General features: G+C 40.0%; 1 protein-coding gene across 1 annotated transcript; it reads left to right on the plus strand.

The window, feature by feature from the left end:
• Positions 1 to 17,711: 17,711 nt before the first annotated feature.
• LOC137351443 (mucin-2-like) lies at positions 17,712 to 27,571 on the plus strand. The gene is made up of 2 exons (XM_068015889.1): positions 17,712 to 17,862; positions 20,082 to 27,571. Exons 1-2 carry the CDS (start codon positions 17,712 to 17,714, stop codon positions 27,569 to 27,571), a joined length of 7,641 nt encoding a protein of 2,546 aa, XP_067871990.1.
• Positions 27,572 to 72,089: the final 44,518 nt, after the last annotated feature.

Below are 72,089 nucleotides of genomic sequence, written 5' to 3' on the forward strand. Positions count from 1 at the left end.
TGTAGTGCGAATGTTACATGCCGCTTATCAGCTGAAGCCTGAATGTTGTCCAGGTCTTGTTGCATATGGAAGAACACTGCTTCAGTATCTGAGGAATTACAAATGGTACTGAACATCGCACAATCATCAGCGAACATCCCCACTTCTGATGTTATGATGGAGGAAAGGTCATTGATGAAGCATTATGGTTGGGTCTGGGACACTACCCTTAGTACCTCCTGCAGCAATGTCCTCGGTCTGAGAGGATTGGCCTCCAACGACTGCAACCATCTTCCTTTGTGCTAAGTATGACTCCAAACAGTGGAGGGTTTTCCCGCTGCTTCCCACTGACTTCAATTTGGCTACAGTTCCATGATGTCACACTCGGTTAAATGCTGCCTTGACATCAAGGGCAATCACTCTCATCTCATCTGCTTGGACAAGATGCTGACACAGCGTGGGGTTCATGCACCTCTGGTCAAATCTCAATTACTAATTGAAATACCTCTCTTCTGCCTCCTTAATGAGCATAATTGCAGTGTGAATATGCCGGCTGGCCGCCCTCTTGTCCACCTCTGCTGCTCATCAAAATCCAGCCGATTATGGGCCAGAAGAGCAGGAGTGCTCACTTGCCCCTCAAGGAAGCCTTGAGCCTCCCCTCTGCAGATTAAGGCCTCTTTCAGCCCCGCCACCTCCCCCACCCCAATCACGATCTCTGACCTTCCTCCCCCCCGCAATTGCTGAACCACCCCCTCAACACTGATCTCTTCCCTCCACCCCCTGCACACCCCAAGCTCCAATCCCATGATTCCTCCCTCCCATAACAGCTGACTTCCACCCTCCACTAAGCCCTGATATCTTGCTCCCTTCCCCTTTTCTATTTGAATAGCTCTTTCAAAGAGACTGCACAGGTATGACGACCCAAATGGCCTCCTTCAGTGCTGCCCCATCTCCCTCTCTTTTTTTAAGGCCCTCCCTAAAACCTGCCTTATTGATCAACCCTTTAGTCACTCCTCATAATAGGGGGAATTTTAATCCGTCAGGGTGGGCAGGTTTCTGTGCAGGTAGCAGGTTCAAAGAGCAGAAACTGTTGGCATATTGGGAAGCTGGCAGGAACCTGCTAGCTTCCGCGTTTAACCGAAATGTGTTCGGTAACATGCGGGAAACACCATGGGACAGTCAAATCTGTGATTTAAATATGTTAAATGGTAATTAAGTGCAGTTTTAACCCAGGATTCTGCCTTTAACTTTGAGTACACAGGTTTCCCTGGCTTCCTGAAACTCACCAGGTTAAAAAAGGTGAGAGGACAGAGGGGATTAACAGGTCTGAGCAATTGACAGGCAAAAAAGGCTTTAAGTACTGACAATTGCTGTACATGTCCAACGACTTAAAGAGCAGAAGAGAGCTGGTTAGGATCATTATCGCAGCACAGGGAGCAGGAGACAATTGGTTGAATTTTACCAACCCCGCCAACATTGGGGGGCATGGCTGGGGAGCCCGAAAATACTTCCGGGAGAGATCCGCCATGGGCCTCGATGCCAGGAAGGCTTTGTCGCATTTTACTGGCGGTGGCGAAGCCTCAGGGTGGCAGAGCCTTAATTTCAATATTCAATAAATGTTAATGCAGGCCAAAACACCTACCTTGTCCCGACGGCCGTTCCATGCTGATATTCCGTCCAGTGGCCCAAACTTCAGTGCCTTCGGATCTCCGTTCGGAGATCTGAGGCGTGACACTGGTGGGGAGGTGGGAGAAGTGAAATTTTCAGGGTTGTTTGGGGTGGGCGGGGGGGAGCAGGGAAAACTGTTTCTATTGGTTGAAGGGGTTGAAGGGCAAAGGTAATGAAGTTCGGGGGGAAGTTTGGGTTGAGAAGAAAAGTATTTTTTGGTGGGATGGGCCCAAAAATAAAGTGTGTGGCCATTGTTGGGGTGTACGAGGGGGGGTGGCTGGTGGGAGAGGGGCTTCCAGATCTTATTAATTTTTTAAATCTCATTTTGAAATGAGTTTCTCTTTAAAAATTTAAATTCAACTGAAGGGCATGAAGCCCTTTAAAAATGGTGCAGGCGCGATGGCGCCTGACGCTGTTGCCGGGGACGGATCGCGCACCCCCTCTATGTCATCGGGGGCAGGCGCTCCGCCCCCTCCATGTTAATAAGCCGCTGCACGAAATACCATGGTGGCTCCACAGCGCACGTCTCGTGCATACACTGCGCACTTTTTCAACTCACCGCCGAGAACGGCAGCGAGCTACTAAAATTCAGCCCAATGATTCAGCTCTTTCAAATTGCCAGGTTTGGAGAATTGATGTAATTGCTCATTGACAACATCCAAAACAGCTTTAGTAATACACTCACTTTTGTTTTAATGTTGACGTGTTGGAGAGTTAAATATGCTTTTGGATCAAACAACTCTCCCTCCCCAAAAGGCAAATGCAAATGAGAGCTGAATTCCTTTTGTTTAGCTTGAGAGGTAAATGAACTCCTCTTATTACGGTTGCCACTTCCAAATATGAGGAATAAAACACAGAAACCAGTGCATTTGAGGTTCATGTTGCAAAATGCAAAAACTTTTTTTTAAATCATTCATGGGATGTGAGTGTCACTGGTTAGAATCATAGAATGGTTACAGCACAGAAGGAGACCATTCACCCTGTTGTGTCTGTGCTGACTCTCTGCAAAAGCAACTCATCTAGTCCCACTGCCCAGCCTTTTAGTACAGCATTTATTGCCCATCCCTAATGGCCCTTGAGAAGATGGTGGTGAGCCGCTTTCTTGAACTGCTGCAGTCCATGTGGGATAGGTACACCCACAGTGCTGTTAGGAAGGGGGTTCCAGGATTTTGACCCATCAACAGTGAAGGAACGGCGATATAGTTCTAAGTCAGGATGGTGCGTGGCTTAGAGGGGAACTTGCAGGTGGTGGTGTTCCCATGCATCTTGTTGCTACATAGTAATTCTAATCTCCTTCGGGAAATGTTTTTTTAGGCTGCTCAATCTTTTATACACCAAAGCATTCCTTATCCAAGCAAACTTAAACAGGTTCAAACTGGTATGGCATATTCTTCAAATGCCCATATTGATAATAATAAGGCACATTAGACCAAAGAATGTTTCGCTTGTACAAGCCAAACTGAATTTCTGACGGAGTTTCTTAGAATAGTTGATCGGGTACACTGAGTAATCTATTACTCCGTCATGCAGACCAAGAAAGTTTGTCATTTAACCCTGCTGTTTGCTGAATTCATGGACCGATTTTCCTGAGTCAGAGTTTATTATTCTGGGAGAGCAGGTTCCCAGTGGGATTACCACTGCAAGACAGAACCCTTCAATGATGTTGCAGAAACTCCAGTTGCGCTGCAGAATAGTATATATAATAAATGCCATTACTGAAGCTTTAGAAATAGAAACAGAAAGTGCTGGAAATACTCAGCAGGCCTGGCAGCATCTGTGGAGAGAGAAGCAGAGTTAATGTTTCAGGTCAATCACCTTTCATTAGAACTGAAGAAGGTCACTGACCTGAAACATTAACTCTGCTTCTCTCTCCACAGATGCTGCCAGACCTGCTGAGTATTTCCAGCACTTTCTGTTTTTGTTTCAGATTTCCCGCATCCGCAGTATTTTGCTTTAACTGAAGCTTTAGATTCTGGGCTCCTAAGTACAATAATCCATCTTGTCTGAATTCATTATATTCATTAGGATCACAGAAACAGCACAATTTTGTCACCTGTTTGCCTTTGAACTGAATTTTAAAACTCAAACCAGTTCCGTCACCAAAAACATCTGCTTCCACATCTGCAAGTTCACTCCTGATCCCCACTGTATGATCAAATACCAGCAAGTTGATTTCAAAATCCTCATTTTTGTCTTGTAATCCCTTTCTGGCTTTGCCCCTTCCACCCTAAGCAATATCCTCCAAACTATGTTCCCGCTCACATCTTCTCTCTTCAAGAGTCAATCTTCCTCTCCTTATCCTACATAACTGGTGGCATGGCCTCCAGTTGTCCTATTCAAGCATTCTAGAACTGCTTTTCCAAATTATCCTACTTTGCTATATCTCTCACCACTATCAAAAGTGACCTCAATCCATATCCACCCAACCCCACAAATTCCTCCCACCACCCCCAACCCAAAAACTCTTGCTAGATGTCCAGTCCTTTCTGTAAAGTACCGTGGGACAATTTTTTGACATGTGCCATTTGTTGTTTTGACCACTGCTAAATATTACTCCCAGTATAAAGTTTTCCTTAAAGAATCCAGCACTGAAGTAATAGAAGCCACAGTAATAATACATGAACTAAATCCCAGTTCAGAAATATTATTCCACTATTTTGTTCATACAATAATGTCGAAGCACTGAAGAGAAAACGAATCCAATATTGGAAAGTTCTCCTTTATTTCTTACAACCTTAAATATCATCATCTTTAAAACCATCATCCTTATTCCTAGAGCAGCAGATAAACATGGTTAATTTGTGCCTTAGTTATGTATGAATACTACTTTTTGTAATTTCATTTGAAATCCACCTGTGCTTCAAGGCTCAAGGCAAGGCGTGTTATTAGACACCCTATGATTGAGTGACGTGAAACACTAGTACTTAAAGGATTTATATATAAAGGAGTGTAACTTTCCATATACAGTTCTATTTTATGCATCATTGTGTCAATTTCTTACAATCAAAATGTTTTCCAAAACATTTTATTCAAAGGCACTGTTATGGAATATTTTAATATTTTGGGTGCATGTTTCAGGTAAGGTTAAAATGTTCTTATTTATTGCCAGCATACTCTGTTTTTATTTCAGATTTCCAGCATCTGCAGTATTTTGCTTTTGTAAGAATAAAGTTAAAATACATTAAGATATGTAGGATGATATCCTTGGAGTTTGTTTTCTTTGGTGTAATTTATATGAAAGCTTATATTTCTGGAGGGTAAAATAATATTTTTCAGATGCAAAGGATTATGTCATTAAAAATGAATTTTATAATGTAAATTGCGAAAAAGGTTATATGACAAATAGTTATCCATTCTCAATAATATTGCATGAGTACAAATGTGTAAAAAAAAACTTATGATTATGAATTTGTTAAATTTGAGGTAAAAATTGACTTACAATTAATCAGTAGCGCGAAGGTCAAAACAGCTTAAAATGAGATGATTCAAATTTTAATTTGGAAGTAATGAAGCTTTTAATTTTCTTGATGGGTTGAAGGAAATAGGTTTATTTAAACATCCAGAAAGAAAGGGCTGAATTTTATAAGCCCGCCACCGAAAGAAATGGTGGTTTACCAAAGAGCTGCCGTGGTTCCAAGCGCAGCAGCTCATTTAAATAGCCGGGCCAACCCCCTCGCCCCAATCATGGGGAGGGGGCGGGCTGTCCATCCTCGGCAATTTTTAACGGACGGTTAGCCCTACCGGCATATTTAAATATTTGAAGAAAGATTAAATGAAAATAAATAAATACATCTCCTTTTCCCCTCTCTCACCCCAACAACAAATAAATTAATTATTTGCCCTCTCTCCCCGCCCCCGCCAAAACACTTATCTTTACCACCTGACCTTCCACCCCCAAAATGCACAAACTTTAAACTACAACCCTTTCCAGCATCCCCTATACCCATGACGATAATTTAACCCCGTTTCCCCCTCCCTCCCGCACTGAAAAACTTACCTCCTCCCCCCTCCCCACCAGTGTTGCACCTCATTTCCCCGGATGCAGATCCGAGGGTGTGGGAGTGCTGGCTGCCGGGCCAAAGATTGCAGCGGACGTCAAGATTAATGATCAATTTACTTAATTTTTATATGGTAATCGTGCTTCTGTCACCGAGCGGTGGGGAGGCCGCCACAATGCCCCGCCACCGCCGGGAGGATCGGGCCAGGCCAAGCCAGTGTCGAGGTCCATGGTGGGCCTCATCTGGGGACATCTTCAGGCCCCCGCCCGCCACGGATCCCGACCTCGAGGGCTCCTTTTAAAATCCAGTCCAGAAAGTCTGTTCCATGACATTCTTTTAAATATTGCTTAAATGAGAATATATTGGACAACCATTCTCTGCTTGAGTATATGCCTGGGAACCAGAGTGTGTCTCGGATGAGAATTAAAGAACATAAAAAGGATGGTACTCATCTTGAACTGGGATGAGGTCTTCAATTCTTAACCTCTTCCACTCCATCTATGCTCTCTAGATCAATGGACGGTTCTCTCTTCTATTGCACTAATGGGCTTGATGCAATGTGATTTTCTTCCAGTCCATACCTTCTTTCTTCTGTCTTGCACTACCAGGGTCTGCAAGTAGAATTGAGAAGTTAGAAGTGGTCAGGAGCAGATAGAATGGCTGGAATTTTACCTTGCCAAATCGGACGTCCTCGGAGGTGGCTGAAGCAAAAAATGGCGCGCGATGATGTTGGAATGGGTCCCTGACATCATTATGCTGAGTCTCCATTTTACGCTTGTCGGCTGGCAGTCGAGATGGGGATGCTGCTCGCCGTCCGATTTAAGGCAAATGATGGCCAATTAATGTGGTTAAAAAGGCAATTGATAGCCATTTTACGTCGGCCGTTTGATTTTACGTTCTGCACATGGATCAAACGGGGGGGACTCGCAGACCCGGCACCTTTAAATGAGCAGCAACTGCTGTGTCAGTGAAGGAGTTTGAATTTTATGTTATGTGTGTTATATTTATCAGTTAATTCCAAGGTCGGGGCTGATATTGCTGGCTCACCAGTACTCACCTGAGTGAGTAATACTCCTGGTAGGGCCACAGCATAAGTGATTTATCCCGGGTAGGGGAGGGGAGTTGCGAGTGACTGTCCTTGCAGCAGGCAGCAAATAGCTGTTCCCAATATATCTTTGGGACGTTGCAGCCATGAGCATTGTCCACTATGGAGGAGGGTCCTCCAGCGAGGAAGGGAACGCCACAAGGAGGGACAGGGGGACAAGTGGCCAAGGAAATCAATGACCTGCTGACCAACAGCAGCCTGGTTATGGGGGAGGGGCAGAAGGCCACAGAGTGCACCGGGAGCAAACACCTGTGAGGAAATGAGTCTACCCAGTAGGCAGGGTGTACTGGCAGCAGCTGAGCTTTCTGCAGATATCAGAGCGCCAGTGCCATAGGAGACTGTGCCTGTCCCAGCTCTGTGTGAGATGATGGCAGCAGAGGTCAGCTGCAACTGCTTGGGCGGCCATCAAATGCCGGTGGCACTAAAAGTCATAGTCGCTCTGAAATTCTAAGCATCAGGCTCATTCCAGGCTTCCACATGAGACATGTGCGGAATCTCACAATCATCAGCGCAGCACTGCATCAAGGTAACTGATGCCATATTCAGGCGTGCCGACCAGTTCATCAAGTTCAAGACAGACTCCGCCAGTCAGGCAGAGAGAGCCAGAGGCTTCAGAGCCATCATGGGATTAATGTAGGATTAGCATAAAGGGGTGGTTGATGGTTGGCCCAGACTCGGTGGGCCGAAGGGCCTGTTTCAGTGCTGTATCTCTAAATAAATAAATAAATAAATCACTGGGTTCCCCATTGTGCAAGGCGTGACTGACTGCACACATGTGGTCATCAGAGCTCCTGCAGGTCAGCTAGGGGCCTTCATTAATCGTAGGGGTTTCACTCAATGAATGTGGAACTTGGCTGTGACCACCATAAGGGTACATTGCAGGTGTGTGCTCGTTATCCAGGAAGTAGTCACGACGCATTCATTCTCCGGAACTCCCAGGTGCTCACGCTTTTCAGACCCCCTGAGTGCCTGCAAGGATGGATACTTGGTGACAGGGGTTACCTGCCGAAGTGATGGCTGATAACACCCGTGAGGAGCCCACTGAATGAAGCAGAAGAACGGTACAATGTTAGCCTTGCGACCACCAGAGTCATCATTGAGCAGACCATAGGTCTTCTGAAGATCAGATTTAGGTGCCTGGACCGCTCAGGTGGGACCCTTCAGTATTCGCCAGCAAGGGTACCTCGCATTGTTGTTGTCTGCTGTGCCTTACATAACCTGGTACTGCAGAGGGGGGAATGCCACGGATGCCGAGGAAATTGTTCAGCACTAGGATCCTCAGACGAGGAGGGTGAAGGGGTTGAGGAGGAGGAGGGGGCACAGCCAGCTGAATGTCTGAGGGAAGCAGTTGGAGGTTTGCAGGAGTTGGGTGCAAGGGAGGCTCGAGAGGCTCTAATACTCAGGCGTTTCTCCTGACCTAAGGCTCATGACCCATGTAGTCTGCCAGCAACTGACATGTCAATCTGAACTCAGGCATTCACATCTGCTGGAAGCCCAAAAGCACTCACTGCAGGTGCTAATCTCAGCTGCTACAGTCCACCTTTCCCTCTGACACACTTTGGCCCAATGGTGCACCTCCCCCAAGTCTCCATCTCATGCAGAAGAAAACATTTGCCTCATACATCAGCAGTCACTTGAGATAAAAAATAAGCCAAATGAGAAATGTAATCAAGCTGGTGGAAAGTTGCACATAAATTAATATGATTCCAAATCACATCAGGTCCCCTCCCTCACCTCTTTTTCTAGTTCTGTATCAGTGTCGTTTCCTGCTCTCGCCCCAAACTGAAAAATTTCTTCAACTGTGCTTCCAATATCTACCCTTTCCTTGCCTCCACATGGCCATCTCCGATTCTTCCCTTCACTTCCTCGCCTCCTCTGTCTCCATTTCTGGGGCTAGACTATCAACCAATATCCACCATCAGCCCACTAACTCCCACAGCTACCTTGACCTTCTTTGTCTCACCCACTTCCTGTAAGGATTCTATTCCATTCTCCCAGTATCTGTACTGTATGGTAGGTAATCACAGGTTAGAGGTTAAAAATAATTCCCAAAAAAACAGGGAAATGAGGAAAATATTTCCACTCAGTGAGTTGTTATGATCTTAAATGCATTTTCAGATAGATGTTGGAAGTAGATTCAACAGTAACGTTCAAAAGAGAATTGGATCAGTACCTAAAAAGGATAAAATTTGCATTGCTGTGAGAAAGAGCAGGTGGTTGGACTAATTGGTTGCTCGTTCAAAGAGCTGACACGGGCACAATGGAACTGAATGATCTACTCTCAAAGAAATTAAAGAAGAACATATTTGAAAACATAAATATCCAGCTCAGTTCAAAATACCGTGGCTGCACCTCTGGGTGACTTGAATGTATCGCTAGATATTGTGCAATAAGGGCACACCCCTAAATTTAAGATGTTTTGACCACTTATAGGTATGAATAGTACTGCTGTATTCAAGGGAATATCTACAGAACAGAGCCAAATTTGTAAAAGATGGTGTGTGATTCAGAGGGTAACATAAGGTGATGGTATCCATCTTATCTATATCCAGTGTGAGATTGTGGTTATTGTCCTTCTCAATGTTAGAAGGTGTTGTTGTTGTAAATTTGGTGAGATGTGGCAGTGCCACCTGTAGATAGTATATACCACAGTGAAATCCAGGCTACAGAGATTGCTAGATCTTTGTGGGTAGCTTTCTACGAGGTCAGCAACGAGTGTTGTTACTTCACCGCTGACCTCAAAATCTGGGCCAAAGTCTTCTGGGCTGCTTCCTGTTCCCTCTGAAAAATAAAGCTCATGCTTTCAGCACTCAACGTTTCCCTTCAGTGAGTTTTTAGTCCACCACTGACCAACACTGCACTTCTGCATATCTTCCTTTCTCCTGCAAGAAAAGTGAAGACTGCAGCTTAAGTTACAACAAGCCCATGTTCCATTGTATTTTCAGTCTAGCTCTTTCTTCTCATATGTCGCATGTAGTCTTTTTTTCGGACAGTTTTTGGTTTTTAATTTTTTTTTTGAAGATGTCAGTTGGCTTTTGTCAGATTTTTAGGTTGGCATGAATGAGGGCAATAAGGCTTATTTCAAGATATGCCATTGTGGAATAGCAGACTTTTTTTACTCTTTCATAGGATGTGAGCATAACTGGCAAGGCCAGCATTTGTTGCCCATCTCTAATTGCCTTTGAGAGGTGGTGGTGAGTTGCCTTCTTGAATCGCTGCAGTCCATCTGGTGTAGATACACTCACAGTGCAGTTAGGAAGAGAGTTCCAGGTTTTTGATTCAATGACAGTGAAGGAGCGGTGATATAGGTCCAAGTCAGGATGATGTATGACTTGGAGGGGAACTTGCAGGTAGTGGTGTTCCCTTGCACCTGCTGCCCTTGTCCTTCTAGGTGACAGAGGTCACGGGTTTGGAAGGTGCTGTCAAAGGAGGCTTGGCGAGCTGTTGCAATGCATCTTGTATATAATATATACGGCTGTCATTGTCCTCTGGTGGTGCAGGGAGTGAATGTTTAAGGTGGGAGATGCAGTGCTGATCAAGTGGGCTGCTTTGTCCTGGATGAGGTTGAGCTTCTTGAATGTTGTTGGAGCTACATTCATCCAGGCAAGTGGAGAGTATTCCATCACACTCCTGACTTGTGCCTTGTAGATAGTTAACAGGCTTTGGGGAGTCAGGAGGTGAGTTACTCGCCACAGAATTCCCAGCCTCTGACTGCTCTTGTAGCCACAGTATTTATATGGCTGGTCCAGTTAAGTTTCTCGTTAATGGTAACCCCCAGATTGTTGATGGTGGGGGATTCAGCAATAGTAATGCAATTGAATGTCAAGGGGAGATAGCTAGATTCTCTCTTGTTGGAGATTGTCATTGCCTGGCACTTGTGTGGCACAAATGTTACTTGCCCAAGCCTAACTGTGTCCAAGTCTTGCTGTGTGTGGACACAGTCTGTTTCAGAATCTGAGGAGCCATGAATGGTATTGAACACTGGACAATCGTTCGCGGACATCCCCACTTCTGACCTTATGATGGAGGGAAGGTCATTGATGAAGCAGCTGAAGATGGTTGGGCCTAGGACACTATCCTGAGGAACTCCTGCAACAATGTCCTTGGGCTTAGATGTTTGACCTCCAACAATCACAACCACCTTCCTTTGTATTAGGTATGACTCCAACCAGTGGAGAGTTTTCCCCCTGATTCCCATTGACTTCAATTTTGCTAGGATTCCTTGATGTCCCAGTCGGGTCAAATGCTACCTTGGTGCCAAGGACAGTCACTCTGACCTCACCTCTTGAATTCAGCTCTTTTTTTCCATTTTTGGACCAATGCTGGTCCAAATGAAGTTTGGAGTCAAGTGTCCCTGGTGGAATCCAAACTGAGCATCAGTGAGCAGGTTATTGCTGTGTTGGTGCCGCTTGATAGCACTATTGATGGCATGGCAGAAAATGAACATCAAAGGCATATAGGAGATCAAAAGTGTGCCTACCAACTACTTGAGCCCAAGTTACATTAGCATAACTACCCATATCTCATCAAGAAGCAGAATCTGATGGGCTGGATTTTAAGAGTCTGACGCTGAGCTCAGAAAATGGCGGCGCACCCATGCAGGCTGCACGCCAATGAGCCGCCACAAACTCAAGGGCGGCGGGCGGTTCATTTAAATTGCCAGAGCGCTCTGCCGCCCCACTCCGCCCAATCTGGTGGAGGGGTCAGGCTGTCCGTCCCTGGCAATGGCGTCAGCTGCCTGGCGAGTTGTTGCAGTGTAAAAATAAATAAATGTATTTCTTATTCCCCTATCCCACCCCCCCAATAACAATTACAATAAATATTAGCCCTTTTTCCCCAAAAACATTTACCTCTTACATCTGACCTTCCCCACACCCCCCCCCCCAAACTGCACAAAATTTAAGTTTCAACCCTTCCCACCATCCCCTGCACCCATTACGCTTATTTGACTCTGTCCCCGCCCAACCCCTCCACCCGTGCTGATGAACTTACCTCCTTCCTCGTCCCTACCAGTGTGGCGCCTCATTTCCCCAGACGGGGATCTGAAGGTGCGGGAGTGCCAGCTGCCGTGCCGAAGATCGCGGCAGGCCCTCAAGATCTCAGGTAAGTGTATTTACATGCATTCATTTTATTGATTTGAATATGTTAATTGTGGTCCTGTCGCCCAGCGGTGGGGCTGTGGGGGTGGGGGCCTGCCATGGAGCCGCGCCAACGCCAGGAGGATCAGACCAGGCCCTTGGTGGCCAGTGTCCATGGCGGGTCTCATCTCAGGCCACCCCCCGCCATGGATCACAACGTCGAGGGCTTCTTAAAATCCAACCCAATGTTTCTGAGACTAAACCAAAGAACATTGGAGCATAGGAGCAGGTGTCCTATTCTGTCGAGTTGAGATGTTGGAAGCTTGAAAAGCACAAACAGTGACACCCAAATGTTTACCTTGCACCCTAGCTTGTGTGTGAACATGCACTCTGCAGGTAGGTTGCACTAGCAAATGATATCAAGACAACAGTTCCACTTTGACGTTGTAGTAACTAAATGCCATGCTACGTTATGAACATGCATGTGAAGATCGGAAAGAACCATTTTCTAAAGGCTTAGTATGCAATCACAATTATGGTTTAAGGGGATGATAGGAAATATCTTGTGGAACACATAATTTGCTCAATGATATATTGGTTGGCATTACTATGCAAGACTTACAGAGACATTTTATCTTTTATCTTACCTGCTCTCAGGTGGCTGTGATCATAGCACTGTCTATCATCTCCAAACAAGCAGCATGGATAAGGTCAATTTTCCTCTCTAAAGTACTTGGGAACACTAAATTTTCAGGCACATAGAAGATATAAAGGGATGCAACTAAATGACATTAAGACCTCTGTCTCCTGTAAATTGCATGAAGATTTACAGTGCTTCCCCAAGGGGGAGGAAACTGTTCTTGTTCCTACATGGGGCACAGACAAAAACAAGGTGTATTAATGAGATGGCAGGGGGTGTAAATGAGCATTCTGTTGCACTTTTAAATTCATTTACAGGATGACTCAGTGTGAGATGAGAGTGATTGCCCATGACATCATGGCAGCATTTGACCAAGTGTGGCATAAAGGAGCCCGAGACAAATTGAAGCCAATGGAAATCAGGGGCAAAACTGTCCACTGGTTGGAGTCACAGCTAGCACAAAGGAAGATGATTGTGCTTGTTGGAGACCAATCATTTCAGCCCCAGGACATTGCTGCAGGCGTTCCTCAGGGTACTGTCCTAGAGCCAAAAATCTTCAGCTGCTTCATCAATGACCTTTCCTCCATCATAAGGTCAGAAGTGGGGATGTTCAGTACTATTTGCAACTCCTCTGATACTGAAGTATTCCGTGTCCACATACAGCACGACCTAGACAATATCCAGGCTTGGGCTGATAAGTAGCACGTGACATTTGTGCCACACAAGTGCCAGGAAATGACCATCTCCAACAAGCAAGAACCTGACCATCTCCCCTTGACATTCAATGGCATTACTATCATTGAACCTTCCACCATCAACATCCTGGGAGTTACCATTAACCAGAAACTTAACTGGACCAGCCATATAAATACTGTGGCTACAAGAGCAGGTCAGAGGCTGGAAATTCTGTGGTGAGTAACTCACCTCTTGACTCCCCAAAGCCTGTTAACCATCTACAAAGCACAAGTCAGGAGTGTGATGGAATACTCTCCGCTTGCCTGGATGAATGCAGCTCCAACAACATTTAAGAAGCTCAACCCCATCCAGGACAAAGCAGCCCGCTTGATCAGCACTGCATCTCCCACCTTAAACATTCACTCCTTCCACTACCGGCGCACAGTGACAGCAGTGTATATTATGTACAAGATGCATTGCAGCAATACGCCAAGCCTCCTTTAACAGCACATTCCAAACCCGTGACCTCTATCACCTAGAAGGACAAGGGCAGCAGACGCATGGGAACACCACCGTCTGCAAGTTCCCGTCCAAGACACACATCATCCTGCTTGGAACTACATCACTGTTAATTCACTGTCACTGGTTCAAACTCCTGGAACTAGCTCCCTAACAGCATTGGACTGCAGCAGCTCAAGAAGGTGGCTCACCACCATATTCTCAATGGCAATTAGGGGTGGGCAATAAATGCTGGCCTTGGCAATGACACCTACATCCCAAGAACAAATAAAAAAATCTGGGCATTGCTACAAAGGCCAGCATTTATTGCCCACCCCTAATTGCCCTTGAGAAGATGGTTGTAAGCCACCTTCTTGAACTGCTGTAAACTGTCATAGAGTCATAGAGTCGTACAGCATAGAAACAGGCCCTTCGGCCCACCGCGGCCATGCCGACCATAATGCCTATCTATACTAATCCCACCTGCCTGCATTAATTCCATATCCCTCTATGCCTTGCTCCTTCAAGTACCTGTCCAGATGCCTTTTAAATGTTACAACTGTTCCTGCCTCCACCACCTCCTCTGGCAGCTCATTCCAGATACCCACTATTCTTTGTGTGAAAAATCTACCCCTTTGATCCCCTTTAAACCTCCTCCCTCTCACCTTAAATCTATGCCCTCTAGTTTTAGTCACCAATACCATGGGAAAAAGACTCTGGCTATCTACCCTATCTATGCCTCTCATCATTTTATATACCTCCATCATGTCCCCTCTTAGCCTCCTTCGCTCCAGGGAAAATAGACCCAGCCTATCCAATCTCTCTTTATAACTCAAGCCCTCCAAACCAGGCAACATCCTTGTGAATCTTTTCTGCACCCTCTCTAGCTTAATCACATCTTTCCTGTATTGCGGCGACCAGAACTGCACACAGTACTCCAAGTGCAGCCTAACCAACATTATGTACAACTGTAACATGACGTCCCAACTCTTGTACTCAATGCCTCGGCCAATGAAGGCAAGCATGCCATACACCTTCTTCACCACCCTGCCTACCTGTGTTGCCACTTTCAGGGAACAATGTACTTGCACCCCAAGGTCTCTCTGCTCAACAATGCTCCCCAGGGCCCTGCCATTCACTGTATATGTTCTGCCCTGGATTAACTTCCCAAAATGCATCACTTCGCACTTGTCTGCATTAAATTCCATTTGCCAATCACTTGCCCACTTTCCCAGTTGATCTATATCCTGTTGTAACCTTCTTCACTGTCCAGGATACCACCAATTTTGGTGTCATCTGCAAACTTACTAATCATGCCCCCTACATTCTCATCCAAGTCATTAATATACATGACAAACAACAGAGGGCCCAGCACCAATCCCTGCGGCACACCACTGGTCACCGGCCTCCAATCTGAAAACCAACCCTCCACCACCACCCTCTGCTTTCTATCACCAAGCTAATTTTGCATCCAATTGGCTAACTCACCCTGTATCCCATGTGTTCGACCCTTCCGGACCAACCTACCATGTGGGACCTTGTCAAAGGCCTTGCTAAAGTCCATGTAGATAACGTCCACCGCCCTGCCCTCATCAATCCTCTTGGTCACCTCCTCGAAAAACTCAATCAAATTCGTGAGACATGATGTCCCATGCACAAAGCCATGCTGACTATCCCTAATCAGACCTTGCCTTTCCAAATGCATATAAATCCTGTCTCTCAGAATCCCTTCCAATAACTTTCCCACCACTGATGTAAGCCTCACCGGCCTGTAATTCCCTGGCTTATCCCTGCTGCCCTTCTTAAATAAAGGCACAACATTAGCTATCCTCCAGTCTTCCGGTACCTCACCCGTGGCGAACGATGATACAAAAATCTCTGCCAGGGCCCCGGCAATCTCCTCCCTTGCTACTCCTAAAGTACTGTTAGGTAGAGCGTTTCAGGATTTTGACCCTGCAATAATGAAGAAACAGCAGTATAGATCCAAGTCAGGATGGTGTTTGACTTGGGATGCGAGCTTAGTCGTGGAGCTTAGGTGGTGTTCCCATGCGTCTGCGGCTCTTGTCCTTGTGGGCAGTACAGGTCACAGGTTTGGGACATGCTGTCAAAGAAGTCTTGCTGCAATGCATCTTATAGATAGTACACTGCAGCAACGGTGCACTGGTGGTGGAGGAAGTGAATATTTAAGATACCGATCAAGCGGCTGATTTGTCCTGGATGGTGTCAATCTTCTTGAGTGTTGCTGGATCTGCACTTACCAAGGCAAGAAGCACCCAAGCCAGAGTGGTACCCCCTTTCAGTCCCCTGAAATATCAGAGAACTAAGAGAGTGACAGTGGAACAGTGATTTTTGGAAAGCAGTCAGAAGGCCTTAGGCAACAGCCATTCTTGCTGTAATAGTCCTTACAGAATGACAGCAACAATTGCAATTCCATTACCATTTTCAAGCACAAAGTAGGAGGTAGGGCTGTGACTGTGATGTGATGGGCCTAGCATAATGACTATCTTAAAACTTCAAAAATATAAGTGAATTCAGGTAAAGTCAGGCAGAGAGCACATCACTATTGTTCATGCATGGGCAAGGAGGAAATTTTAGTGGAGACGGCCTTTGAGGTGGGACGGGGGTGGGAGGGATGGGAAAATGGGGGAGCAGTGCAGGGATGGCTCCCTGAAGATTTCCTGTTTTTTAAAAAATTCATTTACGTGATTTGGGCGTCACTGGCTCGGTCAGCATTTATTGCCCATCCCTAATGGCCCTTGAGAAGGTAGTGGTGAGCTGCCTTCTTGAACCACTGCAGTCCATGTGGGGTAGGTACACCCACAGTGCTGTTAGGAAGGGAGTGCCAGGATTTTGACCCAGTGAAAATGAAGGAACAGCAAGATAGTTCCAAGTCAGTATAGTGTGTGGCTTGGACGGGAACTTGCAGGTGGTAGTGTTCCCATGCATCTGTTGCCCTTGTCCTTCTAGGTGGTAGAGGGCACGGGTTTGGATGGTGCTGTTGAAGAAGCCTTGGTGCATTTCTTGGTGCAGTGCATCTTGTAGATGTACACACTGCTGCCACTGTCGGTGGTGGAGGGAGCGAATGTTGGTGGATGGGGTACCAATCAAGCGGGCTGCTTTGTCCTGGATGGTGTTGAGCTTCTTGAGTACTGTTGGAGCTGCACCCATCCGGGCAAGTGGAGAGTATTCCATCACATTCCTGATTTGTGCCTTGTAGATGGTGGACAGGCTTTGGGAAGTCAGGAGGTGATTTATTCACTGCAGGATCCCTATCCTCTGACCTGCTCTTGTAGCCACAGCATTTATATGGTGTCATGCTAGCCCCCATCTGCCAAGAATGAGGCACATCAACTTGGTCATGAACAATGATTTTTAACTGTTGTTGGAGTGAGGAAATGACTTGTTAAACAGATCAGCTGTGGCTGGAAAAAGACATTTACATACTAACAGACATCGAAGGTGAGGAAGCGCATTCCAGGGCCTGCTAAGGAGGATAAAATCCACAAGGGCCAGGACTAGTTAGACCAGCTGGTTACATGACTACCTGGCTGTTCCAGGGTTTTCTGTTGAACTGGCAAACAGAGAGTTTGAAGGCAGAGTGCTTTTTTTGCTCCTGGACTAAAAAGATCTCTCCAGTCTACTCCCATCTATTTCTCACAAGCCTCTCAATCCACTGAAGACACATGAACCTCAAGAAAGAAAAGTCTCCTACAGCGCACAAGGTTTAAGAACAATACTGGGCCCCAACGAAAAGCAAGATCTACCTACAATCAAGGACTCTACAGTGAACTCGAAGAACAGTAACAATGGGCTGAATTTTACCTTAGGCGGACGGGAATTCACCACTGCGTAAAAGTCGGTGGTGAACCCACTTCCGCCTAGCCCGGGGATCTGACTAGCATTTTACGGGTCCCCAAGCTTTAATTGTCCCGAGGCGGGACTTCCACCCATTTGAGGGAGGAGGTTCCACCTCAGCGAGCTGCCGGCCAATCAGCGGGCCGGCAGCTCTTAGTCCCAGGTGCGCCACCCGGAGCCGTGGCCACTGCTGGGACTGCAGCCCAGCCGGCGCCATGGAGCCTGGGGACAAGGTAAGTTGGGCTTTCCTCACCAGGGGGATCGGTCCTGTGCCTGACTGCCATGGCCCCCCTCCCGGGGGCGCGAAAAGGCTGGCAGCTATTGCTGGGCAGCCTTTCACATCCCCAGCACACCCACTTGCCACAGGTAAAATACCTGTGGAGGTAGGCGAGTGCCCTTTGTGGCCATTAAGTGGCCACTTAAGGATCTTGATTGGACTTGGGCAGGTGGGCCATTACCCACCCCCCACCCCCACTCCGCCCGACCACCGTAAAGTTCATAGGAGGCGGGAGCGGGGCAGGTACGCCTCCCAGAGCATCCCGCTCAATTTTACCCCACCTCCACATCATCATCCGACCCACTGGGGCGGCGTAAAATTCAGCCCAATAACTCATCAGATATTGTTTTAGTTTAGTTTAGTTTAGAGATACAGCACTGAAACAGGCCCTTCGGCCCACCGAGTCTGTGCCGACAATCAACCACCCATTTATACTAATCCTACACTAATCCCATATCCCTACCACATCCCCATCTATCCCTATATTTCCCTACCACCTACTTAAACTAGGGGCAATTTATAATGGCCAATTAACCTATCAACCTGCAAGTCTTTTGGCATGTGGGAGGAAACCGGAGCACCCGGAGGAAACCCACGCAGACACAGGGAGAACTTGCAAACTCCACACAGGCAGTACCCAGAATTGAACCCGGGTCGCTGGAGCTGTGAGGCTGCGGTGCTAACCACTGCACCACTGTGCCACCCCTCTGTGTCTTAAACTGTTCCACCTTATTTTTCTCCTGCTCTTTTCTGTCTCTATTTGCATGTGTGTATCGCGTATGCATGCTAGCGTGGGGTGTGTCGTGTATCCAAAGGCATTAACCGAATTAGAGTTTAAGTTTAAGTTCAATAAATTTCTACTTTTCTTCTTTAAACCTAAGAAAGTCTGTTTGTGCTGGTTTTTTTGCCTTATAATTGGAAATCGGTGAACAAGGATTCACCAAGGGGAGCTAAAAATATGGTAAACCAGGAGAAGGCTGAAAGGGAACCCGAGACCGCTTTCTCACCTGGTCGTAAGAATGGCTACTCCTGTTCAGTTTTTCGTCAATGGTAACACCCAGGATGTTGATAGTGGGGGATTCAGTAATCGTAACGCCATTGAATGTCAAGGGAGATAGTTAGATTCTCTCTTTTTGGAGATGGTCATTGCCTGGCACTGTGTGATGTGAATGTTACTTGCAACTTATCAGCCCAAGCCTGGATATTGTCAAAGTTTTGCTGCTTTTCTACAGGGACTGCCTCTGTGAGCAGTGAAGAAAGTTGGCAACCCTCTACAACGAGGCAAGGAGTCAATTATGCACATAAGGGCCAAATTAAGACCATTTTCCAATGGGAAAGCGATATTCCCACTGTTGGGATGGCCCCTCCACCAATTACAGAGCCCATCAGCTCTCTAAAGGACAGTCCGAAGGGTCATCGACACCTCCTTTAAATCCCCCCTCCCCCCACCTGGAGCTGTGGGGATCATCGGGCCACAGCCGTGGCAGCAGGCCCTGCTATTGTAGGGCTCTTCCTCCACAATGATGGCCTCGTAGCTGTGGCCAGACTTATATTTAACAATTTTAGGTGCCCTAGTGTTGTCACACCTATTTCGGCATTGCCTAAGACTCCCAATGGGGCTGCCAGCTGCCCACAGCCCTGGGAACTCTGAACCTCTCGGCTGAACAATCCAACCACTGTCACTAATTGTAAAAGCAAAATACTGCGGATGCTAGAAATCTGAAATAAAAACAAGAAATGCTGGAACCAGTCAGCAGGTCTGGAAGCATCTGTGGAAAGAGAAGCAGAGTTAACGTTTTGGGTCAGCGAAGGGTCACTGACCCGAAACGTTAACTCTGCTTCTCTTTCCACAGATGCTGCCAGACCTGCTGAGTGGTTCCAGCATTTCTTGTTTTTATTACTGTCACTAATTGGATGGGGATCCCGGAGGTGTCCAAGTAACAGGTCACCTCCAGGAAGATAGCACAGGAAGGCAGGTCACGGACAAGATCACAGTCAAGAACTATCCCGATGCCTGCATGAAAACTGAGCCCTATATTTCTGCTGCATGGAGGGGATGCTTGGGTCACAAACAAGACACTGTTTTCAGAAATCAATCTCAAAAAAAGGCACTGCTAGGCATCATTGAATATATTGAGATAAAACAGAAATGACCAAAGCAGTAACATGCTACAAATAAACACTGGGACCAACTTCAACATCACAACAATGTGAAACCTGCCAGACTCTGTGGAAAAAGTGACTGTTTATGGAAAAGAGGTTTGTGTTTTTACTATGTATGATTGAATTTATCATCTTGTTCCAACAGCTTCTACAAACAGTAAATCGGGAAAAACAGAAGAGAAAACTCCAACAAATATTCAAGCACCAAAACTACCAGAGAGATCGTCAAGAAATACCCAATCATCAAATGTAGTGGAACCATATCCGACAAATTATCCAGGAACAAAAGTGTTGGAAATATCTTCCACCAATACTCCATCACCAAATATGAAGGAAACATTGTCTACACATTCCCCAACACAAAGAGGAAGAGAAAAACATAAAGCTACTGCATGTAAACGAAAACAAAATGAAAAAAAAACCTGGTTGACTAATACACACTGGCACAAAGCAAACGACATGTCTCACAGAAAAAAACCAAAAGCAAATCTGGTGGAGCCATCTCCTACAAATACACCAACACCAAAAGGGATGGAAACATCTCCTACAAATACACCAACACGAAAAGTGATGGAACCATCTCCAACAAATACACCAACACCAAAAATGATGGAAACATCTGCTACAAATACACCAACACCAACAGTGATGGAAACATCTCCTACAAATGCACCAATACCAACAATGATGGAAACATCTCCTACAAAGAAACAAACACCAAAAGAGATGGAAACATCTCCGACAAATAAACCAACACCAAAAGTGATGGAAACATCTGCTGCAAATAAACCAACACCAAATGTGATGGAAAAATCGCCTACAAATAAACCAACACCAAAAGTGATGGAACCATCTCCTACAAATACACCAACACCAACAGTGATGGAAACATCTCCTACAAGTACACCAAAACCAAATATGAAGGTAACATCACCAAATGCAGCAACACAAACAGAAAGAGGAAAAGGAAAAACCACTGCATGTAAAGGACAACATAGAACAAATGCATTATCATCAAATAGTCAACCACTAAATGCAAATAAACCAACAGCAAAAGTGAAGGAAACATCTCCGACAGGTACACCAACACCAAAAGTGACGGCAACATCTCCTACAAATACACCAACACCAAAAGTGACGGAAACATCTCCGACAGGTACACCAACACCAAAAGTGACGGAAACATCTCCGACAAGTACACCAACACGAAAAGTGACGGAAACACCTCCGACAGGTACACCAACACCAAAAGTGACGGAAACATCTCCGACAGGTACACCAACACCAAAAGTGACGGAATCATCTCCGACAAGTACACCAACACCAAAAGTGACAGAAACATCTCCTGCAAATACAACAACACGAAAAGTGACGGAAACATCTCCGACAGGTACACCAACACCAAAAGTGACGGAAACATCTCCGACAAGGACACCAACACCAAAAGTTATGGAAACATCTCCTACAAATACACCAACACCAAAAGTGACAGAAACATCTCCTACAAATACACCAACACCAAAGGTGACGGAAATATCTCCCACAGATACACCAACACCAAAAGTGACAGAAACATCTCCGACAGGTACACCAACAGCAAAAGTGACGGAAACATCTCCTACAAATACACCAACACCAAAAGTGACGGAAACATCTCCTACAAGTACACCAACACCAAAAGTGACGGAAACATTTCCGACAAATATGCCAATACCAAAAGTGACGGAAACATCTCCTACAAGTCCACCACCACCAAAAGTGACGGAAACATCTCCTACAGGTACACCAACACCAAAAGTGACGGAAACATCTCCTACAAGTGCACCAACACCAAAAGTGACGGAAACATCTCCTACAAATATACCAACACCGAAAGTGACGGAAACATCTCCTACAAATAGACCAACACCAAAGGTGACGGAAACATCTCCTACAAATACACCAACGCCAAAAGTGAAGGAAACATCTCCTACAAATAAACCAACACCAAAAGTGACGGAAACATCTCCTACAGCTACACCAACACCAAAATTGACGGAAACATCTCCTCCAAGTACACCAACACGAAAAGTGATGGAAACATCTCCTACAGGTACACCAACACCAAAAGTGACGGAAACAACTCCTACAAATAAACCAACACCAACAGTGATAGAAACATCTCCTACAAGTCCACCACCACCAAAAGTGATGGAAACATCTCCTACAAATAAACCAACACCAACAGTGATAGAAACATCTCCTACAAATACACCAACACCAACAGTGATAGAAACATCTCCTACAAGTCCACCACCACCAAAAGTGACGGAAACATCTCCTACAAATACACCAACACCAAAAGTGATGGAAACATCTGCTACAAATAAACCAACACCACAGGTGATGGAAACATCTCCTACAAATATAGCAACACCAAAAGTGAAGGAAACATCTCCTACAGATACACGAAAACCAAATGTGAAGGTAACATCTGCTACAAATAAACCAACACCAACAGTGATGGAAACATCTCCGACAAATAAACCAACACCACAAGTGATGGAAACATCTCCGCCAAATATACCAACATCAAAACTGACAGAAACATCTCCTACAAATACACCAAATCCAAATGTGAAGGTATCATCACCTACAAATGCAGCAACACTAACAGAAAGAGGAAAAGGAAAAACCACTGCATGTAAAGGACAACATGGAAAAAATGCATTATCAACAAATAGTCAGCCACTAAATGCAACTAAACCAACACCAAAAGTGATAGAAACATCTCCAACAGGTACACCAACACCAAAAGTGACGGAAACATCTCCTACAAATACACCAACACCAAAAGTGACGGAAACATCTCCTACAGGTACACCAACACCAAAAGTGATGGAAACATCTCCTACAGGTACACCAACACCAAAAGTGACGGAAACATCTCCTACAAATACACCAACACGAAAAGTGATGGAAACATCTCCTACAGGTACACCAAAACCAAAGGTGACGGAAACATCTCCTACAAGTACACCAACACCAAAAGTGACGGAAACATCTCCGACAAATATACCAACACCAAAAGTGACAGAAACATCTCCTACAAATACACCAACACCAAAAGTGACGGAAATATCTCCTACAAATACATCAACACCAAAAGTGACGGAAACATCTCCCACAAATACACCAACACCAAAAGTGACGGAAACATCTCCTACAGGTACACCAACACCAAATGTGACGGAAACATCTCCTACAGGTACACCAACACCAAAAGTGATGGAAACATCTCCTACAGGAACACCAAAACCAAAGGTGACGGAAACATCTCCTACAAGTACACCAACACCAAAAGTGACGGAAACATCTCCGACAAATATACCAACACCAAAAGTGACGGAAACATCTCCTACAAGTACACCAACACCAAAAGGGACGGGAACATCTCCGACAAATATACCAACACCAAAAGTGACGGAAGCATCTCCTACAAGTACACCAACACCGAAAGTGACGGAAATGTCTCCTACAAGCACACCAACACCAGAGGTTATGGAAACATCTCCTACAAATGCACCAACACCAAAACTGACGGAAACATCTCCTACAGGTACACCAAAACCAAAGGTGATGGAAACATCTGCTAAAAGTACACCAACACCAAAAGTGACAGAAACATCTCCTACAAATACACCAACACCAAAAGTGATGGAAATATCTCCTACAAATACGCCAACACCAAAGGTGACGGAAACATCTCCTACAAATACACCAACACCAAAAGTGATGGAAACATCTCCTGCAGGTACACCAACACCAAAAGTGACGGAAACATCTTCTACAGGTACACCAACACCAAAAGTGACGGAAACATCTCCTACAAATACACCAACACCAAAAGTGACTGAAACATCTCCTGCAGGTACACCAACACCAAATGTGACGGAAACATCTCCTACAAATACACCAACACCAAAACTGATGGAAACATCTCCTACAAGTACACCAACACCAAAAGTGACGGAAACATCTCCTACAAATACACCAACACCAAAACTGATGGAAACAACTCCTACAAATACACCAACACCAAAATTGACGGAAACATCTCCTACAAGTCCACCAACACCAAAAGTGATGGAAACATCTCCTACAAGTGCACCAACACCGAAAGTGACGGAAACATCTCCGACAAATAAACCAACACCAAAAGTGATGGACACATCGCCTACAAATACACCAACACCAAAAGTAACGGAAACATCTCCTACAAATTCACCAACACCAAAAGTGATGGAAACATCTCCTACAAATGCACCAACACCAAATGTGAAGGAAACATCTCCTACAAATAAACCAACAAAAAAAGTGACGGAAACATCCACTACAAATACACCAACACCAAGAGTGACGGAAATATCTCCTACAAATACACCAACACCAAAAGTGACGGAAACATCTCCTACAATTACACCAACACCAAAAGTGACGGAAACAACTCCTACAAGTCCAGCAACACCAAAAGTGATGGAAACAACTCCTACAAATATACCAACACCAAAAGTGAAGGAAACATCTCCTACAAATACACCAAAACCAAATGTGAAGGTAACATCACCGACACTAACAGAAAGAGGAAAAGGAAAAACTACTGCATGTAAAGGACAACATGGAAAAAATGTATTATCAACAAATAGTCAACCAGCAAGTGCAAATAAACCAACACCAAAAGTGATGGAAACATCTCCTACAAGTACACCAAAACCAAAAGTGACGGAAACATCTCCTACAAGTACACCAACACCAAAAGTGACGGAAACATCTCCTACAAGTACACCAACACCAAAAGTGACGGAAACATCTCCTTTAAATAAACCAACACCAAAAGTGACGGAAACATCTCCTACAAGTACACCAACACCAAAAGTGATGGAAACAACTCCTTTAAATAAACCAACACCAAAAGTGATGGAAACATCTCCTACAAGTACACCAACACCAAAAGTGACGGAAACATCTCCTACAAGTACACCAACACCAAAAGTGATGGAAACATCTCCTTTAAATAAACCAACACCAAAAGTGATGGAAACATCTCCTACAAGTACACCAACACCAAAAGTGACGGAAACATCTCCTGCAAGTACACCAACACCAAAAGTGATGGAAACATCTCCTACAAATACACCAACACCAAAATTGACGGAAACATCTCCTACAAGTACACCAACACCAAAAGTGACGGAAACATCTCCTACAAGTACACCAACACCAAAAGTGATAGAAACATCTCCTACAAGTACACCAACACCAAAAGTGACGGAAACATCTCCTACAAGTACACCAACACCAAAAGTGACGGAAACATCTCCTACAAGTACACCAACCCCAAAAGTGACGGAAACATCTCCTACAAATACACCAACACCAAAATTGACGGAAACATCTCCTACAAATACACCAAAACCAAAGGTGACGGAAACATCTGCTAAAAGTACACCAACACCAAAAGTGACGGAAACATCTCCGACAAATACACCAACACCAAAAGTGACGGAAATATCTCCTACAAGTACACCAACACCAAAAGTGACGGAAACATCTCCTACAAGTACACCAAAAGCAAAAGTGACGGAAATATCTCCTACAAGTACACCAACACCAAAAGTGACGGAAACATCTCCTACAAGTACACCAACACCAAAAGTGACGGAAACATCTCCTACAAATACACCAACACCAAAATTGACGGAAACATCTCCGACAAATACACCAACACCAAAATTGACGGAAACATCTCCGACAAATACACCAACACCAAAAGTGACGGAAACATCTCCTACAAATATACCAACACCAAAATTGACGGAAACATCTCCGACAAATACACCAAAACCAAAGGTGACGGAAACATCTGCTAAAAGTACACCAACACCAAAAGTGACGGAAACATCTCCGACAAATACACCAACACCAAAAGTGACGGAAATATCTCCTACAAATACGCCAACACCAAAAGTGACGGAAACATCTCCTACAGGTACACCAACACCAAAAGTGACGGAAACATCTCCTGCAAATACACCAACACCAAAAGTGACGGAAACATCTCCTACAAATACACCAACACCAAAAGTGACGGAAACATCTCCTACAAATATACCAACACCAAAAGTGACGGAAACATCTACAAATACACCAACACCAAAAGTGATGGAAACATCTCCTACTAATACACCAACACCAAAAGTGACGGAAACATCTCCTACAAATACACCAACACCAAAAGTGACGGAAACATCTACAAATGCACCAACACCAAAAGTGATGGAAACATCTCCTTTAAATAAACCAACACCAAAAGTGATGGAAACATCTCCTACAAGTACACCAACACCAAAAGTGATGGAAACAACTCCTACAAATATACCAACACCAAAATTGATGGAAACATCTCCTACAAATACACCAACACAAAAAGTGACGGAAACATCTCCTACAAATGCACCAACACCAAAATTGACGGAAACATCTCCGACAAATACACCAACACCAAAAGTGATGGAAGCATCTCCTACAAATACACCAACACCAAAAGTGACGGAAACATCTCCTACAAATACACCAACACAAAAAGTGACGGAAACATCTCCTACAAATACACCAACACCAAAATTGACGGAAACATCTCCGACAAATACACCAATACCAAAAGTGACGGAAACATCTCCGACAAATACACCAACACCAAAATTGACGGAAACATCTCCGACAAATACACCAACACCAAAAGTGACGGAAACATCTCCTACAAATACACCAACACCAAAATTGACGGAAACATCTCCGACAAATACACCAATACCAAAAGTGACGGAAACATCTCCGACAAATACACCAACACCAAAATTGACGGAAACATCTCCGACAAATACACCAATACCAAAAGTGACGGAAACATCTCCTACAAATACACCAACACCAAAAGTGACGGAATCATCTCCGACAAATACACCAACACCAAAATTGACGGAAACATCTCCGACAAATACACCAATACCAAAAGTGACGGAAACATCTCCGACAAATACACCAACACCAAAAGTGATGGAAACATCTCCGACAAATACACCAACACGAAAAGTGACGGAAACATCTCCTACAAATACACCAACACAAAAAGTGACGGAAACATCTCCTACAAATGCACCAACACCAAAAGTGACGGAAACATCTCCTACAAATACACCAACACAAAAAGTGACGGAAACATCTCCTACAAATATACCAACACCAAAACTGACGGAAACGTCTCCTACAAGTACACCAACACCAAAAGTGACGGAAACATCTCCTACAAGTACACCAACACCAAAAGTGACAGAAACGTCTCCTACAAGTACACCAACACCAAAAGTGACGGAAACATCTCCTACAAGTGCACCAACTCCAAAAGTGACAGAATTGTCTCCTACCGTTTCAATTAGCACGTTTATGTACACAACTCTTCGGATCTCTCAGCAGCCATCCATGCCTGGATCAAACATCAGTGTAACAACAGCAGGCAGTTACAAAACAACAGAAAATGGTATGTATCTTCACTCACCAGTTCATTGTAATTCCTCTGAAAGTAATGCCAGTGCATAGAGATCTTTGAGAGATAAGAAATCAGCTACAATTTTGTTGGTATAAATGATTTCTATTTATTGCACCGAGGTTCAGCAGTCAGCACCAGGAAAACAATACAATATTATTGAGAAGAAGCAGTTGTAGATATCAGCAATAGAAGAAGAGGCAGCTGGAGACACAGCCAGCCTCAGAATTTTCTAGGTTTCACCATGTGTGAACAAGTACCCTTACAGTGCTTGTCTATAGAAGAATTGAAACAAAGAGCTTTCACAAAGTATTTTGTGTGTACACAGAGAATGCTGCAAGATATTCTTGATAAACTGCAGAAGTGTATAACTAAGCTACGTGCAGTAGTGGAGCAAGCATTCACAAGTTTTCAGGCTAGTCTTGATCTAGTAATAACTCCGTGGTCATCTGCAAGGCAGCCCTTGAAGACAGAAATGTAATGCACAGATATAACTTCGCCCATGAATTCTTTGAGTTAGTCTATTGAGACATTGCACTGCAAGTTCAGTTTAAAATTAGATTGAAATAACCTTGACAGCATGCTTTAAAAACAGTAGTCATGCACAATGATCAGTTTTGGTAAATTTTGAAAACAGATGTTCATTAGCATAATCCCCTACTGCTCTTACCAGTCAGCCCACTGCAATTTGTCAGCCCAATATCAAGCAACCTTGAGGCAGACCTTGCTGGTGGAATGGAATGCCCAGTGGTGGAACCGAATGTGGCAGGGTGGGAGGAGGTGGAGGGGGCTAGGAGCTTTGGGTGACAGTGGCTCACAATATCTTTGTGGTACCCAGATGCTGCTCCTGACTCTACTAAAATAATTTAAAGGTGTTGGGCCTCTTCCTCCTGACTGTCAGGCTTTATTGGACAAAGAACCAATGGCACCTTTTCATCTCATTGACCCTATTGCATATGGTTCCTTTGTATGTCACAGCACCTCATTTTGCGTAGATTAATGAAGCAGTCACCAGGCAGTAGTTAAAATGGCGACAGAGCAGGAGGAGGAGTGGGCCATTAAGTGGACCATCTCAGTTTTAACTCGACCAGTGATCCGTTTCTGTGGGTTAAACCATCATACTGGTCTTTTAAAATAATGTACCTAATGTATATTCATGTCAGCTAGCCTTGTTAACTTTAAAACAAGAATGTAGCTCGGCTAGAGATGGCTATATTTTAATTTATGAATAATATTCGTGATTCCTGGTCCATGCAAAAATAGTTGCTTTCGCTTGAAGCAGCAAATGGGTGTTACCATTGGTCCTGGTGCATCCAATTAATGAGGGAAAATGAGTGAGCCTTCCTACTTCGTATTGCTGTTTGATGACCATGCTGCATACTCTGCAGTGTGGCTGTTGAACAAGCACAGAATTAAATGCAGGTTTGATGGCTTCCTGGATTATATAGCCTTCAGACACTCACGTTTGAAGAAATGAAGAATTAGTGGGACTCTAGCGGACTGTTGGTATTGGTGAACCATTTCCCATTTTACAGCAATCCTTCCACGAAAAGAGCAGAGAAAGGCGAAATAAATTTGGAAGAAAAACGAATGGTAGAAAATTTTTGAATAATCATCCAGAATAATGACCTTACTGTATTTTATTAGAGCATTAACAACCAGCTGTAAATTATAGAATGGAGGATTTTATGGGTAGATAGATGGTGGACAGATAGATCGCAAACAGACACATACAATTTACAAGCTCTAAATAAATTGGGCTCTGGACCTGAAATTCATCTTTTAATTGGAATTGAGTTGAATTACTTTGTACAATTTATTATTGAAGATTTCAAGGCTTTTTCATTCTTTAAGTAATATTTTACAATATTTTCCTTACTTTTTTCTTTACAGAGCCCCCCATTGTTATTGTAACGAATCATCTACTTCATGGCATGAATCCAGTGAATTCACATGATGGTTCACCATCAAGTACATCAGGAGCCCCAACTTCAGGGATCTCAGCAAATGAATCCTCAACTCACACGCCAACACTTACAACAACAGCAGAAATAGGCCGCACTCCATTGACTACTTGTAAGTTAATAAAATCCAATGTGATTGATGGGGTATAAATTCTGCTAGTGTAGTTCAGCAGTATACATAAACTCTTCTAACCCAGAGTACAAAGCAACACTGGCACCTGCAGGCCCATGTATACCTGAAGCAATGCATCACCTTAGCTGCTAATTGGTCAGGGATACTGATTCCTAGAATGAAAGATGCAAAATAGTTTTGACTGATAATGCGCATCCTGTGTGACTAAGGCAACAGTCAATGAATCCGGTTAATTATGAAACTAAATGACAGCGAAACAAAAAAATCAGGAGACTACACAATCTAATGTAAAATAATAAAATTCAAAATTCAGAACTACTGAAGTAAATTTTGAATTTTAATTAACTTCCTTCACAAGAGACGATCACCGGTCCCTCTGCCTCCACCAATGAGGCAAACAACAAAAATGAAGAGCAATAAGAGGTTCCTGTATTTGCATTCTGTCAGTTCTTCTTTGAGCATGGAGTTATCCATTCACACCAGCATCAGAAAATATAATGCAAGTGCTTTCCATAACACACACACTCCTAGTTGGCAGTCTAAAATTCCAGACTATTCACGGTGACATTTTATCGAAACCCGAAGAAGCTTTAAGACAATTGTGACCGCCTGCACTGGGAGCAGGAACAGTTGTATATTACTGCTCAAATGGCTGGTTAATTAATCCAATCTGCTCACTGGAGCTGACTTTTATTTGAATGCTCTCCTGTGTTTGGCTGGCTTCTCCCAGGCATTCAGAGAGCATTTAAAAGTGGTCATAACACTGACCAAATACAAGCTTCTTCGCATTAAATGAGCTTTTCATAAAGGCTATATTTTATTGAATATCTCCTTAATATGTTCAACAGCTTATTTTGGGATCAATATTGATAATAATATACATGAGACAATAATCTAACATGCAGGAAAACAGCAGCCTTGCATTTCACAATGAGTCAACAATCAAATCTTGGGGTCAATTTCGGGTCCGGCAATCCCAGCATCGAGTTCTGTGGTGACCGCTGCTGCTCCAATTCACAGCACACCCCATGCCCCTCTCCGCCACAACATCAGGCATTGGCCCCAGCATAAGATCTGGCCCAATGAATCCCAGAAAGAACAGTGCATTTTTTCCAGCTAATAATGTACATGCTAGAAAATATATATATTAGCACTACACCTGTCTGAGCTTCAAATGACATTCCTACACCTACTGTCTAAAAGTCCAAACTATTCAAAGTGATACTTTGTTAAAGCCATAATCAACTTTGTTTGACAATTTTACCTTTCTGGAAAAAGACATTTGGAACAGTAACATATTAATTCTCCAGCCCTTTTACAGCTCAAATGGCAGTAATTTGCCTGCTTTACTCATTGCAGTTGACTGTCATTCCAACATTTTCCTGTGTTTGGCTGGCTTTTCTCAGCCTTTCAGTAAGCATTAAAATTTGGTCAGAAAACTGATCAAATACAAATTACCATAAATAATTAGAAAAAGCTTCAAGTGGATGTTACTGACATCTTGACAGCTCCCCCATCAATCACAATACTGTCCCAGGCAACTTGACATTTGTCAGATTATTTGCATTGAATGAGTGACAACAATTACTGTATATATGATCAGAGCAAGGAGTAGCGATAACTTTCAGTGACAGCACAATCTTTTCATATTTCCAGATTACCACAAATCACCTCCTGTAACCAGTGAGTATAGTTTCTGTTCAATTTATTAGGAAATGTTGTGCTACTCAACTTAGCTTGTTCTGGGTTTGATAAGTCTTTGTTAATGGTTATATTATGATTTATTTAATATTTCATGAATAGTTTCACCAGGATATTTTGAGCTTAATATTGACGAATACAAATGATGTAAAAAAAAAAGCTTTAGTTGCTTGAAGTGAAGAGCCTGCATTTGTCAAAAAATCAACAAAATATTGGGGAGCTTCAGATCAATTGAATGTTTCAAGAATGACAAACGTGCACTTCTGGTCAGATCACCGAGCAGGGGGACATTGAACAGAGATCAAATATTGGAATCTATTTGCTTTCAGAATTGCCCATACTGCTGGTTAAATTGTCTAACATTTCAGGAGTTAGAAATAGTTCTTGGTATATATTCTTATTTTTGTACTTTCTGTGCACAAAACTGTTTTTCTCTCTTTCCACAGCTGCAAGGCCAGTTGTAACTGCAACACTGACTCCAACTGAGGAACCAAAACTTAGTGATTATGTTGTGACATTCATTATAAGCAGTCCAACATTCCAAGAAATTGAATCAAACATGATTGAAAATGAGGTGAGAGAGTTGTACAAGTATGACTTGTGGCAAAATATTAGATTAGAATTTCCTTTGTTTCTCTAGCTAAAGCAAGTTTGTTATTGCCCCATAGCTCAATGATCTGTTCAAGAACAGCAGTATAAATGCTTCATTCTCAAGTTGCTCAGTACATAAATGCAGGTAAGAAATATTACCATTCAGGTTAAATATTCCAAACTTGCTTCTACTTGTGTCTAACTGTCAGACTATTGCACTGAATGTATACAACACCACTGTCCATATTGCTCAAACAATATTTCCTACAAAGAGATGTTGCACTGAGAGATCTTCATCCCACAGAACTTTTCTTTGCTGACACATGAAAGGTTTCTTGGATTTGGACATCAAGATATCGTCACTCTTCTCAGAGTGACCTCATAAACTTTGTTGTGGCAAAATATTTGCTGCTAATATGAAACTTCATTTGTTTATCTGCAGAGTGGTAAATGGTGACGGCAACAGAGTGTCAGCAACCTGTTCATTCAAGAATGATTCTCCCATTGAGGAGGTCGACAGAGTACTTGTCTATCATGTGTTTGTAAACAAGACCAAAGACATTTCTAGCTTGGGGCCATATACATTGGACAACTACAGCCTCTATGTAAATGGTACTTATCCAGTCATTATTTGGTGTAGCTCTTTGTATGTTACATGCGTTACCGTTTGGGCAGTGTACATGAACATTTCCAATGCAAAATACAATGCACCACCTGCACCTGCTAGATAACAGGTCCAATGAAATAATTCATCAGTTTCACTGTTAATTGGGCAGTGATACTGAGTCCTAGAAAGAACAGTGCATTTTTTTGATTATAATGTACATGCAGGGCAAGATATATTAGCACTATAATTCTCTGAGCTGCAAATGACATTCGGACAGAATGTGTAACTCGTAGAATAATTTCTGATTTGGGATAATTATGAAACCAAATGAAAGCAAAACAAATCGATTTTCAGGAGATTATACAGTCAGTTACAAAATAAATATTTTGAACCATTTAGCTGAATTTCGAATTTTAATAAATTTCTTTAAAAAAAGTCACTTCCAATTCTCTCTGTTTGCCCAGTATGCATAAACAAAGCAAAAAAACTGAAGGATAGTAAGGGGATCTAGTACTAATGGTTCATACATGGAGCTATCCATTGACGTCAGCATCTGACAATATAACAGAAGGGTTTTCCATAAAAGAATCACTCCTGCAGGTGCCGTCTAAAAGACCAAACTATTCAAAGCGATACCTTCTTAAAGCCATAATCAACCTCACAGACAATTTTACCTTTCTTGACAAAGACATCAGGAACAGTAACATATTAATTCTCCAGCCCTTTTACTGCTCAAATGGAACCCTAATTAGTCTGGTTTGCTCATTGCAGTTGACTGTCATTCCAACATTCTCCTGTTTTTCACTGGCTTTTCTCAGCCTTTCAGTAAGCATTAAAATTTGGTCAGAAAACTGACCAAATACAAATTACCATACCTAATTATAAAAAGCTTCAAATGGATGTTACTGACATCTTGACAGTTCCCACATCAATCACAATACTGTCCCAGGCAACTTGAGATTTGTCAGATTATTTGCATTGAATGAGTGACAACAATTACTGTATATATGATCAGAGCAAGGAGTGGCAATAACTTTCAGTGACAGCACAATCTTTTCATATTTCCAGATTACCACGAATCACCTCCTGTAACCAGTGAGTATAGTTTCTGTTCAATTTATTAGAAAATGTTGTGCTAATCAACTTAGCCTGTTCTGGTTTGATAAGCTTATGGTCATGGTTATAATATGATTTCTGTAATATTTCATGAATGGGTTCACCAGGCTATTTTGAGCTTAATATTGACTAATGCAAAAGATAAAAAAAGCTTGAGTTGCTAGAGGTGTATGGGGAGCTTCAGATCAGTTAATTGATTCAAGAATAAGAATCTTGCACTTCTGGTCAGATCACCCAGCAGGGGGACATTGAACGAAGATCAAATATTGGAATCTATTTGGTTTCAGAAGTCCCCATGCTGCTGGTTAAATGCATATCTTGTTTCAGTCATCAGAAAGGAGGACACAAATGTCATACCAGAAATGTTGGGGAACACAGGGCTCAGTGATAGAGAGGAACTGAAGGGAATCAGTATTAGTAGAGAAATGGTGTTGGGGAAATTGATGGGATTGAAGCCCGATAAATCGCCAGGGCCCGATGGTATGCATCCAAGAGTACTTAAGGAAGTGGCCCTAGAAATAGTGGATGCATTGGTGGTCATCTTCCAAGATTCTATGGACTCTGGAACAGTTCCTACAGATTGGAGGGTAGCTAATCAAAACCCGCTATTTTAAAAGGGAGGTAGAGAGAATGCGAGGAATTATAGACCAGACAGCCTGACGTCAGTAGTGGGGAAAAATTTGGAGTCCATTATCGAAGATTTCATAGCAAGAACTTAGAGAACAGTGGTAGAATCGGGCAGCGTCAGCATGGATTTACAAAAGGGAAATCATGCTTGACAAATCTACGAGAATTCTTCGAGGATGTAACTAGTAGAGTTGATAAGGGGGAGCCAGTGGATGTGGTTTATTTGGACTTTCAGAAGGCTTTCGACAAAGTCCCATATAAGAGATTAGCGTGTAAAATTAAAGCGCATGGGATTGGGAGTAATGTGTTGCGATGGATAGAAAATAGGTTGGTGGACAGGAAACAAAGTGTAGGGATAAATGAGTCTTTTTCCGAAGTGACTAGTGGGGTATCGCAGGGATCAGTGCTAGGATCCCAGCTATTCACAATATATATTAATGATTTAGATGAGGGAACTAAATGTAATATCTCCAAATTTGCAGATGACACAAAACTGGGTGGGAGGGTGAATTGTGAGGAGGATGCAGAGAGGCTTCAGGGTGATTTGGACAAGTTGAGTGAGTGGGCTAATGCATGGCAGATGCAGTATAATGTGAATAAATGTGAGGTTATCCATTTTGGTAGCAAAAACCGGAAAGCAGATTATTATCTGAACGGCCGTAAACTAAGAGAGGGGACTATGCAGTGAGACCTGGTTGTTCTCATACACCAGTCGCGGAAGGTAAGCATGCAGGTCCAACAGGCGGCAAAAAAGGCAAATGGCATGTTGGCCTTCATAGCGAGAGGATTCGAGTACAGGAGCAGGGACGTCTTGCTGCAATTATAAAGGGCCTTGGTGAGGCCACACCTGGAATATTGTGTGCAATTTTGGTCTCCTTATCTGGGGAAGGATGTTCTTGCTTTAGAGGGTGTGCAGCGAAGGTTTACCAGACTGATTCCTGGGATGGCGGGACTGACGTATGAGGAGAGATTGAGTCGGTTAAGATTATATTCACTGGAGTTCAGAAGAGCAATGGGGGATCTCACAGAAACCTATCAAATTCTAACAGGACTTGACAGGGTAGATACAGGAAGGATGTTCCCAATGGTGGGGGAGTCCAGAATCAGGGGTCATAGTTGAAGGATACGGTGTAAATCTTTCAGGACTGAGATGAGGAGAAATTTCTTCACCCGGAGAGTGGTGAGCCTGTGGAATTCACTACCACAGAAAGCAGTTGAGGCCAAATCATTGTATGTTTTCAAGAAGGAGTTAGATATAGCTCTTGCGTCTAAAGGGATCAAAGGGTATGGGGAGAAAGCGTGGAACAGGTCGCGCAGTTCGATGATCATCCATGATCATAATGAATGGGAGAACAGGCTCGAAGGGTGGAATGGCCTACTCCTGCTCCTATTTTCTATGTTTCTATGTAACTGTCTAACATTTCTGGAGTTGAAAATAGTTCTTTGTATATATTCGCATTTTTGTACTTTCTGTGCAAAAACTGTTTTTCTCTCTTTCCACAGCTGCAAGGCCAGTTATAACTGCAACACTGACTCCAACTGAGGAACCAAAACTTACTGATTATAACGTGACATTCATTATAAGCAGTCCAACATTCCAAGAAATTGAATCAAACATGATCGAAAATGAGGTGAGAGAGTTGTACAAGTATGACTTGTGGCAAAATATTAGATCAGAATTTCCTTTGTTTCTCTAGCTAAAACAATGTTTGTTATTGCCCCATAGCTCAATGATCTGTTCAAGAACAGCCGCATAAATGCGACATTCTCAAGTTGCACAGTACGTACATTCAGGTAAGAAATATTACCAATTCATGCTAAATATTCCAAACTTGCTTCTACTTAAGTCTTAATGTCAGACTATTGCAATTAATGTAAAATTCACAACTTCCAGAATGCTCAAACAATATTTCCTACAAAGAGATGTTGCGCTGAGCGATCTTCATCCCACAGTACTTTTGTTTGCTGTCATATGAAAGGTTTCATGGATTTGGACATCACTCTTGTCAGAGTGACCTCATCAACCTTTTTTTGATATATTTCAAAATATTTCCTGCTAATATGAAACTTCATTTGTTTCTCTGCAGTGTGATAAACGGTGACAGCAGCACAGTGACAGCAACCTGTTCATTCAAGAATGATTCTACCGTTGAGGGGGTCAACAGAGTACTTGTCTATCACGTGTTTGGAAACAAGACCAATGACATATCTAGCTTGGGGCCATATACATTGGACAACTACAGCCTCTATGTAAATGGTACTTATCCAGTCATTATTTGGTGTGGCTCTTTGTATGTTACATGTGTTACCGTTTTGGCAGTGTGACACAAACATTTCCCATGCAGAGTACAATGCACCACCTGCACCTGCTAGATAAGAGGTCCAATGAACAAATTCATCAGCTTCGCTGTTAATTGGGCAGCGATACTGAGTCCTAGAAAAAAAGAGTGCATTTTTTTGATATATTCGCACCATAGCTCTCTGAATGCAAATGACATTCCGACAGAATGTGTAACTATGGAATTAATCCTTGATTCGGGATAATTATGAAACTAAATGACAGCAAAACAAATTGATTTATCAGGAGATTATACAATGTGTTGCAAAAGAGAAAAATTCAGAACTATTTGGCTGAATTTCAAATTATGATCCACTTCTTGCATAAAACTGACTCACATTCACTTTGTTTGCTGCTACGCATGAAGAAAGCAAAAATCCTGAAGGTTTGTAAGGGGATCCTGTATTAACTGTTCACACATGGAGCTATCCATTGACGCCAGCATCTGATAATAGAATGGAAGGGTTTTCCATGAAAGACTCACTCTTGCATGTGCTATCTAAATGTCCACATTATTCAAAGCGATACCTTCTTAAAGCCATAATCAACCTCACAGACAATTTTACCTTTCTTAACAAAGACATTAGGAACAGTAAGATATTAATTTTCCAACCCTTTTACTGCTCATATGCCACCCTAATTAGTCTGGTTTGCTTATTGCAGTTGAATGAATTTTTTTAATCATAATATAATTGTTATGAACGATACGTATTTGCAGTATAGTTCTCTGACCTGCAAATGACATTTCGACAAAATGTGTAAATAGGGGAATAATTTGATTCAGGATAATTACGAAACTACATGACAGCGAAACAAATCGATTTTTCAGATGATCCAATGTGTTGCGAAATCGAAAAATACACAACTATTTCGGTGAATTTCAAATTTAGATCCATTTCTTTCACAAAAGTGACTCCAAATTCTCTCTGTTTGCTTCTTATGCATGAAGGAAGCAAAAAACTGAAGGATAGTAAGGGGATCTTGTGATAACAGTTCACGCGTGGAGCTATCCACTGACATCAGCAGCTGACCATAGAAAGGAAGGGTTTTCCATAAAAGAGTCACTCCTGCAGGTGCTGTCCAAAAATCCAAACTATTCAAAGTGATACCTTCTGAAAGTCAGAATCAATTTTAAAGAAAATTTTACCTTTCTAAAAAAAATCATTAGGAATAGTAACATATTAATTCTCCAGCTCTTTTACTGCTCAAAAGGCAGGCTAATTGGTCAGGTTTGCACTTTGCAGTTGACTGTCATTTCAACATTCTCCTGTGTTTGGCTGGCTTTTCTCAGCCTTTCAGTAAGCATTTAAATTTGGTCAGAAAACTGACCAAATACAGAATTATAAAAATCTTCAAATGGATGCTCCTGACATCTTGACAGTTCCCACATCAGTTACAATGCTGTCCGAGGCAACTTGACATTTATCAGATTATTTGCATTGAATGAGTGACAAAGATTACTGTATATATGATCAGAGCTAGGAGTAGCAATAACTTTCTGTGACAACACAATCTTTTCATATTTCTAGATTACCACGAATCACCTCCTGTAACCAGTAAGTATGGTTTCTGTTCAATTTATTAGGAAATTTTGTGCGACTCAACTTAGCCTGTTCTGGTTTGATAAACTTATGTTCATGGTTTCTAGGTGATTTCTTCAATATTTCATGAATGGATTCACCAGGGTATTTTGAGCTAAATATTGACAAATACAAGAGAGACAAAAAAGCTTTAGTTGCTAGAGGTAAAGAGCCTGCATTTATCAACAAATCAAAAAATGGTTCGGGAGCTTCAGATCAATCGATTGGTTCAAGAATGTGAAACTTGCACTTCAGGTCAGATCACCGAGCAGAGGGACATGGAACAAAAATCAAATTTTGGAATCTATTTGCTTTCAGAATTGCCCATACTGCTGGTTAAATTGTCTAACATTTCAGGAGTTAGAAATAGTTCTTGGTATATATTCTTATTTTTGTACTTTCTGAGCACAAAGCTGTTTTTCTCTCTTTCCACAGCTGCAAGACCAGTTGTAACTGCAACACTGACTCCAACTGAGGAACCAAAATTTCCTGATTATAACGTGACATTCATTATAAGCAGTCCAGCATTCCAAGAAATTGAATCAAACATGATCGAAAATGAGGTGAGAGAGTTGTACAAGTATGACTTGTGGCCAAATATTAGATCAGAATTTCCTTTGTATCTCTAGCTAAAACAATGTTTATTATTACCCCATAGCTCAATGATCTGTTCAAGAACAGCAGCATAAATGCGACATTCTCAAGTTGCACAGTACATACATTCAGGTAAGAAATATTACCATTCATGCTAGATATTCAAAATGTGCTTCTACTTGAGTCTTACTGTCAGAGTTTGCACTTAATGTAAAATTCACAACTGTCCAGAATTTTCCAACAACCTTTCCTACAAAGAGATGTTGCGATGAGAGATCTTCATCCCACAGAACTTTTCTTTGCTGACACATGAAAGGTTTCTTGGATTTGGGCATCAAGATCACATCACTCTTGTCAGAGTGACCTCATAAACTTTGTTTTGATATATTTCAAAATATTTGCTGCTAATATGAAATTTCATTTGTTTCTCTGCAGTGTGATAAACGGTGACAGCAGCACAGTGACAGCAACCTGTTCATTCAAGAATGATTCTACCGTTGAGGAGGTCAACAGAGTACTTGTCTATCATGTGTTTGGAAACAAGACCAATGACATATCTAGCTTGGGGCCATATACATTGGACAACTACAGCCTCTATGTAAATGGTACATATCCAGTCATCATTTAATGTAGCTCTTTGTATGTTACATGTGTTGTTTTTTCGGCAGTGCAGTCACATATTTCCAATGCAGAGTAGAAAGCACCTCTTACACCTGCTAGTTAGCAGGTCTGATGATGCAATTCATCAGCTTCGCTGTTAATGGGGAAGGGGTACTGAGTCCAAGAAAGACAGTGCATTTTTTTGGTAAAAATGTACATGTTGCACAAGATATATTAGCTGCAAATGACATTCTGACAGAAGGTGTAACTCGTAGAATTAATCTCTGATTTGGGATAATTATGAAACTCAATGAGAGCAAAAGAAATCTATTTTTCAGCAGATTCTACCGTGTGCTGCAAAATAGAAAAGTTCAGAACTATTTAGCTGAATTTTACATTTTTTCCACTTCTTTCATAAAAGTGACTCATCAATCACTCTGTTTGCCTCTATGTATGAAGGAAGCAAAAAAATTGAAGGATAGTATGGAGATCCTGTCTTAACATATGCAGCTGTCCATTGACGTCAGCATCTGACTAGATAACAGAAGGGTTTTCCATAAAAGACTCACTCCTGCACATGCTGTCTAATGGTCCAAACTATTTAAAGGGATACCTTCTTAAAGCCGTAATCAATTTTAGAGACAATTTTACCTTCATGGATAAAGACATTAGGAACAGTAACACAGTAATTCTCCAGCCCTTTTACTGCCCAAATGATAGGCCAGTTGTTCAGGTTTTCTTATTGCAGTTGACTGTCATTCCAACATTCTCATGTTTTTCACTGGCTTTCTCAGCCTTTCAGTAAGCATTAAAATTTGGTAAGAAAACTGATGAAATACAAATTACCATAAATAATTAGAAAAAGTTTCAAATGGATCTTACTGACACCTTGACAGTTCCCACATCAAACACAATGCTGTCCTAGGCAACTTGACATTTATCAGATTATTTGCATTGAATGAGTGACAACAATTACTGTATATATGATCAGAGACAAGAGTGGCGATAACTTTCTGTGACAACACAATCTTTTCATATTTCCAGATTACCACGAATCACATCCTGTAACCAGTGAGTATGGTTTCTGTTCAATTTATTAGGAAATGTTGTGCTAATCAACTAAGCCTGTTCTGGTTTGATAAACTTTTGGTAATGGTAATAATATGATTTATTGAATATTTCATGAATGCGTTCACCAGGGTATTTTGAGCTTAATATTGACAAATGCAAGAGCTTTAAAATAGTTTTAGCTGCCAGAAGTGAAGAGCCTGCATTTGTCAACAAATCAAAAAATGGTTCGGTAGCTTCAGATCAATTGAATGATTCAAGATTGAGAAACGTGCACTTCTGGTCAGATCACCGAGCAGGGGGACATTGAACGGAGATCAAATATTGGAATCTATTTGCTTTCAGAATTGCCCATACTGCTGGTTAAATTGTCTAACATTTCAGGAGTTAGAAATAGTTCTTGGTATATATTCTTATTTTTGTAATTTCTGAGCACAAAGCTGTTTTTCTCTCTTTCCACAGCTGCAAGACCAGTTGTAACTGCAACACTGACTCCAACTGAGGAACCAAAACTTCCTGATTATAACGTGTCATTCATTATAAGCAGTCCAGCATTCCAAGAAATTGAATCAAACATGATCGAAAATGAGGTGAGAGAGTTGTACAAGTATGACTTGTGGCCAAATATTACATCAGAATTTCCTTTGTATCTCTAGCTAAAACAATGTTTATTATTACCCCATAGCTCAATGATCTGTTCAAGAACAGCAGCACAAATGCGACATTCTCAAGTTGCACAGTACATACATTCAGGTAAGAAATATTACCATTCATGCTAGATATTCAAAATGTGCTTCTACTTGAGTCTTACTGTCAGAGTTTGCACTTAATGTAAAATTCACAACTGTCCAGAATTTTCCAACAACCTTTCCTACAAAGAGATGTTGCGATGAGAGATCTTCATCCCACAGAACTTTTCTTTGCTGACACATGAAAGGTTTCTTGGATTTGGGCATCAAGATCACATCACTCTTGTCAGAGTGACCTCATAAACTTTGTTTTGATATATTTCAAAATATTTGCTGCTAATATGAAATTTCATTTGTTTCTCTGCAGTGTGATAAACGGTGACAGCAGCACAGTGACAGCAACCTGTTCATTCAAGAATGATTCTACCGTTGAGGAGGTCAACAGAGTACTTGTCTATCATGTGTTTGGAAACAAGACCAATGACATATCTAGCTTGGGGCCATATACATTGGACAACTACAGCCTCTATGTAAATGGTACATATCCAGTCATCATTTAATATAGCTCTTTGTATGTTACATGTGTTGTTTTTTCGGCAGTGCAGTCACATATTTCCAATGCAGAGTAGAAAGCACCTCTTACACCTGCTAGTTAGCAGGTCTGATGATGCAATTCATCAGCTTCGCTGTTAATGGGGAAGGGGTACTGAGTCCAAGAAAGACAGTGCATTTTTTTGGTAAAAATGTACATGTTGCACAAGATATATTAGCTGCAAATGACTTTCTGACAGAATGTGTAACTCGTAGAATTAATCTCTGATTTGGGATAATTATGAAACTCAATGAGAGCAAAAGAAATCTATTTTTCAGCAGATTATACCGTGTGCTGCAAAATAGAAAAGTTCAGAACTATTTAGCTGAATTTTACATTTTTTCCACTTCTTTCATAAAAGTGACTCATCAATCACTCTGTTTGCCTCTATGTATGAAGGAAGCAAAAAAATTGAAGGATAGTATGGAGATCCTGTCTTAACATATGCAGCTGTCCATTGACGTCAGCATCTGACTATATAACAGAAGGGTTTTCCATAAAAGACTCACTCCTGCACATGCTGTCTAATGGTGCAAACTATTTAAAGGGATACCTTCTTAAAGCCGTAATCAATTTTAGAGACAATTTTACCTTCATGGATAAAGACATTAGGAACAGTAACACAGTAATTCTCCAGCCCTTTTACTGCCCAAATGATAGGCCAGTTGTTCAGGTTTTCTCATTGCAGTTGACTGTCATTCCAACATTCTCATGTTTTTCACTGGCTTTCTCAGCCTTTCAGTAAGCATTAAAATTTGGTAAGAAAACTGATGAAATACAAATTACCATAAATAATTAGAAAAAGTTTCAAATGGATCTTACTGACACCTTGACAGTTCCCACATCAAACACAATGCTGTCCTAGGCAACTTGACATTTATCAGATTATTTGCATTGAATGAGTGACAACAATTACTGTATATATGATCAGAGACAAGAGTGGCGATAACTTTCTGTGACAACACAATCTTTTCATATTTCCAGATTACCACAAATCACATCCTGTAACCAGTAAGTATGGTTTCTGTTCAATTTATTAGGAAATGTTGTGCTAATCAACTAAGCCTGTTCTGGTTTGATAAACTTTTGGTAATGGTAATAATATGATTTATTGAATATTTCATGAATGCGTTCACCAGGGTATTTTGAGCTTAATATTGACAAATGCAAGAGCTTTAAAATAGTTTTAGCTGCCAGAAGTGAAGAGCCTGCATTTGTCAACAAATCAAAAAATGGTTCGGTAGCTTCAGATCAATTGAATGATTCAAGATTGAGAAACGTGCACTTCTGGTCAGATCACCGAGCAGGGGGACATTGAACGGAGATCAAATATTGGAATCTATTTGCTTTCAGAATTGCCCATACTGCTGGTTAAATTGTCTAACATTTCAGGAGTTAGAAATAGTTCTTGGTATATATTCTTATTTTTGTAATTTCTGAGCACAAAGCTGTTTTTCTCTCTTTCCACAGCTGCAAGACCAGTTGTAACTGCAACACTGACTCCAACTGAGGAACCAAAACTTCCTGATTATAACGTGTCATTCATTATAAGCAGTCCAGCATTCCAAGAAATTGAATCAAACATGATCGAAAATGAGGTGAGAGAGTTGTACAAGTATGACTTGTGGCCAAATATTACATCAGAATTTCCTTTGTATCTCTAGCTAAAACAATGTTTATTATTACCCCATAGCTCAATGATCTGTTCAAGAACAGCAGCATAAATGCGACATTCTCAAGTTGCACAGTACATACATTCAGGTAAGAAATATTACCATTCATGCTAGATATTCAAAATGTGCTTCTACTTGAGTCTTACTGTCAGAGTTTGCACTTAATGTAAAATTCACAACTGTCCAGAATTTTCCAACAACCTTTCCTACAAAGAGATGTTGCGATGAGAGATCTTCATCCCACAGAACTTTTCTTTGCTGACACATGAAAGGTTTCTTGGATTTGGGCATCAAGATCACATCACTCTTGTCAGAGTGACCTCATAAACTTTGTTTTGATATATTTCAAAATATTTGCTGCTAATATGAAATTTCATTTGTTTCTCTGCAGTGTGATAAACGGTGACAGCAGCACAGTGACAGCAACCTGTTCATTCAAGAATGATTCTACCGTTGAGGAGGTCAACAGAGTACTTGTCTATCATGTGTTTGGAAACAAGACCAATGACATATCTAGCTTGGGGCCATATACATTGGACAACTACAGCCTCTATGTAAATGGTACATATCCAGTCATCATTTAATGTAGCTCTTTGTATGTTACATGTGTTTTTTCTTCGGCAGTGCAGTCACATATTTCCAATGCAGAGTAGAAAGCACCTCTTACACCTGCTAGTTAGCAGGTCTGATGATGCAATTCATCAGCTTCGCTGTTAATGGGGAAGGGGTACTGAGTCCAAGAAAGACAGTGCATTTTTTTGGTAAAAATGTACATGTTGCACAAGATATATTAGCTGCAAATGACATTCTGACAGAATGTGTAACTCGTAGAATTAATCTCTGATTTGGGATAATTATGTAACTCAATGAGAGCAAAAGAAATCTATTTTTCAGCAGATTATACCGTGTGCTGCAAAATAGAAAAGTTCAGAACTATTTAGCTGAATTTTACATTTTTTCCACTTCTTTCATAAAAGTGACTCATCAATCACTCTGTTTGCCTCTATGTATGAAGGAAGCAAAAAAATTGAAGGATAGTATGGAGATCCTGTCTTAACATATGCAGCTGTCCATTGACGTCAGCATCTGACTATATAACAGAAGGGTTTTCCATAAAAGACTCACTCCTGCACATGCTGTCTAATGGTGCAAACTATTTAAAGGGATACCTTCTTAAAGCCGTAATCAATTTTAGAGACAATTTTACCTTCATGGATAAAGACATTAGGAACAGTAACACAGTAATTCTCCAGCCCTTTTACTGCCCAAATGATAGGCCAGTTGTTCAGGTTTTCTCATTGCAGTTGACTGTCATTCCAACATTCTCATGTTTTTCACTGGCTTTCTCAGCCTTTCAGTAAGCATTAAAATTTGGTAAGAAAACTGATGAAATACAAATTACCATAAATAATTAGAAAAAGTTTGAAAAGGATCTTACTGACACCTTGACAGTTCCCACATCAAACACAATGCTGTCCTAGGCAACTTGACATTTATCAGATTATTTGCATTGAATGAGTGACAACAATTACTGTATATATGATCAGAGACAAGAGTGGCGATAACTTTCTGTGACAACACAATCTTTTCATATTTCCAGATTACCACGAATCACATCCTGTAACCAGTAAGTATGGTTTCTGTTCAATTTATTAGGAAATGTTGTGCTAATCAACTAAGCCTGTTCTGGTTTGATAAACTTTTGCTAATGGTAATAATATGATTTATTGAATATTTCATGAATGCGTTCACCAGGGTATTTTGAGCTTAATATTGACAAATGCAAGAGCTTTAAAATAGTTTTAGCTGCCAGAAGTGAAGAGCCTGCATTTGTCAACAAATCAAAAAATGGTTCGGTAGCTTCAGATCAATTGAATGATTCAAGATTGAGAAACGTGCACTTCTGGTCAGATCACCGAGCAGGGGGACATTGAACGGAGATCAAATATTGGAATCTATTTGCTTTCAGAATTGCCCATACTGCTGGTTAAATTGTCTAACATTTCAGGAGTTAGAAATAGTTCTTGGTATATATTCTTATTTTTGTAATTTCTGAGCACAAAGCTGTTTTTCTCTCTTTCCACAGCTGCAAGACCAGTTGTAACTGCAACACTGACTCCAACTGAGGAACCAAAACTTCCTGATTATAACGTGACATTCATTATAAGCAGTCCAGCATTCCAAGAAATTGAATCAAACATGATCGAAAATGAGGTGAGAGAGTTGTACAAGTATGACTTGTGGCCAAATATTACATCAGAATTTCCTTTGTATCTCTAGCTAAAACAATGTTTATTATTACCCCATAGCTCAATGATCTGTTCAAGAACAGCAGCATAAATGCGACATTCTCAAGTTGCACAGTACATACATTCAGGTAAGAAATATTACCATTCATGCTTGATATTCAAAATGTGCTTCTACTTGAGTCTTACTGTCAGAGTTTGCACTTAATGTAAAATTCACAACTGTCCAGAATTTTCCAACAACCTTTCCTACAAAGAGATGTTGCGATGAGAGATCTTCATCCCACAGAACTTTTCTTTGCTGACACATGAAAGGTTTCTTGGATTTGGGCATCAAGATCACATCACTCTTGTCAGAGTGACCTCATAAACTTTGTTTTGATATATTTCAAAATATTTGCTGCTAATATGAAATTTCATTTGTTTCTCTGCAGTGTGATAAACGGTGACAGCAGCACAGTGACAGCAACCTGTTCATTCAAGAATGATTCTACCGTTGAGGAGGTCAACAGAGTACTTGTCTATCATGTGTTTGGAAACAAGACCAATGACATATCTAGCTTGGGGCCATATACATTGGACAACTACAGCCTCTATGTAAATGGTACATATCCAGTCATCATTTAATGTAGCTCTTTGTATGTTACATGTGTTTTTTCTTCGGCAGTGCAGTCACATATTTCCAATGCAGAGTAGAAAGCACCTCTTACACCTGCTAGTTAGCAGGTCTGATGATGCAATTCATCAGCTTCGCTGTTAATGGGGAAGGGGTACTGAGTCCAAGAAAGACAGTGCATTTTTTTGGTAAAAATGTACATGTTGCACAAGATATATTAGCTGCAAATGACATTCTGACAGAATGTGTAACTCGTAGAATTAATCTCTGATTTGGGATAATTATGAAACTCAATGAGAGCAAAAGAAATCTATTTTTCAGCAGATTCTACCGTGTGCTGCAAAATAGAAAAGTTCAGAACTATTTAGCTGAATTTTACATTTTTTCCACTTCTTTCATAAAAGTGACTCATCAATCACTCTGTTTGCCTCTATGTATGAAGGAAGCAAAAAAATTGAAGGATAGTATGGAGATCCTGTCTTAACATATGCAGCTGTCCATTGACGTCAGCATCTGACTATATAACAGAAGGGTTTTCCATAAAAGACTCACTCCTGCACATGCTGTCTAATGGTGCAAACTATTTAAAGGGATACCTTCTTAAAGCCGTAATCAATTTTAGAGACAATTTTACCTTCATGGATAAAGACATTAGGAACAGTAACACAGTAATTCTCCAGCCCTTTTACTGCCCAAATGATAGGCCAGTTGTTCAGGTTTTCTCATTGCAGTTGACTGTCATTCCAACATTCTCATGTTTTTCACTGGCTTTCTCAGCCTTTCAGTAAGCATTAAAATTTGGTAAGAAAACTGATGAAATACAAATTACCATAAATAATTAGAAAAAGTTTGAAAAGGATCTTACTGACACCTTGACAGTTCCCACATCAAACACAATGCTGTCCTAGGCAACTTGACATTTATCAGATTATTTGCATTGAATGAGTGACAACAATTACTGTATATATGATCAGAGACAAGAGTGGCGATAACTTTCTGTGACAACACAATCTTTTCATATTTCCAGATTACCACGAATCACATCCTGTAACCAGTAAGTATGGTTTCTGTTCAATTTATTAGGAAATGTTGTGCTAATCAACTAAGCCTGTTCTGGTTTGATAAACTTTTGGTAATGGTAATAATATGATTTATTGAATATTTCATGAATGCGTTCACCAGGGTATTTTGAGCTTAATATTGACAAATGCAAGAGCTTTAAAATAGTTTTAGCTGCCAGAAGTGAAGAGCCTGCATTTGTCAACAAATCAAAAAATGGTTCGGTAGCTTCAGATCAATTGAATGATTCAAGATTGAGAAACGTGCACTTCTGGTCAGATCACCGAGCAGGGGGACATTGAACGGAGATCAAATATTGGAATCTATTTGCTTTCAGAATTGCCCATACTGCTGGTTAAATTGTCTAACATTTCAGGAGTTAGAAATAGTTCTTGGTATATATTCTTATTTTTGTAATTTCTGAGCACAAAACTGTTTTTCTCTCTTTCCACAGCTGCAAGACCAGTTGTAACTGCAACACTGACTCCAACTGAGGAACCAAAACTTCCTGATTATAACGTGACATTCATTATAAGCAGTCCAGCATTCCAAGAAATTGAATCAAACATGATCGAAAATGAGGTGAGAGAGTTGTACAAGTATGACTTGTGGCCAAATATTACATCAGAATTTCCTTTGTATCTCTAGCTAAAACAATGTTTATTATTACCCCATAGCTCAATGATCTGTTCAAGAACAGCAGCATAAATGCGACATTCTCAAGTTGCACAGTACATACATTCAGGTAAGAAATATTACCATTCATGCTAGATATTCAAAATGTGCTTCTACTTGAGTCTTACTGTCAGAGTTTGCACTTAATGTAAAATTCACAACTGTCCAGAATTTTCCAACAACCTTTCCTACAAAGAGATGTTGCGATGAGAGATCTTCATCCCACAGAACTTTTCTTTGCTGACACATGAAAGGTTTCTTGGATTTGGGCATCAAGATCACATCACTCTTGTCAGAGTGACCTCATAAACTTTGTTTTGATATATTTCAAAATATTTGCTGCTAATATGAAATTTCATTTGTTTCTCTGCAGTGTGATAAACGGTGACAGCAGCACAGTGACAGCAACCTGTTCATTCAAGAATGATTCTACCGTTGAGGAGGTCAACAGAGTACTTGTCTATCATGTGTTTGGAAACAAGACCAATGACATATCTAGCTTGGGGCCATATACATTGGACAACTACAGCCTCTATGTAAATGGTACATATCCAGTCATCATTTAATGTAGCTCTTTGTATGTTACATGTGTTGTTTTTTCGGCAGTGCAGTCACATATTTCCAATGCAGAGTAGAAAGCACCTCTTACACCTGCTAGTTAGCAGGTCTGATGATGCAATTCATCAGCTTCGCTGTTAATGGGGAAGGGGTACTGAGTCCAAGAAAGACAGTGCATTTTTTTGGTAAAAATGTACATGTTGCACAAGATATATTAGCTGCAAATGACATTCTGACAGAATGTGTCACTCGTAGAATTAATCTCTGATTTGGGATAATTATGAAACTCAATGAGAGCAAAAGAAATCTATTTTTCAGCAGATTCTACCGTGTGCTGCAAAATAGAAAAGTTCAGAACTATTTAGCTGAATTTTACATTTTTTCCACTTCTTTCATAAAAGTGACTCATCAATCACTCTGTTTGCCTCGATGTATGAAGGAAGCAAAAAAATTGAAGGATAGTATGGAGATCCTGTCTTAACATATGCAGCTGTCCATTGACGTCAGCATCTGACTATATAACAGAAGGGTTTTCCATAAAAGACTCACTCCTGCACATGCTGTCTAATGGTGCAAACTATTTAAAGGGATACCTTCTTAAAGCCGTAATCAATTTTAGAGACAATTTTACCTTCATGGATAAAGACATTAGGAACAGTAACACAGTAATTCTCCAGCCCTTTTACTGCCCAAATGATAGGCCAGTTGTTCAGGTTTTCTCATTGCAGTTGACTGTCATTCCAACATTCTCATGTTTTTCACTGGCTTTCTCAGCCTTTCAGTAAGCATTAAAATTTGGTAAGAAAACTGATGAAATACAAATTACCATAAATAATTAGAAAAAGTTTGAAAAGGATCTTACTGACACCTTGACAGTTCCCACATCAAACACAATGCTGTCCTAGGCAACTTGACATTTATCAGATTATTTGCATTGAATGAGTGACAACAATTACTGTATATATGATCAGAGACAAGAGTGGCGATAACTTTCTGTGACAACACAATCTTTTCATATTTCCAGATTACCACGAATCACATCCTGTAACCAGTAAGTATGGTTTCTGTTCAATTTATTAGGAAATGTTGTGCTAATCAACTAAGCCTGTTCTGGTTTGATAAACTTTTGGTAATGGTAATAATATGATTTATTGAATATTTCATGAATGCGTACACCAGGGTTTTTTGAGCTTAATATTGACAAATGCAAGAGCTTTAAAATAGTTTTAGCTGCCAGAAGTGAAGAGCCTGCATTTGTCAACAAATCAAAAAATGGTTCGGTAGCTTCAGATCAATTGAATGATTCAAGATTGAGAAACGTGCACTTCTGGTCAGATCACCGAGCAGGGGGACATTGAACGGAGATCAAATATTGGAATCTATTTGCTTTCAGAATTGCCCATACTGCTGGTTAAATTGTCTAACATTTCAGGAGTTAGAAATAGTTCTTGGTATATATTCTTATTTTTGTAATTTCTGAGCACAAAGCTGTTTTTCTCTCTTTCCACAGCTGCAAGACCAGTTGTAACTGCAACACTGACTCCAACTGAGGAACCAAAACTTCCTGATTATAACGTGTCATTCATTATAAGCAGTCCAGCATTCCAAAAAATTGAATCAAACATGATCGAAAATGAGGTGAGAGAGTTGTACAAGTATGACTTGTGGCCAAATATTACATCAGAATTTCCTTTGTATCTCTAGCTAAAACAATGTTTATTGTTACCCCATAGCTCAATGATCTGTTCAAGAACAGCAGCATAAATGCGACATTCTCAAGTTGCACAGTACATACATTCAGGTAAGAAATATTACCATTCATGCTAGATATTCAAAATGTGCTTCTACTTGAGTCTTACTGTCAGAGTTTGCACTTAATGTAAAATTCACAACTGTCCAGAATTTTCCAACAACCTTTCCTACAAAGAGATGTTGCGATGAGAGATCTTCATCCCACAGAACTTTTCTTTGCTGACACATGAAAGGTTTCTTGGATTTGGGCATCAAGATCACATCACTCTTGTCAGTGACCTCATAAACTTTGTTTTGATATATTTCAAAATATTTGCTGCTAATATGAAATTTCATTTGTTTCTCTGCAGTGTGATAAATGGTGACAGCAGCACAGTGACAGCAACCTGTTCATTCATGAATGATTCTACCGCTGAGGAGGTCAACAGAGTACTTGTCTATCATGTGTTTGGAAACAAGACCAATGACATATCTAGCTTGGGGCCATATACATTGGACAACTACAGCCTCTATGTAAATGGTACATATCCAGTCATCATTTAATGTAGCTCTTTGTATGTTACATGTGTTGTTTTTTCGGCAGTGCAGTCACATATTTCCAATGCAGAGTAGAAAGCACCTCTTACACCTGCTAGTTAGCAGGTCTGATGAAGCAATTCATCAGCTTCGCTGTTAATGGGGAAGGGATACTCAGTCCTAGAAAGACAGTGCATTTTTTTGGTAAAAATGTACATGTTGCACAAGATATATTAGCTGCAAATGACATTCTGACAGAATGTGTAACTCGTAGAATTAATCTCTGATTTGGGATAATTATGAAACTCAATGAGAGCAAAAGAAATCTATTTTTCAGCAGATTCTACCGTGTGCTGCAAAATAGAAAAGTTCAGAACTATTTAGCTGAATTTTACATTTTTTCCACTTCTTTCATAAAAGTGACTCATCAATCACTCTGTTTGCCTCTATGTATGAAGGAAGCAAAAAAATTGAAGGATAGTATGGAGATCCTGTCTTAACGTATGCAGCTGTCCATTGACGTCAGCATCTGACTATATAACAGAAGGGTTTTCCATAAAAGACTCACTCCTGCACATGCTGTCTAATGGTCCAAACTATTTAAAGGGATACCTTCTTATGGCCGTAATCAATTTTAGAGACAATTTTACCTTCATGGATAAAGACATTAGGAACAGTAACACAGTAATTCTCCAGCCCTTTTACTGCCCAAATGATAGGCCAGTTGTTCAGGTTTTCTCATTGCAGTTGACTGTCATTCCAACATTCTCCTGTGTTTCTCTGGCATTCTCAGTCTTTCACTAAGCATTAACATTTGGTAAGAAAACTGATGAAATACAAATTACCATAAATAATTAGAAAAAGTTTCAAATGGACCTTGACAGTTCCCACATCAAACACAATGCTGTCCTAGGCAACTTGACATTTATCAGATTATTTGCATTGAATGAGTGACAACAATTACTGTATATATGATCAGAGACAAGAGTGGCGATAACTTTCTGTGACAACACAATCTTTTCATATTTCCAGATTACCACGAATCACATCCTGTAACCAGTAAGTATGGTTTCTGTTCAATTTATTAGGAAATGTTGTGCTAATCAACTAAGCCTGTTCTGGTTTGATAAACTTTTGCTAATGGTAATAATATGATTTATTGAATATTTCATGAATGCGTTCACCAGGGTATTTTGAGCTTAATATTGACAAATGCAAGAGCTTTAAAATAGTTTTAGCTGCCAGAAGTGAAGAGCCTGCATTTGTCAACAAATCAAAAAATGGTTCGGTAGCTTCAGATCAATTGAATGATTCAAGATTGAGAAACGTGCACTTCTGGTCAGATCACCGAGCAGGGGGACATTGAACGGAGATCAAATATTGGAATCTATTTGCTTTCAGAATTGCCCATACTGCTGGTTAAATTGTCTAACATTTCAGGAGTTAGAAATAGTTCTTGGTATATATTCTTATTTTTGTACTTTCTAAGCACAAAGCTGTTTTTCTCTCTTTCCACAGCTGCAAGACCAGTTGTAACTGCAACACTGACTCCAACTGAGGAACCAAAACTTCCTGATTATAACGTGTCATTCATTATAAGCAGTCCAGCATTCCAAGAAATTGAATCAAACATGATCGAAAATGAGGTGAGAGAGTTGTACAAGTATGACTTGTGGCCAAATATTACATCAGAATTTCCTTTGTTTCTCTAGCTAAAACAATGTTTATTATTACCCCATAGCTCAATGATCTGTTCAAGAACAGCAGCATAAATGCGACATTCTCAAGTTGCACAGTACATACATTCAGGTAAGAAATATTACCATTCATGCTAGATATTCAAAATGTGCTTCTACTTGAGTCTTACTGTCAGAGTTTGCACTGAATGTATAATTCACAACTGTCCAGAATTTTCCAACAACCTTTCCTACAAAGAGATGTTGTGATGAGAGATCTTCATCCCACAGAACTTTTCTTTGCTGACACATGAAAGGTTTCTTGGATTTGGGCATCAAGATCACATCACTCTTGTCAGAGTGACCTCATAAACTTTGTTTTGATATATTTCAAAATATTTGCTGCTAATATGAAATTTCATTTGTTTCTCTGCAGTGTGATAAACGGTGACAGCAGCACAGTGACAGCAACCTGTTCATTCAAGAATGATTCTACCGTTGAGGAGGTCAACAGAGTACTTGTCTATCATGTGTTTGGAAACAAGACCAATGACATATCTAGCTTGGGGCCATATTCATTGGACAACTACAGCCTCTATGTAAATGGTACATATCCAGTCATCATTTAGTGTCGCTCTTTGTATGTTACATGTGTTACTTTTTGGGCAGTGCAGTCAAATATTTCCAATGCAGAGTAGAAAGCACCTCTTACACCTGCCAGTTAGCAGGTCCGATGAAGCAATTCATCAGCTTCGCTGTTAATGGGGAAGGGATACTCAGTCCGAGAAAGACAGTGCATTTTTTTGGTAAAAATGTACATGTTGCACAAGATATATTAGCTGCAAGTGACATTCTGACAAAATGTGTAACTCGTAGAATTAATCTCTGATTTGGGATAATTATGAAACTCAATGAGAGAAAAAGAAATCTATTTTTCAGCAGATTCTACCGTGTGCTGCAAAATAGAAAAGTTCAGAACTATTTAGCTGAATTTTACATTTTTTCCACTTCTTTCATAAAGGTGACTCATCAATCACTCTGTTTGCCTCTTTGTATGAAGGAAGCAAAAAAATTGAAGGATAGTATGGAGATCCTGTCTTAACATATGCAGCTGTCCATTGACGTCAGCATCTGACTATATAACAGAAGGGTTTTCCATAAAAGACTCACTCCTGCACGTGCTGTCAAATGGTCCAAACTATTTAAAGGGATACCTTCTTAAAGCCGTAATCAATTTTATAGACAATTTTACCTTCCTGGACAAAGACATTAGGAACAGTAACACAGTAATTCTCCAGCCCTTTTACTGCCCAAATGATAGGCCAGTTGTTCAGGTTTTCTCATTGCAGTTGACTATCATTCCAACATTCTCATGATTTTCACTGTCTTTCTCAGCCTTTCAGTAAGCATTAAAATTTGGTCAGAAAACTGATGAAATACAAATTACCATAAATAATTAGAAAAAGTTTCAAATGGATCTTACTGACACCTTGACAGTTCCCACATCAAACACAATGCTGTCCTAGGCAACTTGACATTTATCAGATTATTTGCATTGAATGAGTGACAACAATTACTGTATATATGATCAGAGACAAGAGTGGCGATAACTTTCTGTGACAACACAATCTTTTCATATTTCCAGATTACCACGAATCACATCCTGTAACCAGTGAGTATGGTTTCTGTTCAATTTATTAGGAAATGTTGTGCTAATCAACTAAGCCTGTTCTGGTTTGATAAACTTTTGGTTTTGGTTATAATATGATTTATTGAATATTTCATGAATGGGTTCAGCAGGGTATTTTGAGCTTAATATTGACAAATACAAGAGAGACAAAAAAGCTTTAGTTGCCAGAAGTGAAGAGCCTGCATTTATCAACAAATCAAAAAATGGTTTGGGAGCTTCAGATCAATCGATTGGTTCAAGAATGTGAAACTTGCACTTCAGGTCAGATCACCGAGCAGAGGGACATGGAACAAAAATCAAATTTTGGAATCTATTTGCTTTCAGAATTGCCCATACTGCTGGTTAAATTGTCTAACATTTCAGGAGTTAGAAATAGTTCTTGGTATATATTCTTATTTTTGTACTTTCTGTGCACAAAACTGTTTTTCTCTCTTTCCCCAGCTGCAAGACCAGTTGTAACTGCAACACTGACTCCAACTGAGGAACCAAAACTTCCTGATTATAACGTGACATTCATTATAAGCAGTCCAGCATTCCAAGAAATTGAATCAAACATGATCGAAAATGAGGTGAGAGAGTTGTACAAGTATGGCTTGTGGCCAAATATTAGATCAGAATTTCCTTTGTATCTCTAGCTAAAACAATGTTTATTATTACCCCATAGCTCAATGATCTGTTCAAGAACAGCAGCATAAATGCGACATTCTCAAGTTGCACAGTACATACATTCAGGTAAGAAATATTACCATTCATGCTAGATATTCAAAATGTGCTTCTACTTGAGTCTTACTGTCAGAGTTTGCACTTAATGTAAAATTCACAACTGTCCAGAATTTTCCAACAACCTTTCCTACAAAGAGATGTTGCGATGAGAGATCTTCATCCCACAGAACTTTTCTTTGCTGACACATGAAAGGTTTCTTGGATTTGGGCATCAAGATCACATCACTCTTGTCAGAGTGACCTCATAAACTTTGTTTTGATATATTTCAAAATATTTGCTGCTAATATGAAATTTCATTTGTTTCTCTGCAGTGTGATAAACGGTGACAGCAGCACAGTGACAGCAACCTGTTCATTCAAGAATGATTCTACCGTTGAGGAGGTCAACAGAGTACTTGTCTATCATGTGTTTGGAAACAAGACCAATGACATATCTAGCTTGGGGCCATATACATTGGACAACTACAGCCTCTATGTAAATGGTACATATCCAGTCATCATTTAATGTAGCTCTTTGTATGTTACATGTGTTGTTTTTTCGGCAGTGCAGTCACATATTTCCAATGCAGAGTAGAAAGCACCTCTTACACCTGCTAGTTAGCAGGTCTGATGAAGCAATTCATCAGCTTCGCTGTTAATGGGGAAGGGATACTCAGTCCTAGAAAGACAGTGCATTTTTTTGGTAAAAATGTACATGTTGCACAAGATATATTAGCTGCAAATGACATTCTGACAGAATGTGTAACTCGTAGAATTAATCTCTGATTTGGGATAATTATGAAACTCAATGAGAGCAAAAGAAATCTATTTTTCAGCAGATTCTACCGTGTGCTGCAAAATAGAAAAGTTCAGAACTATTTAGCTGAATTTTACATTTTTTCCACTTCTTTCATAAAAGTGACTCATCAATCACTCTGTTTGCCTCTATGTATGAAGGAAGCAAAAAAATTGAAGGATAGTATGGAGATCCTGTCTTAACATATGCAGCTGTCCATTGACGTCAGCATCTGACTATATAACAGAAGGGTTTTCCATAAAAGACTCACTCCTGCACATGCTGTCTAATGGTCCAAACTATTTAAAGGGATACCTTCTTAAAGCCGTAATCAATTTTAGAGACAATTTTACCTTCATGGATAAAGACATTAGGAACAGTAACACAGTAATTCTCCAGCCCTTTTACTGCCCAAATGATAGGCCAGTTGTTCAGGTTTTCTCATTGCAGTTGACTGTCATTCCAACATTCTCCTGTGTTTCACTGGCATTCTCAGTCTTTCAGTAAGCATTAACATTTGGTAAGAAAACTGATGAAATACAAATTACCATAAATAATTAGAAAAAGTTTCAAATGGACCTTGACAGTTCCCACATCAAACACAATGCTGTCCTAGGCAACTTGACATTTATCAGATTATTTGCATTGAATGAGTGACAACAATTACTGTATATATGATCAGAGACAAGAGTGGCGATAACTTTCTGTGACAACACAATCTTTTCATATTTCCAGATTACCACGAATCACATCCTGTAACCAGTAAGTATGGTTTCTGTTCAATTTATTAGGAAATGTTGTGCTAATCAACTAAGCCTGTTCTGGTTTGATAAACTTTTGGTAATGGTAATAATATGATTTATTGAATATTTCATGAATGCGTTCACCAGGGTATTTTGAGCTTAATATTGACAAATGCAAGAGCTTTAAAATAGTTTTAGCTGCCAGAAGTGAAGAGCCTGCATTTGTCAACAAATCAAAAAATGGTTCGGTAGCTTCAGATCAATTGAATGATTCAAGATTGAGAAACGTGCACTTCTGGTCAGATCACCGAGCAGGGGGACATTGAACGGAGATCAAATATTGGAATCTATTTGCTTTCAGAATTGCCCATACTGCTGGTTAAATTGTCTAACATTTCAGGAGTTAGAAATAGTTCTTGGTATATATTCTTATTTTTGTAATTTCTGAGCACAAAGCTGTTTTTCTCTCTTTCCACAGCTGCAAGACCAGTTGTAACTGCAACACTGACTCCAACTGAGGAACCAAAACTTCCTGATTATAACGTGTCATTCATTATAAGCAGTCCAGCATTCCAAGAAATTGAATCAAACATGATCGAAAATGAGGTGAGAGAGTTGTACAAGTATGACTTGTGGCCAAATATTACATCAGAATTTCCTTTGTATCTCTAGCTAAAACAATGTTTATTATTACCCCATAGCTCAATGATCTGTTCAAGAACAGCAGCATAAATGCGACATTCTCAAGTTGCACAGTACATACATTCAGGTAAGAAATATTACCATTCATGCTAGATATTCAAAATGTGCTTCTACTTGAGTCTTACTGTCAGAGTTTGCACTTAATGTAAAATTCACAACTGTCCAGAATTTTCCAACAACCTTTCCTACAAAGAGATGTTGCGATGAGAGATCTTCATCCCACAGAACTTTTCTTTGCTGACACATGAAAGGTTTCTTGGATTTGGGCATCAAGATCACATCACTCTTGTCAGAGTGACCTCATAAACTTTGTTTTGATATATTTCAAAATATTTGCTGCTAATATGAAATTTCATTTGTTTTTCTGCAGTGTGATAAACGGTGACAGCAGCACAGTGACAGCAACCTGTTCATTCAAGAATGATTCTACCGTTGAGGAGGTCAACAGAGTACTTGTCTATCATGTGTTTGGAAACAAGACCAATGACATATCTAGCTTGGGGCCATATACATTGGACAACTACAGCCTCTATGTAAATGGTACATATCCAGTCATCATTTAATGTCGCTCTTTGTATGTTACATGTGTTTTTTTTTCGGCAGTGCAGTCACATATTTCCAATGCAGAGTAGAAAGCACCTCTTACACCTGCTAGTTAGCAGGTCTGATGATGCAATTCATCAGCTTCGCTGTTAATGGGGAAGGGGTACTGAGTCCAAGAAAGACAGTGCATTTTTTTGGTAAAAATGTACATGTTGCACAAGATATATTAGCTGCAAATGACATTCTGACAGAATGTGTAACTCGTAGAATTAATCTCTGATTTGGGATAATTATGAAACTCAATGAGAGCAAAAGAAATCTATTTTTCAGCAGATTCTACCGTGTGCTGCAAAATAGAAAAGTTCAGAACTATTTAGCTGAATTTTACATTTTTTCCACTTCTTTCATAAAAGTGACTCATCAATCACTCTGTTTGCCTCTATGTATGAAGGAAGCAAAAAAATTGAAGGATAGTATCGAGATCCTGTCTTAACATATGCAGCTGTCCATTGACGTCAGCATCTGACTATATAACAGAAGGGTTTTCCATAAAAGACTCACTCCTGCACATGCTGTCTAATGGTGCAAACTATTTAAAGGGATACCTTCTTAAAGCCGTAATCAATTTTAGAGACAATTTTACCTTCATGGATAAAGACATTAGGAACAGTAACACAGTAATTCTCCAGCCCTTTTACTGCCCAAATGATAGGCCAGTTGTTCAGGTTTTCTCATTGCAGTTGACTGTCATTCCAACATTCTCATGTTTTTCACTGGCTTTCTCAGCCTTTCAGTAAGCATTAAAATTTGGTAAGAAAACTGATGAAATACAAATTACCATAAATAATTAGAAAAAGTTTCAAATGGATCTTACTGACACCTTGACAGTTCCCACATCAAACACAATGCTGTCCTAGGCAACTTGACATTTATCAGATTATTTGCATTGAATGAGTGACAACAATTACTGTATATATGATCAGAGACAAGAGTGGCGATAACTTTCTGTGACAACACAATCTTTTCATATTTCCAGATTACCACGAATCACATCCTGTAACCAGTAAGTATGGTTTCTGTTCAATTTATTAGGAAATGTTGTGCTAATCAACTAAGCCTGTTCTGGTTTGATAAACTTTTGGTAATGGTAATAATATGATTTATTGAATATTTCATGAACGCGTTCACCAGGGTATTTTGAGCTTAATATTGACAAATGCAAGAGCTTTAAAATAGTTTTAGCTGCCAGAAGTGAAGAGCCTGCATTTGTCAACAAATCAAAAAATGGTTCGGTAGCTTCAGATCAATTGAATGATTCAAGATTGAGAAACGTGCACTTCTGGTCAGATCATCGAGCAGGGGGACATTGAACGGAGATCAAATATTGGAATCTATTTGCTTTCAGAATTGCCCATACTGCTGGTTAAATTGTCTAACATTTCAGGAGTTAGAAATAGTTCTTGGTATATATTCTTATTTTTGTAATTTCTGAGCACAAAGCTGTTTTTCTCTCTTTCCACAGCTGCAAGACCAGTTGTAACTGCAACACTGACTCCAACTGAGGAACCAAAACTTCCTGATTATAACGTGTCATTCATTATAAGCAGTCCAGCATTCCAAGAAATTGAATCAAACATGATCGAAAATGAGGTGAGAGAGTTGTACAAGTATGACTTGTGGCCAAATATTACATCAGAATTTCCTTTGTATCTCTAGCTAAAACAATGTTTATTATTACCCCATAGCTCAATGATCTGTTCAAGAACAGCAGCATAAATGCGACATTCTCAAGTTGCACAGTACATACATTCAGGTAAGAAATATTACCATTCATGCTAGATATTCAAAATGTGCTTCTACTTGAGTCTTACTGTCAGAGTTTGCACTTAATGTAAAATTCACAACTGTCCAGAATTTTCCAACAACCTTTCCTACAAAGAGATGTTGCGATGAGAGATCTTCATCCCACAGAACTTTTCTTTGCTGACACATGAAAGGTTTCTTGGATTTGGGCATCAAGATCACATCACTCTTGTCAGAGTGACCTCATAAACTTTGTTTTGATATATTTCAAAATATTTGCTGCTAATATGAAATTTCATTTGTTTCTCTGCAGTGTGATAAACGGTGACAGCAGCACAGTGACAGCAACCTGTTCATTCAAGAATGATTCTACCGTTGAGGAGGTCAACAGAGTACTTGTCTATCATGTGTTTGGAAACAAGACCAATGACATATCTAGCTTGGGGCCATATACATTGGACAACTACAGCCTCTATGTAAATGGTACATATCCAGTCATCATTTAATGTAGCTCTTTGTATGTTACATGTGTTGTTTTTTCGGCAGTGCAGTCACATATTTCCAATGCAGAGTAGAAAGCACCTCTTACACCTGCTAGTTAGCAGGTCTGATGAAGCAATTCATCAGCTTCGCTGTTAATGGGGAAGGGATACTCAGTCCGAGAAAGACAGTGCATTTTTTTGGTAAAAATGTACATGTTGCACAAGATATATTAGCTGCAAGTGACATTCTGACAAAATGTGTAACTCGTAGAATTAATCTCTGATTTGGGATAATTATGAAACTCAATGAGAGAAAAAGAAATCTATTTTTCAGCAGATTCTACCGTGTGCTGCAAAATAGAAAAGTTCAGAACTATTTAGCTGAATTTTACATTTTTTCCACTTCTTTCATAAAGGTGACTCATCAATCACTCTGTTTGCCTCTTTGTATGAAGGAAGCAAAAAAATTGAAGGATAGTATGGAGATCCTGTCTTAACATATGCAGCTGTCCATTGACGTCAGCATCTGACTATATAACAGAAGGGTTTTCCATAAAAGACTCACTCCTGCACGTGCTGTCAAATGGTCCAAACTATTTAAAGGGATACCTTCTTAAAGCCGTAATCAATTTTATAGACAATTTTACCTTCCTGGACAAAGACATTAGGAACAGTAACACAGTAATTCTCCAGCCCTTTTACTGCCCAAATGATAGGCCAGTTGTTCAGGTTTTCTCATTGCAGTTGACTATCATTCCAACATTCTCATGATTTTCACTGGCTTTCTCAGCCTTTCAGTAAGCATTAAAATTTGGTCAGAAAACTGATGAAATACAAATTACCATAAATAATTAGAAAAAGTTTCAAATGGATCTTACTGACACCTTGACAGTTCCCACATCAAACACAATGCTGTCCTAGGCAACTTGACATTTATCAGATTATTTGCATTGAATGAGTGACAACAATTACTGTATATATGATCAGAGACAAGAGTGGCGATAACTTTCTGTGACAACACAATCTTTTCATATTTCCAGATTACCACGAATCACATCCTGTAACCAGTGAGTATGGTTTCTGTTCAATTTATTAGGAAATGTTGTGCTAATCAACTAAGCCTGTTCTGGTTTGATAAACTTTTGGTTTTGGTTATAATATGATTTATTGAATATTTCATGAATGGGTTCAGCAGGGTATTTTGAGCTTAATATTGACAAATACAAGAGAGACAAAAAAGCTTTAGTTGCCAGAAGTGAAGAGCCTGCATTTATCAACAAATCAAAAAATGGTTTGGGAGCTTCAGATCAATCGATTGGTTCAAGAATGTGAAACTTGCACTTCAGGTCAGATCACCGAGCAGAGGGACATGGAACAAAAATCAAATTTTGGAATCTATTTGCTTTCAGAATTGCCCATACTGCTGGTTAAATTGTCTAACATTTCAGGAGTTAGAAATAGTTCTTGGTATATATTCTTATTTTTGTACTTTCTGTGCACAAAACTGTTTTTCTCTCTTTCCCCAGCTGCAAGACCAGTTGTAACTGCAACACTGACTCCAACTGAGGAACCAAAACTTCCTGATTATAACGTGACATTCATTATAAGCAGTCCAGCATTCCAAGAAATTGAATCAAACATGATCGAAAATGAGGTGAGAGAGTTGTACAAGTATGGCTTGTGGCCAAATATTAGATCAGAATTTCCTTTGTATCTCTAGCTAAAACAATGTTTATTATTACCCCATAGCTCAATGATCTGTTCAAGAACAGCAGCATAAATGCGACATTCTCAAGTTGCACAGTACATACATTCAGGTAAGAAATATTACCATTCATGCTAGATATTCAAAATGTGCTTCTACTTGAGTCTTACTGTCAGAGTTTGCACTTAATGTAAAATTCACAACTGTCCAGAATTTTCCAACAACCTTTCCTATAAAGAGATGTTGCGATGAGAGATCTTCATCCCACAGAACTTTTCTTTGCTGACACATGAAAGGTTTCTTGGATTTGGGCATCAAGATCACATCACTCTTGTCAGAGTGACCTCATAAACTTTGTTTTGATATATTTCAAAATATTTGCTGCTAATATGAAATTTCATTTGTTTCTCTGCAGTGTGATAAACGGTGACAGCAGCACAGTGACAGCAACCTGTTCATTCAAGAATGATTCTACCGTTGAGGAGGTCAACAGAGTACTTGTCTATCATGTGTTTGGAAACAAGACCAATGACATATCTAGCTTGGGGCCATATACATTGGACAACTACAGCCTCTATGTAAATGGTACATATCCAGTCATCATTTAATGTAGCTCTTTGTATGTTACATGTGTTGTTTTTTCGGCAGTGCAGTCACATATTTCCAATGCAGAGTAGAAAGCACCTCTTACACCTGCTAGTTAGCAGGTCTGATGAAGCAATTCATCAGCTTCGCTGTTAATGGGGAAGGGATACTCAGTCCTAGAAAGACAGTGCATTTTTTTGGTAAAAATGTACATGTTGCACAAGATATATTAGCTGCAAATGACATTCTGACAGAATGTGTAACTCGTAGAATTAATCTCTGATTTGGGATAATTATGAAACTCAATGAGAGCAAAAGAAATCTATTTTTCAGCAGATTCTACCGTGTGCTGCAAAATAGAAAAGTTCAGAACTATTTAGCTGAATTTTACATTTTTTCCACTTCTTTCATAAAAGTGACTCATCAATCACTCTGTTTGCCTCTATGTATGAAGGAAGCAAAAAAATTGAAGGATAGTATGGAGATCCTGTCTTAACATATGCAGCTGTCCATTGACGTCAGCATCTGACTATATAACAGAAGGGTTTTCCATAAAAGACTCACTCCTGCACATGCTGTCTAATGGTGCAAACTATTTAAAGGGATACCTTCTTAAAGCCGTAATCAATTTTAGAGACAATTTTACCTTCATGGATAAAGACATTAGGAACAGTAACACAGTAATTCTCCAGCCCTTTTACTGCCCAAATGATAGGCCAGTTGTTCAGGTTTTCTCATTGCAGTTGACTGTCATTCCAACATTCTCCTGTGTTTCACTGGCATTCTCAGTCTTTCAGTAAGCATTAACATTTGGTAAGAAAACTGATGAAATACAAATTACCATAAATAATTAGAAAAAGTTTCAAATGGACCTTGACAGTTCCCACATCAAACACAATGCTGTCCTAGGCAACTTGACATTTATCAGATTATTTGCATTGAATGAGTGACAACAATTACTGTATATATGATCAGAGACAAGAGTGGCGATAACTTTCTGTGACAACACAATCTTTTCATATTTCCAGATTACCACGAATCACATCCTGTAACCAGTAAGTATGGTTTCTGTTCAATTTATTAGGAAATGTTGTGCTAATCAACTAAGCCTGTTCTGGTTTGATAAACTTTTGGTAATGGTAATAATATGATTTATTGAATATTTCATGAATGCGTTCACCAGGGTATTTTGAGCTTAATATTGACAAATGCAAGAGCTTTAAAATAGTTTTAGCTGCCAGAAGTGAAGAGCCTGCATTTGTCAACAAATCAAAAAATGGTTCGGTAGCTTCAGATCAATTGAATGATTCAAGATTGAGAAACGTGCACTTCTGGTCAGATCACCGAGCAGGGGGACATTGAACGGAGATCAAATATTGGAATCTATTTGCTTTCAGAATTGCCCATACTGCTGGTTAAATTGTCTAACATTTCAGGAGTTAGAAATAGTTCTTGGTATATATTCTTATTTTTGTAATTTCTGAGCACAAAACTGTTTTTCTCTCTTTCCACAGCTGCAAGACCAGTTGTAACTGCAACACTGACTCCAACTGAGGAACCAAAACTTCCTGATTATAACGTGTCATTCATTATAAGCAGTCCAGCATTCCAAGAAATTGAATCAAACATGATCGAAAATGAGGTGAGAGAGTTGTACAAGTATGACTTGTGGCCAAATATTACATCAGAATTTCCTTTGTATCTCTAGCTAAAACAATGTTTATTATTACCCCATAGCTCAATGATCTGTTCAAGAACAGCAGCATAAATGCGACATTCTCAAGTTGCACAGTACATACATTCAGGTAAGAAATATTACCATTCATGCTAGATATTCAAAATGTGCTTCTACTTGAGTCTTACTGTCAGAGTTTGCACTTAATGTAAAATTCACAACTGTCCAGAATTTTCCAACAACCTTTCCTACAAAGAGATGTTGCGATGAGAGATCTTCATCCCACAGAACTTTTCTTTGCTGACACATGAAAGGTTTCTTGGATTTGGGCATCAAGATCACATCACTCTTGTCAGAGTGACCTCATAAACTTTGTTTTGATATATTTCAAAATATTTGCTGCTAATATGAAATTTCATTTGTTTTTCTGCAGTGTGATAAACGGTGACAGCAGCACAGTGACAGCAACCTGTTCATTCAAGAATGATTCTACCGTTGAGGAGGTCAACAGAGTACTTGTCTATCATGTGTTTGGAAACAAGACCAATGACATATCTAGCTTGGGGCCATATACATTGGACAACTACAGCCTCTATGTAAATGGTACATATCCAGTCATCATTTAATGTAGCTCTTTGTATGTTACATGTGTTGTTTTTTCGGCAGTGCAGTCACATATTTCCAATGCAGAGTAGAAAGCACCTCTTACACCTGCTAGTTAGCAGGTCTGATGATGCAATTCATCAGCTTCGCTGTTAATGGGGAAGGGGTACTGAGTCCAAGAAAGACAGTGCATTTTTTTGGTAAAAATGTACATGTTGCACAAGATATATTAGCTGCAAATGACATTCTGACAGAATGTGTAACTCGTAGAATTAATCTCTGATTTGGGATAATTATGAAACTCAATGAGAGCAAAAGAAATCTATTTTTCAGCAGATTCTACCGTGTGCTGCAAAATAGAAAAGTTCAGAACTATTTAGCTGAATTTTACATTTTTTCCACTTCTTTCATAAAAGTGACTCATCAATCACTCTGTTTGCCTCTATGTATGAAGGAAGCAAAAAAATTGAAGGATAGTATGGAGATCCTGTCTTAACATATGCAGCTGTCCATTGACGTCAGCATCTGACTATATAACAGAAGGGTTTTCCATAAAAGACTCACTCCTGCACATGCTGTCTAATGGTCCAAACTATTTAAAGGGATACCTTCTTAAAGCCGTAATCAATTTTAGAGACAATTTTACCTTCATGGATAAAGACATTAGGAACAGTAACACAGTAATTCTCCAGCCCTTTTACTGCCCAAATGATAGGCCAGTTGTTCAGGCTTTCTCATTGCAGTTGACTGTCATTCCAACATTCTCCTGTGTTTCACTGGCATTCTCAGTCTTTCAGTAAGCATTAACATTTGGTAAGAAAACTGATGAAATACAAATTACCATAAATAATTAGAAAAAGTTTCAAATGGACCTTGACAGTTCCCACATCAAACACAATGCTGTCCTAGGCAACTTGACATTTATCAGATTATTTGCATTGAATGAGTGACAACAATTACTGTATATATGATCAGAGACAAGAGTGGCGATAACTTTCTGTGACAACACAATCTTTTCATATTTCCAGATTACCACGAATCACATCCTGTAACCAGTAAGTATGGTTTCTGTTCAATTTATTAGGAAATGTTGTGCTAATCAACTAAGCCTGTTCTGGTTTGATAAACTTTTGGTAATGGTAATAATATGATTTATTGAATATTTCATGAATGCGTTCACCAGGGTATTTTGAGCTTAATATTGACAAATGCAAGAGCTTTAAAATAGTTTTAGCTGCCAGAAGTGAAGAGCCTGCATTTGTCAACAAATCAAAAAATGGTTCGGTAGCTTCAGATCAATTGAATGATTCAAGATTGAGAAACGTGCACTTCTGGTCAGATCACCGAGCAGGGGGACATTGAACGGAGATCAAATATTGGAATCTATTTGCTTTCAGAATTGCCCATACTGCTGGTTAAATTGTCTAACATTTCAGGAGTTAGAAATAGTTCTTGGTATATATTCTTATTTTTGTAATTTCTGAGCACAAAGCTGTTTTTCTCTCTTTCCACAGCTGCAAGACCAGTTGTAACTGCAACACTGACTCCAACTGAGGAACCAAAACTTCCTGATTATAACGTGTCATTCATTATAAGCAGTCCAGCATTCCAAGAAATTGAATCAAACATGATCGAAAATGAGGTGAGAGAGTTGTACAAGTATGACTTGTGGCCAAATATTACATCAGAATTTCCTTTGTATCTCTAGCTAAAACAATGTTTATTATTACCCCATAGCTCAATGATCTGTTCAAGAACAGCAGCATAAATGCGACATTCTCAAGTTGCACAGTACATACATTCAGGTAAGAAATATTACCATTCATGCTAGATATTCAAAATGTGCTTCTACTTGAGTCTTACTGTCAGAGTTTGCACTTAATGTAAAATTCACAACTGTCCAGAATTTTCCAACAACCTTTCCTATAAAGAGATGTTGCGATGAGAGATCTTCATCCCACAGAACTTTTCTTTGCTGACACATGAAAGGTTTCTTGGATTTGGGCATCAAGATCACATCACTCTTGTCAGAGTGACCTCATAAACTTTGTTTTGATATATTTCAAAATATTTGCTGCTAATATGAAATTTCATTTGTTTTTCTGCAGTGTGATAAACGGTGACAGCAGCACAGTGACAGCAACCTGTTCATTCAAGAATGATTCTACCGTTGAGGAGGTCAACAGAGTACTTGTCTATCATGTGTTTGGAAACAAGACCAATGACATATCTAGCTTGGGGCCATATACATTGGACAACTACAGCCTCTATGTAAATGGTACATATCCAGTCATCATTTAATGTCGCTCTTTGTATGTTACATGTGTTGTTTTTTCGGCAGTGCAGTCACATATTTCCAATGCAGAGTAGAAAGCACCTCTTACACCTGCTAGTTAGCAGGTCTGATGATGCAATTCATCAGCTTCGCTGTTAATGGGGAAGGGGTACTGAGTCCAAGAAAGACAGTGCATTTTTTTGGTAAAAATGTACATGTTGCACAAGATATATTAGCTGCAAATGACATTCTGACAGAATGTGTAACTCGTAGAATTAATCTCTGATTTGGGATAATTATGAAACTCAATGAGAGCAAAAGAAATCTATTTTTCAGCAGATTCTACCGTGTGCTGCAAAATAGAAAAGTTCAGAACTATTTAGCTGAATTTTACATTTTTTCCACTTCTTTCATAAAAGTGACTCATCAATCACTCTGTTTGCCTCTATGTATGAAGGAAGCAAAAAAATTGAAGGATAGTATGGAGATCCTGTCTTAACATATGCAGCTGTCCATTGACGTCAGCATCTGACTATATAACAGAAGGGTTTTCCATAAAAGACTCACTCCTGCACATGCTGTCTAATGGTGCAAACTATTTAAAGGGATACCTTCTTAAAGCCGTAATCAATTTTAGAGACAATTTTACCTTCATGGATAAAGACATTAGGAACAGTAACACAGTAATTCTCCAGCCCTTTTACTGCCCAAATGATAGGCCAGTTGTTCAGGTTTTCTCATTGCAGTTGACTGTCATTCCAACATTCTCATGTTTTTCACTGGCTTTCTCAGCCTTTCAGTAAGCATTAAAATTTGGTAAGAAAACTGATGAAATACAAATTACCATAAATAATTAGAAAAAGTTTCAAATGGATCTTACTGACACCTTGACAGTTCCCACATCAAACACAATGCTGTCCTAGGCAACTTGACATTTATCAGATTATTTGCATTGAATGAGTGACAACAATTACTGTATATATGATCAGAGACAAGAGTGGCGATAACTTTCTGTGACAACACAATCTTTTCATATTTCCAGATTACCACGAATCACATCCTGTAACCAGTAAGTATGGTTTCTGTTCAATTTATTAGGAAATGTTGTGCTAATCAACTAAGCCTGTTCTGGTTTGATAAACTTTTGGTAATGGTAATAATATGATTTATTGAATATTTCATGAACGCGTTCACCAGGGTATTTTGAGCTTAATATTGACAAATGCAAGAGCTTTAAAATAGTTTTAGCTGCCAGAAGTGAAGAGCCTGCATTTGTCAACAAATCAAAAAATGGTTCGGTAGCTTCAGATCAATTGAATGATTCAAGATTGAGAAACGTGCACTTCTGGTCAGATCATCGAGCAGGGGGACATTGAACGGAGATCAAATATTGGAATCTATTTGCTTTCAGAATTGCCCATACTGCTGGTTAAATTGTCTAACATTTCAGGAGTTAGAAATAGTTCTTGGTATATATTCTTATTTTTGTAATTTCTGAGCACAAAGCTGTTTTTCTCTCTTTCCACAGCTGCAAGACCAGTTGTAACTGCAACACTGACTCCAACTGAGGAACCAAAACTTCCTGATTATAACGTGTCATTCATTATAAGCAGTCCAGCATTCCAAGAAATTGAATCAAACATGATCGAAAATGAGGTGAGAGAGTTGTACAAGTATGACTTGTGGCCAAATATTACATCAGAATTTCCTTTGTATCTCTAGCTAAAACAATGTTTATTATTACCCCATAGCTCAATGATCTGTTCAAGAACAGCAGCATAAATGCGACATTCTCAAGTTGCACAGTACATACATTCAGGTAAGAAATATTACCATTCATGCTAGATATTCAAAATGTGCTTCTACTTGAGTCTTACTGTCAGAGTTTGCACTTAATGTAAAATTCACAACTGTCCAGAATTTTCCAACAACCTTTCCTACAAAGAGATGTTGCGATGAGAGATCTTCATCCCACAGAACTTTTCTTTGCTGACACATGAAAGGTTTCTTGGATTTGGGCATCAAGATCACATCACTCTTGTCAGAGTGACCTCATAAACTTTGTTTTGATATATTTCAAAATATTTGCTGCTAATATGAAATTTCATTTGTTTCTCTGCAGTGTGATAAACGGTGACAGCAGCACAGTGACAGCAACCTGTTCATTCAAGAATGATTCTACCGTTGAGGAGGTCAACAGAGTACTTGTCTATCATGTGTTTGGAAACAAGACCAATGACATATCTAGCTTGGGGCCATATACATTGGACAACTACAGCCTCTATGTAAATGGTACATATCCAGTCATCATTTAATGTAGCTCTTTGTATGTTACATGTGTTTTTTCTTCGGCAGTGCAGTCACATATTTCCAATGCAGAGTAGAAAGCACCTCTTACACCTGCTAGTTAGCAGGTCTGATGATGCAATTCATCAGCTTCGCTGTTAATGGGGAAGGGGTACTGAGTCCAAGAAAGACAGTGCATTTTTTTGGTAAAAATGTACATGTTGCACAAGATATATTAGCTGCAAATGACATTCTGACAGAATGTGTAACTCGTAGAATTAATCTCTGATTTGGGATAATTATGAAACTCAATGAGAGCAAAAGAAATCTATTTTTCAGCAGATTCTACCGTGTGCTGCAAAATAGAAAAGTTCAGAACTATTTAGCTGAATTTTACATTTTTTCCACTTCTTTCATAAAAGTGACTCATCAATCACTCTGTTTGCCTCTATGTATGAAGGAAGCAAAAAAATTGAAGGATAGTATCGAGATCCTGTCTTAACATATGCAGCTGTCCATTGACGTCAGCATCTGACTATATAACAGAAGGGTTTTCCATAAAAGACTCACTCCTGCACATGCTGTCTAATGGTGCAAACTATTTAAAGGGATACCTTCTTAAAGCCGTAATCAATTTTAGAGACAATTTTACCTTCATGGATAAAGACATTAGGAACAGTAACACAGTAATTCTCCAGCCCTTTTACTGCCCAAATGATAGGCCAGTTGTTCAGGTTTTCTCATTGCAGTTGACTGTCATTCCAACATTCTCATGTTTTTCACTGGCTTTCTCAGCCTTTCAGTAAGCATTAAAATTTGGTAAGAAAACTGATGAAATACAAATTACCATAAATAATTAGAAAACGTTTCAAATGGATCTTACTGACACCTTGACAGTTCCCACATCAAACACAATGCTGTCCTAGGCAACTTGACATTTATCAGATTATTTGCATTGAATGAGTGACAACAATTACTGTATATATGATCAGAGACAAGAGTGGCGATAACTTTCTGTGACAACACAATCTTTTCATATTTCCAGATTACCACGAATCACATCCTGTAACCAGTAAGTATGGTTTCTGTTCAATTTATTAGGAAATGTTGTGCTAATCAACTAAGCCTGTTCTGGTTTGATAAACTTTTGGTAATGGTAATAATATGATTTATTGAATATTTCATGAACGCGTTCACCAGGGTATTTTGAGCTTAATATTGACAAATGCAAGAGCTTTAAAATAGTTTTAGCTGCCAGAAGTGAAGAGCCTGCATTTGTCAACAAATCAAAAAATGGTTCGGTAGCTTCAGATCAATTGAATGATTCAAGATTGAGAAACGTGCACTTCTGGTCAGATCACCGAGCAGGGGGACATTGAACGGAGATCAAATATTGGAATCTATTTGCTTTCAGAATTGCCCATACTGCTGGTTAAATTGTCTAACATTTCAGGAGTTAGAAATAGTTCTTGGTATATATTCTTATTTTTGTAATTTCTGAGCACAAAGCTGTTTTTCTCTCTTTCCACAGCTGCAAGACCAGTTGTAACTGCAACACTGACTCCAACTGAGGAACCAAAACTTCCTGATTATAACGTGTCATTCATTATAAGCAGTCCAGCATTCCAAGAAATTGAATCAAACATGATCGAAAATGAGGTGAGAGAGTTGTACAAGTATGACTTGTGGCCAAATATTACATCAGAATTTCCTTTGTATCTCTAGCTAAAACAATGTTTATTATTACCCCATAGCTCAATGATCTGTTCAAGAACAGCAGCATAAATGCGACATTCTCAAGTTGCACAGTACATACATTCAGGTAAGAAATATTACCATTCATGCTAGATATTCAAAATGTGCTTCTACTTGAGTCTTACTGTCAGAGTTTGCACTTAATGTAAAATTCACAACTGTCCAGAATTTTCCAACAACCTTTCCTACAAAGAGATGTTGCGATGAGAGATCTTCATCCCACAGAACTTTTCTTTGCTGACATATGAAAGGTTTCTTGGATTTGGGCATCAAGATCACATCACTCTTGTCAGAGTGACCTCATAAACTTTGTTTTGATATATTTCAAAATATTTGCTGCTAATATGAAATTTCATTTGTTTCTCTGCAGTGTGATAAACGGTGACAGCAGCACAGTGACAGCAACCTGTTCATTCAAGAATGATTCTACCGTTGAGGAGGTCAACAGAGTACTTGTCTATCATGTGTTTGGAAACAAGACCAATGACATATCTAGCTTGGGGCCATATACATTGGACAACTACAGCCTCTATGTAAATGGTACATATCCAGTCATCATTTAATGTAGCTCTTTGTATGTTACATGTGTTTTTTTTTCGGCAGTGCAGTCACATATTTCCAATGCAGAGTAGAAAGCACCTCTTACACCTGCTAGTTAGCAGGTCTGATGATGCAATTCATCAGCTTCGCTGTTAATGGGGAAGGGGTACTGAGTCCAAGAAAGACAGTGCATTTTTTTGGTAAAAATGTACATGTTGCACAAGATATATTAGCTGCAAATGACATTCTGACAGAATGTGTAACTCGTAGAATTAATCTCTGATTTGGGATAATTATGAAACTCAATGAGAGCAAAAGAAATCTATTTTTCAGCAGATTATACCGTGTGCTGCAAAATAGAAAAGTTCAGAACTATTTAGCTGAATTTTACATTTTTCCACTTCTTTCATAAAAGTGACTCATCAATCACTCTGTTTGCCTCTATGTATGAAGGAAGCAAAAAAATTGAAGGATAGTATGGAGATCCTGTCTTAACATATGCAGCTGTCCATTGACGTCAGCATCTGACTATATAACAGAAGGGTTTTCCATAAAAGACTCACTCCTGCACATGCTGTCTAATGGTGCAAACTATTTAAAGGGATACCTTCTTAAAGCCGTAATCAATTTTAGAGACAATTTTACCTTCATGGATAAAGACATTAGGAACAGTAACACAGTAATTCTCCAGCCCTTTTACTGCCCAAATGATAGG

Source organism: Heterodontus francisci, chromosome 36, assembly GCF_036365525.1.
Source record: "Heterodontus francisci isolate sHetFra1 chromosome 36, sHetFra1.hap1, whole genome shotgun sequence".
Lineage (NCBI taxonomy): Eukaryota > Metazoa > Chordata > Chondrichthyes > Heterodontiformes > Heterodontidae > Heterodontus > Heterodontus francisci.

Excerpts from the sequence above, each read along its gene's own strand:
- LOC137351443 (XM_068015889.1), top strand. The coding sequence starts at position 17,712 with ATGGAGCCTGGGGACAAGGTAAGTTGGGCTTTCCTCACCAGGGGGATC. Across the intron at positions 17,863-20,081 it reads AGCACACCCACTTGCCACAG|CTTCTACAAACAGTAAATCG; the intron begins GTAAAATACCTG and ends TTGTTCCAACAG.